The following is a 71,476-nucleotide window of genomic DNA, read 5'->3' as shown; positions in this document are numbered from 1 at the left end:
AAAGAAAGAAAGAAAGAAAGAAAGAAAGAAAGAAAGAAAGAAAGAAAGAAAGAAAGAAAGAAAGAAAGAAAGAAAGAAAGAAAGAAAGAAAGAAAGAAAGAAAGAAAGAAAGAAAGAAAGAAAGAAAGAAAGAAAGAAAGAAAAGGTAGCAAGCGAAAACACAAAGTAAGTTTCTCCAAGTTTTCAGAGCTAGAGGACCAGTTCATTAGATATTTTTTTAAGGATAGATCTACTACATTTATTTCAGAAAATAGTCACTCAAGATAGATTGTAGGAAAAAACATTGTGAATATGCTAGAGGGTTAGAATCTATGAGATTAATATCTATGTATGCAAAACTCCAAGAAAAAAACTCTTGGAGGAATTATACAAAAAGCAACCTCCCAAATGCCATTTGGAGCTGGTTCCTAAAAAACATGTTCTTTTGAACATGTATTTTTCTTGAGCATCTCTATGTATCTTATTTGGGGGGGGGGGGTCACACCTGGCAGCACTCAGGGGTTACTCCTGGCTCTATGCTCAGAAATTGCTCCTGGCAGGCTCGGGGGACCATATGGGATGCCGGGATTCGAATCTTTGTCCTTCTGCATGAAAAGCAAATGCCTTATCTCCATGCTATCTCTCCAGCCCCTCTCTGTATCTTTTCATATAATTTTACATTTTTATTTAGTCACCATAAAGTTACAAAGTTATTCAGGATTGGGTTTCAGGCATACCTAATGTCTCAACATTTACCCCCTTATCAGTGTTTACTTCCCTCCACTAATGCCTCTCACCCCCATTTCACTCCCTCCAACCGTTCCTACAAAAGGTGTGTTTATAGGGCCTGAGTGATGGCACAAGCAGTAGGGCATTTGCCTTGCATGCGCTAATCTAGGATGGACCGTGGATCGATCCCCCTGCGTCCCATATGGTGCCCCAAGCCAGGAGCGATTTATGAGCACATAGCCAGGAGTAACCCCTGAGTGTCACTGGGTGTGGCCCAAAAAAGCAAAAAAAAAATTTTTTTATAGGGTTGGAGGAATAGCACAGAGGTAGGGCATTTGCCTTGCATATGGTCAACCTTGGTTCAATCTTTGGCATCCTATAGTCCCCTGTCAGGAATGATTTCTGAGTGCAGAGCTAGAAGTAACTGTCATTTCCAATGTTATTCCTGAGTGCTGCCAGTGTGGCCCAAAAACATATTTAAATTTTTGCTTGAGGGAACTGGAGGACAGGAAGTGGGAGGAAAATGTCCCTATCATCTCTATATATCTTTACTTTCCTCTTTTCCACTCTGGAGAAATCCCTGTTATCTTTGGAGGTATATTTCCTCTTTTTCTTTCTTCTCACATCTTTCTTAGAAAAAAAATCATTCAGTAAAAACTATCTTGCTTTATTACTTCACTTCCTGCTAAAAAAAATTCTTCATAATGTAAAGGTGATGAACCCAGACCACCTGTGCTAAGGTTAGGAATGACCTTCCTTTTCTAAAAATAGCCACTCCTCACTCCAACCAGAGTCCATGGCTCCCAGAGAAATTAGGTAGCAGGCATCATTCCCCACTTCATGCAGAACAAGTGAACTCCAGGTCAGCTTGATGACTGCCTCATGGGACTGGCAGGATATGAGCATTTGTGTAATGTAGGTGCTTGTAGACCCAAAACCAGTCCAGACCCAAGCCAAGTATTTCTGGAGAGTAGATGGCTGAGGTGAGTCAAACAGAGGTGGAAGCACTCTTCTAGGGTCTACCTCCTTTGTTCCCCACTTTACTAGAACACTAGCAACAGAGGGTTTGCAGTGCTTGTAACTCTAACACAGACTATAACTCCAACACAGCTGCCTGCAGTATGACCAGAAATTGCTGGTTGCATTGGGGATGACAGAATCATACTGAGTGCACATAGGACACCTGGAGTTTGAGCTCATACAACACACTTGCAAAGCAGATGCTCTAAGTCACTGTTCTATTCCTCTGGGCCCTGATTTGGTGTCCTAAGTCCAAAGTGCAACAAGTAGCACATTTTACCCCTAAGGCAGAAGCATAAAATAGGCTGAGTGTGGTAGAGGACAGACAAGGGAACCTGGGCTGAGAGGTAAAGGAGAATATGGGGATTAGGTGAAATAACACAATTATCCCCTGGAAAACAGTAAAATACATGAGCTACAAGAACTGGGAATTGCTTTAGAATAAGTCCATAATCACAACACTGACTGCTAGTTTAAAAAGGCCAAAAGATGCGCTGAGAATATAGAAATCTCGGGGAACTACAAGAGGCTGAACATCAAACTGATACCTAAGGAAATGAAATGGGCATAATAGATTTAAAATCCTAGAGTGATGTTAGAACAAGAAGCAATTTAGGAAGCACAGAGTGATAGTACAGCGAGTGGGGCATTTGCCTTGCATGTGGCCAGTCTGGTTTCAATCCCTGGCATCCCACATGGTCCCTCCAAGCACAGACAGGAGTAATTTTCAATCACAGAGCCATGAGTAACCCCTGAGCACTTCTGGTATAATCAAAATCAAAAACAAAAAAGAAGCAAATTAAGGAAAGAGACCCAGAACTCAATCCTTACTGATAATATGCTGACTAGTTTCATGTATCAATTTAGCTAGACTACAGTCCCCAGTTACTCAACAAATATTAGCCTGGGTGCTTCTATTAAGACATTTTGTAGATATAATTTGAACCCAAAGTTCATTGACTCTCAGAAAGATAATCAAACCACTTAGATCATCCAGGTGTGCCTGATTCAATCAGCTGAAATGCTCGAAGGGCTGAGCTCAAACTTCCTTGAGAAAGTCAAGTGTACTTGTCAAGGGTATCTTGGATGCCCTAAGAATTCACACCTGGGGCCGGGAAGGTGGCGCTAGAGGCAAGGTGTCTGCCTTGCAAGCGCTAGCGTAGGATGGACCGCGGTTCGATCTCCTGGTGTCCCAAATGGTCCCCCCAAGCCAGGGGCGATTTCTGAGCTCATAGCCAGGAGTAACCCCTGAGCGTCAAATGGGTGTGGCCCAAAAACCAAAAAAAAAAAAAAAAAAAAAAAAAGAATTCACACCTGTCTTTTCTGCTGGCCTGCTTGGGGATTTGCCACAACAATCACACAAGCCAATTCTGGCAATCCATCTCTGAATACATATATCCAATGATTGGGTTTCTTGACAGAATTCTTGTTTTCCACAGGGACTACAGGGATTGAAAGAGCAATGCTAAAGAGATACTCTGACAAGGAAATTTATGCTTTGCTTGCTTCCAGTAAACACAGATGGAAATGAGAAGGAAGGAGAAGTTCCACGGAACTACCGACTATTGGACATGTGTTCTCAAAGTTGAAGGTAATAGCCACTGAAGATGAAAATTGCTGATCTGGCAATTTCCTTTGTAGAGAACAACTAAAATTAGTACAAAATTTCAGAGTAAAAACACAATTTCAACAGAAAATAGCATTTGCTTTCCAGGGGAAGCTAAGAAGATTATAAATGCATTTTTTGGAGTAATTAATCTAGAAAGATAGGAGGAGACAATACAAGAAATATTTTGGGGAGACTGAGATCAAGGAATGATATTTAAAAAAAAAAACAAGAGACCCATCAATATTACCTGAATATGTAAGCAGCTCTCCAAAGAGAAGAAAAATGGTCATAGTTCCCTTAGAAGGAACAAGACTATAAGGACATCAGCCTCTCAGATACTTTTTGATAAGAAGATGTTTACTTCTTAGAATGTGGTTAACATGAATATTCAAAAGCAACAAGCATAAAAAAATACAACTGATATTACAAAATACAAGGAAATCAGTATTTAATTATGAACTTGATGCCTCTTCACCCAGATTCTTTCTATTACTGGCTCTAGATGATAATGGAACCTTGATATACTTTTTCTTTGCACCTGGGACCAGGTTAAGCTTTCTCAGTAAAGAGACTAGAAAGACATTGAGAAAGGAAATGTGGTTTTGCTTGCTGATACCCTTTTGGTGCCCCTTTCCACAGGCTTGTGCAGAGCACAATGCATAGGTTCGGAGAAGCACACACAGAAACTGCACAGCCTCCCAGTTTTTGCAATCATCACCCCCCAGGAACCCAACAATTTCTAATAGCAAAAGCATTTCTAGGAAATTCCAAAGGAGATGAGACCCATGGCCATTTCTCTCCCATTCTTTGCCAAAACTTTGCTTCCTCCTCTCAAGCCTGTATCTTAGCAGGGGGCTGGTGGGTGGCTTGTCCTCCCTTGAATAGTTGTGTCTGCTCTTCCTATATTTTCTAGAATTTTGTTTTTTGTTTGTTTGTTTTTGGGTCACACCCGGCAGCATTCAGGGGTCATTCCTGGGTCTACGCTCAGAAATCGCCCCCAGCAGGCTCGGGGGATCATATGGGATGCTGGGATTCGAATCACCGACCTTCTGCATGCAAGGCAAATACTTTACCTCCATGCTATCTCTCCAGCCCCTCTAGAGTATTATTTACTTTTCTAGTAGTCAATCCCTCAGATGCTTTCACTCAGTCCTTCTGTACATTAAGTTTCCCTTTTAAAATGGCTGTATTCTCTTTCCTCACCAGAGTTATACTGACATAGGAAGGGAATGGCAAAATTAGGTTTTTTTTTTTGTTTTTTTTTTTTGTAGTACCAGGAAACATTCAGCGCTTCACACAAGCAAACCACGTGCACTACCATTGAGCAACACTGCTAGCTCTAGATGCATATTAAATTAAATATTTTTTTACCTTGAGAGAAAATGTTAAAGGGATTAAGGTGTTTGCATTGCTTACAGCTAACCCTGGTGATTCTCTACCAACACCACAAATGATCCTTCAAAACCAAGAGTAAGTCCTACACGGTGCAGGGTGTGACCCAAATGCCCATCTCCCACTGTTACTTTGAAAGTACATGTGGCACAAGTTTCATCACCCTGTTAATATCCAAGAGATTTTAAGTAAAACCGAGTTCTCCTATAAAGTTCAAAAGTAATTGTGGCTTGAAGTTTAAGTATTACCTTTCTGGGTTGTTTTTTTTTTTGGGGGGGGGGCACACCCAGCGATGCTCAGAGGTTACTTCTGGCTATGCGCTCAGAAATCACTCCTGGCTTGGGGGACCATATGGGACGCCGGGGGATCGAAACACGGTCAGTCCTAGGCTAGCGCTTGCAAGGCAGGCGCCTTATCTTTAGCGCCACCGCTCTGACCCCTAAGTATTACCTTTCTGATGGATAAGAGCCTAGGTAAAGGACAAGGTGTAGGTGTGCATAGGTGTGGGTTTCTTCATACTGAGCCCCAGAATAACAGACTCACCCTGCTTGCCACAGGCAATGATGGATCCAGACCAGCTTCTTTCAAAAGGCCTCACTGATAATGCAAGTTCCTGCAGGTTCAGCAGGGAGGAATGATCTGAACCACACATAGCTGGTATTTGTCCTCCACCAAAGCCTTTAATTAGAGACCTTGAGAGAGAGTGCAGGAAGCTCATCTTGCATGCAGCTGACCATTTGATCCCCTAATTCCATATAGGTCCTCCAGGCTGATCCCTGAGCACAGATCCAGGAGTAAGTCCTGAGCATAGCTGGTGTGACCCAGCTGGTGGTGTAACTCCCACCCTCCACCCAAAACAAACAAACAAACAAAAAAAAACAAATCCAAAATCAAACAAACTAAAGCTTCTAATTAGGAAAGTTACTACCTTCTTCCGAGGGGGAGGGGAGGAAGTGAGCATGGAGAAGCTATTTACAGCCATGCCCAACCCACCCATGCTCCCACCACATACAAGCTCTGTCATTTTTGTCTGTTGGTTTTTGTTTTGGGACCACACCCGGTGGCAGCGCTCGGGGGTTACTCCTTTCTGTTTCTGTGCTCAGAAATCGCTCCTTGCAGGCACGGGGGACCATATGGGATGCTGGGATTCGAACCAAAGTCGGTTCTGGGTCAGCCGCTTGCAAGGCAAACGCCCTACCGCTGTGCAATCTCTCCTGCCCCAGCTCTGTCATTTTTATTTCTCTGATTTTCATAGGACAAATTTAGGAAGAATTAATTTGTAAAGAAAGAAAAGAAAAACAATACAGGTACAATTGGATTATAATAAGTATCAGTTAAAGGATCAGAGACAATTCAGGGGTCAGAGAGTAGTACAGTGGGGAGGGCAATTATTTTATATGCAACTGACCTACGTTCGATCCCCAGGATCTTGAGCCCCACCAGGAATAATCCCTGAGTACAGAGGCAAGAGTAATCCCTAAAGCCCTAAGCACTGCTGGGTGTAACCAAAAAAAAAAAAAAAATAGTGCCAGTTCTTAATATTTCACTGCCAATATAGGGAATGAACATTTCAGAGTATTTTTCCTTCAATATAAAATTTAGTACAATGCATGGGGCTGGAGCAGTGGCGCAGTGGAAGGGGATTTGCCTTGCACACGGCTGACCTAGGAGGGACCGCGGTTTGATCCCCCCCCCCCCCAGCGTTCCATATGGTCCCCCAAGCCAGGAACAATTTCTGAGCGCATAGCCAGAAGTAACCCTTGAGGGTCACCGGGTGTGGTCCAGAAAAAATTAATTAGTACAACGCAATTAGCAATGTTCAGGCTTTGAGTGTTATGTAACCAATTCTCCAAAAAGAAGGACTGTTAGGAAATTCCAAAGGGTTGTTTAAATTCAAACTAGTTCAGGATTATCTCTGATACAATCCTCACTGGTTTAAACAGAAAAAAAAAAAAAAAAAAAAGGATTGACAGAAATTATATTGGGAATCGTGGGTCATTTTTGTGATGTCTGAGATATCAGAATAGGAAGGGTAAGTGTGGGCTCTCAACTCAGTAACAGTGTCCATTTCCTTCAGGGCTTGCAGCCCCAGAGGAACACTCATGAGTGAGGACTTGGCTACTATTACTGACTCCCATCTCAAGTCTGATTTTTGCCTCTCTGGAGAATGCACAGGGTGGTCAGTGTCCATTGTCAGAATGGCCCCCTGGCTGACCTTTGCAGACCTGCCTTCAGGTTCCGAATCTGTGGCAGATATCTCTGATGGATACCATTCAAGTCCAATACTTTCTCCCCAACTGTTATGTAAGCTGGGATGATGACTATCTGCCATTTTCATCTGATTGTGGGAGGAAGACATCAAGAAACATTTGTGTGGAATTTCCTGAGTATAGGGAAAAGGTACACACATTCAAAGGAGAGCTTCTGTTTGTGCTCACTGTTCTTGCAACACCTGAGCTTCATATGGCTGGCTTCTTCTCATCATTGGTATCTCAGTTCAACGGTCAGGAGAAATCAGTGTTTCCCAACTACCTCATATGTCACCATCCTCCTCCCAGCCAATCTTATTTTTAGCAATTGTCCTGCTTCATTTTCTTAATAGCAGTCTATCGAGAAAGAATTTTCACTTATTTATGAAGGTATTGATCTCCTTAGATAGCTTACTGACCCTTCCCATCTTTGATCTTGTGACTGATAAAAAGATATAGTTTTGAGCTCAGATCTGTTTGTGGCACAGAGTTTCTTTCTTTTTCTTTTTCTTTTTTTTTGGTTTTTGGGCCACACCCGGCAATGCTCAGGGGTTACTCCTGGCTATCTGCTCAGAAATAGCTCCTGGCAGGCACTGGGGACCATATGTGACACCGGGATTCGAACCAACCACCTTTGGTCCTGGATCGGCTGCTTGCAAGGCAAACGCCACTGTGCTATCTCTCCGGGCCCAGCACAGAGTTTCTAAGCCTTTTAGGATTTCCTAATTAACGAGAAAGATAAAGGTGCCTTTTGTTATCATACCATAGTTTGTTAAAGAGGCAACTTGAGATGCTTTTTTGTTTTGTTTTATTTTGTTTTGTTTTGCAATACTGGGGTCACTTGCAGGGCCTTGTATGAGCAAGGTAAGTGCTCTACTTCTGAGCTACATTCCTGATTCCTAAGAAGTGACATTTAGAAGTCACTGAGGATTTTCAAGGATGGGGGTTGCTGGCCCACTGGATGATCTGTAATAGAGGGTTGGCCCCTCCAGATAGGGGAGAGGAATTGAAGATGGAATTCTATTAAAGGCCAGTGATTCTATTAAACCTACTGAAGAAACAAAATCTCTATTTAAAAAAAAAAAGCCAACAATAATAGAGAGCGGAGGGCCAGAGAGGTAGTGCAGAGGTTAAGGTTAATCCCTTGCCTTGCATGTGGCTGTATTGACTGCATCCCTGACACCACATATGGTCCCTTGAACACCACCAGGGGTCACTCTAAACACAGATCCAGGAGTCGTCCCTGGGTGTGTCCTCTCACTCCATTTAAGAAGCAAAAACAGAGGCTAGAGTGATATAGTACAGCAGGTAAGGTGCTTGCCTTGTATGTGGCTGTCCCAGATTCCATTCTCAGCATGCCAAATGTGTGTCCCCCCTGCTTCAACCACCAGGAGTGATTCCAGAGAGCAGGGCCAGGAGTAACTCCTGAGCATCACTATGTGCCCCCCCCCCCAAATGTCAACTAACCACTTTGATGCAATTAGCCTCAAAACAAATCCAAGCTTGTGAATTTGCTCTTTCTTTCCTCTTTAAATTAAGATTTTGTGGTTTACAATACTGTTTGTTTGTTTGTTTGGGGGCCACACCCAAAGTGCACTCAGGGATTATTCCTGGCTCTATGCTCAGAAGTTACTCCTGGCAGGCTTGGAGGACCACATGGGATGCTAGGAATTGAACCTAGGTCCGTCCTGGATTGGCTGTATTCGAGGCCCTACTGCTGTGCTATCTCTCTGGCCCTACAATATTGTTAATATTTTTCCTGCACATAATTCTAACATCACACCCATCACCAGTGTACTCACATCCCTCCCTTAAAGACCTCAATGCCCCTGCCTTTCAACTGCATTTTTCTTTCTTTTTTTTCCCTCCCTCCCTTAGCCTCCATCTCAACAGCATTTTTCATTAAATAAACCAATTAAATTAGTTCTGATTGATTTCTGTTCTTTACAAATCCAGAGTTGGTTTGGAGTGAGAGTACAGCAGGTAAGGCAATTGCCTTGTACATAGCCAACCTGAATTGAATTCTCAGCACCCCATCTAGTCCCCTGAGCCCCACCAGAAGTGATCCCTGAGCAGAGAGCTAGGAGTAAACCATGAGCACTGCCAAGTGTACAACCCCCAAAACAAAACAACAGAAAACCCCCAGAATTTTGACTAATGCACCAGCAAGTGGAATATCCAAATAAAGTCAACCTTCAGCCAATTAAAGTCCGAAGAGCACATCTTGCTACAAACCTCAAGCTTGATAGAGTTTTATAATTGCTTATTATTATTTCATAATTGCTTAATCCCAGTGAGGCATACCTCCATGTGGCAGGCACAATTAGGGCCTATCTTTTATTTGTTTGTTTTCTTTTGTTTTATGGTCCCCCTGGCAGGCTCGGGGGACCATATGGGATGCCCGGAATCGAACCCAGGTCCATCCTGGATTGGCTGCGATTATGGCAGATAGATATGACAAATCTGCTTGTGATGTTTATATTGTCAGCCATGTGCTCACCTGGAATAATAAGCTTTAGTTATGGTGCTTGTACACACCTGTGTGGTGAAATTTGCACATGCTATTTTGCTGCCAGGGATCGAAATCAGTAGAGCTCCTGGCCATTGCTTGACACAGGTGGCCAGCAACAGGGATTGAATTCACAACTTTATGCTCTCAATATAAAAGGCTGTTGCCACTAGGTCATCCCTGGGTCCCTAAAGTTGATTTTAGGGAAAGCTGAGACTGAGAATCTTAGTTGTGTACTCCCCATAATGATTTGCAAGTAGTAAATTCTGCTCAATGTCATTGAAGTTCATTGCAGGGGATTTCAGAAAAAGTTGTCTTTGCTCTTCCAAAGGAATTATGTCCTTTCTCCCTCTTTCAGTTTTGGGATATTAGTTTTTGTTTGTTTTCTTTTTTCTTTTTTCTTTTTTTTTTTATTTTGAGGTACCATGAATTGAACTCAGAGCCTTTTATGTGAGAACCACATGCTTTGCCTCTGAGTTAGATCCTTAGTCCCAGCCTTTGGATATTGCTCTGTGAGGATAGGATGCTTTAACCATATGCAACCAACTTGTGTTAGAGAATTGTTATGGGGGAAAAAAAATCAAACATCAGAGAAAAACCACAGTAAGATCTTTAAATGGCTATAAAGTTCTTGTTCCTCCTGTACACTGAGCCCAATTCATGAAGCTTTCTCTCAAGCCCTCAGTGTTGTGGTGCTCTTGGGGGAAAAGAATAGTTTTGTTTTTTGTCCTGGATATTGAAAGAACACACTTGCCTTCCCAAGTTGCTATTCCAAAAAGTTTTCATTGATAAGCAGACACAATTTCTATGTTTACAAGCACTCCTCCCTTTCCCAGGAATGAAAGTAGCACTTCCTAGTTCTAAGGAGCAGCTCCAAGAGGCCAGGCTAAGGGGGTGAGCAGCACAGTGACTAATCAGATCTGCCTGTGGGGCTGAGAATTCTGTCTCCTCTTGTTAACAACTGAAAATATTGATTTAACCTGAAAAGACTAGAGACCTAATTATCCTTCCTCCACAAGGTGGGAAGAAGTTGACCTTTCTCTAGAATGTCTCATTTCTCCAAGCTGTTTGAATACTCTAAAATACTTACACTATTCCACCTTCTTTTAGTTTGTGGAAGTGTTGTGGGTGCTGGTTGATTATGAAAAGAATTGGAGGTGGGTGGAGAGAAGGTACAGCAGGTAGGGTGCTTATTTTGCGTGCATTTGACCTGGATTTGATTTCTGGTATACCACACAATGTTCCCAGAGAATCTTCTAAGTAGTGATCCCAGAATGTAGAGCCAAGAGTAAGCTGGGTATGGTCCCAAAATAAGCAAATAAGCAAACAAATAAACAAAAGAGTTTTTTCTCCTCATTAATTCTAACATCATTTGAAAAAATATTCCTAGCCCTTGTAATGGTATATTTGTTGTTGTTTTGGGGTCACCTCCCGTGATACTCAGAGGATATTCCTGGATTTGCACTCAGGCATCACTCCTGGCAGGCTCAGAGAACCATATGCAATGCTGGGAATCGAAACTGGGTTGGTCACATGCAAAGCCAGTGCCCTACCCACTGTACTACCTCTCTGGCCTCTTGTATAGGTATTTTTTGAGTGAGATGTACTTTATGCATCTTTGTTTCTTAGTTTTAGGCATCAGTGTTTATAGCTACCTGTCATAGTGTAAATCTGGGAAAGCACTCCCTCATTACCACATTGCTTAATTCAGATTGTAAATGGGCTGAGAACAATCCTAACATCGTCCTTCCAAGGACTATGGTAAGGAGAATGGGGCTGTTCAGTATTTTCAGGAGAGGACTGTGCTGTGAAGTTAGCCTGAAAATGAAACTTAGAAGCATTATCATCTGTCAAGGAGTAAGTTTTTTTTTTTTTTTTTTTTTAGGGGGGTCACACCCAGCAGTGCTCAAGAGCTAGTCCTGGCTTTAAGCTCAGAAATCACTCCTGGCAGGCTCAGGGAACCACATGGGATGCTGGGATTCGAACCACCATCCTTCTGCATGCAAGGCAAAAGCCCTACCTTCATGCTATCTCTCCGGCCCAGAACTAAGTTTTTCAAAGTTCTGGAGGAGCAATAGAAAAAGGCACTTTAGGGGCCGGAGCAATGGCACAGTGGTAGGGTGTTTGCCTTGCATGCGGCTGACCTAGGACAAACTGCAGTTTGATCTCCCTTATGATCCCCTGAGTCAGGAGCGATTTCTGAGCACAGAACCAGGAGTAACCCCTGAGCGTCACTGAGTGTGGCCCCAAAACAAAACAAAATAAACAAAAAAAAAAAAAGGAAAAGAAAAAGAAAAAGTCACTTTAAAGCCTGGGCCGTGGTGGCACCTGGTGGCGCAAGCTAGCCTAGGACAGACCCAGACGGTGGTTCGTTCCGGGCATCCCATATGGTCCCCCAAGCCAGGAGTGATTTCTGAGCACATAGCCAGGAGTAATCTGTGAGTGTCACCGGGTGTGGCCCATAAACAAAAATAACAACAACAACAAAAAAAAAGCAACAAAAGATGTTGTTAAGCTGTCCTAGGGCTGGAGCTATAATAGCACAGTGGGTAGGGCATTTGCTTTGAACGTGATAGATCTGGGTTCCATTCCTAGAATTCCATATGGTCCCTGAGCCTGCCAGGAGAGATATCTGAGTGCAGAGACAGAATTAACCCCTGAAGCACTGCAGGGTGTTTCACAAAACAAAACAAAACAAAACAAAAAAGATGTTAAGCTGTCCAAAGGTAAAGGATAGCTACAGAATAATCACACTCATATGTGAGAATTATGAATACACAGCAAGGTAGCAGCAAAGGAACAAATACAACAGGAGAATTGAGTTCAGGGAGGGTGTTGAAAGAGGGGACATTGAGATCCTTGGGGGAGGGAAGTGGGTACACTGGTGATGGGCCTAGTATTAGAATTATGCTTATGGGAAACCATCACTAACAATATGGTAAATCACAATACACGAAAATTAAATAAAAAATATGTTAAAATGTTGCTTAGGTAGTTAAGACTAGACTTTTACCTGACTGTTAAAAAGACTAATTGTAGGGGCAAGAGAGATAGCACAGTAGTAGGGCATTTTTGCCTTGGATGTGGCCGACCCAGTAGAGACCCAGTTCAATTCCCAGCATCCCATATGGACCTCCAGCCTGCTAGGGGTGATTTCTGAGTGCAGAGCCAGAAGTGGTCCCTGAGTACCACAGGGTGTGGCCCCAAAACCAATCAATCAATCAATCAATAAAGTTTAAAAATTTTAAAAGACTAATTGTTAAAATTTAGAGAATTGACAGTTGAAAGTGGAGATTGTTAGTCAGGAACTCAAAAAAATGGTAGTTATAGATAAATAAAAGTAAAAGTCAATTAGATATATTTAACCAAAGAAGACAGTTTAGAGTGGACTTTAAATATTCTAGCCTCATTAGGTAAATCAGTCTTAAAAATTTTTTATTGAGAGGCTGGAGAGGTGGCGCTAGAGGTAAGGTGTCTGCCTTGCAAGCGCAAGCCAAGGCAGGACTGCCGTTCGATACCCCGGCATCCCATATGGTCCCCCCAAGCCAGGAGCGATTTCTGAGCACATAGCCAGGAGTAACCCCTGAGCGTCAAACGGGTGTGGCCCAAAAACAAAACAAAACAAAATTTTCTTTATTGAAGTAAGGTTGGTTTAAAATATCGGTGTCAAGTACATAGCATTATGCTTTTGACATAAAAATATACTCCATTATTATTGCTGCAAAAGTCAAGCTTCTGAGCCAGATTAAATAGTACAGGGGGTAAAAAAACACAACTAATTCCCTGAGCTCTGCCAGCTGTGATCCCTGAGCAGAGCAAGGAGCAAGCCCTAAGAAAGCACCATTGGACGCAGCCCAATAACAAAACAAAACTAAACTAAACTAAACCCTCGTTTCCTCTCCCCAAAATCAAGTTTTCATTTACTATCATATAATTCACTCCTATCATTATATAATTGACTCCCTTCCCTCAAGTTATATACCCTCTACTTTCCTCATCTCGCAAAAACCATTTCAGTCTATCACCTAAGAGTTTACTTTGTTAAACTTATAAAGTTATAAAGCATGGGAAAGGGAACTGTAGGTTTGACTTGGTCATATCCACCCCATGAAGGTCTGGGTCTTCTGCAGCTGGAGGACCAATTAAACAGGAGACAATGTGATAACAGAAAGAGCTTGATTGACCCCATAGGCTGAAAGGTGGCAGGCTCATGTCCTCAAAGCACCCACCTTGTCTCAACCATCACAAGAAGAGATTTTTATTAAAAGAGATGAGGGAAGCATATTTTCAGGGAGGGTGGGTTCCAGATCAGTGGAGCCAGAATGACCAATAAAATCCCCTGAGGGATCCCCTGGTTCATTGAGGCATACTCCATATTATTTACAAATCTGAACAATCTAAGGGTTATGCTTTGGAAGAAGGGTAAACTGAGCCCAAACTTTTCTTATCTTTGGGTTTGGGGCAAGGACAACTGTCCTCATCTAATATTGATCTTCAGACTGTTTTACTGAGATTATCCCACTGATAAATGGATACATTAGGCTGTATTAACTTGAAAGACCTGTTAACTTTCTTCCTAAGGCCTTTTTACCAATCAGTGTTTTGGGCATGGTTTGATTTCTTCTTAGGCCTCTAAGGTGAGTAATGTGGACTGTGAGGGTTGTGTCTCTTTTCTGATTAGGCATTGTGATGTTAAACTCTATAAATCTATGCCCTGATGTTATACACTATCAACCTGAATGCAGTACACCCCTCAAAGCTGAACTTGTTTCTGATCAAGTCAACAAGCTCTGCGCTCAGATTGGCCCAGGCACTCAAGTTCTAATCTTTAAACAGCCAAGATAAGAAAGTGGGGACAATATGAAATGATTGCATTCAGAGGGGCAGAGGAGAAAAGAGCAGGAAGCCTTCAGAGTATGAGAGGCTGTCTCCTAGGTAGGTTTCAGAGAAGAAATCCTTTCTTCCAAGCTAGGGAGATTGGCTTCCACTTTTCACTGAGTTTAAAGTTAAGATGGGGCAGGGAAGAGCAGCACACAGTCTCTATTGGTAGGGCATTGCTAAGGAAAAGAACTTTGGATCCTTGATGGTCCTTCCATATATTTTTTTTTTTTTTTTGGAGGACAGTGTCACACTGTGTTGTTTGGGACTGTTCCTGGCTCTCTGCTCAAAAGTGACCCCTGGTGGTAAGGTTGAGGAATCATTCTCATGCTGAGGATTCTTATGCAAGGAAATGCATAATTCCAGCTCCCATTCATGTTCTTATGGCATTTTATTTGTCTTGAAACTTCTTATCTGAGGATCCTGCCCCTTCTCTTCTCTGGGTAGTCTCTTATTTTCTCTATCCCCAAATATGTTAGTATTTGCATCTCAAAGTATTGTGGTCTTCATACCTTGTGCCTACTCCAGGGCTGAAACTTTTCTCAACCCGTATTACTACTTAGAAGCCTCCCATCCTACCTATCTGCCTACAACATTATCAGAACTTCCACTTACTTTATATTTGTGGTTAAAGTTTCAGTTCCTACTTTGAGGATTGATGAATCCCTTTCCTTTCCTTCTCCCTTCTTCCTATCCTCTAGTTCACAACCAATATAACTCCTATTCCCTTCTAAACTCAACATTTTGTCATTTTCAAAGGCAAAACTTTATTCCTGCTAGTCCATCCCTTATATTTTTTATTCTATATGCCATAGATTGACTTCATTTTTGGGGGGTGGGGTGTTTGGGTCACACCCGGCAGCGCTCATGGGTTACTCCTGGCTCTATGCTCAGAAATCACTCCTGGAGGGCTCGGGGGACCATATGGGATGCCGGGATTCAAACCACCTTTCTTCTGCATGCAAGCCAAACACCCTACCTCCATGCTATCTCTTCGGCCTCACATTGACTTCTTTTTACTTTCCAAGTGTTAGTATTTCAGAGCAACATTTTTGTTAAGGGGGTGGAGGTAGGTTGGGTCACACCCAGTGGCACTCAGAGGGTACTCCTGGCTCTATACTCAGAAATTGTTCCAGGAAGGTTTGGGGATGTCAGAGATCAAAGTTGGGTTGATCCCGAGTCAGTTGCATGCATGGCAAGGCAAATGCCCTACCACTGTGCTATCATTCTGGCACCTCAAAGAAGATCTTAATTGTGTATACACTTATCCTCACTATAGTCATCTGTCTGCACAATGTTGCTTATCTATTTTTTTGTTTATCACTACTTGAAGTATTCTTATCACTAACTGAATATGCTTCAACATTTTTGGAGGTGGCCACACCCCACAGTGCTCAGGCATCACTCCTGCTAGTGCTCAGGGGAACCATAAGAAGTGCTGGGGGTTCATCCCATGTTAGATACCTTACCTACTGTACTATCTCTCTGGCCCAACATTTTATTTTTTAATATAATATTCAATCTTCCTCCACTAAGCCTGACTTGATCACAAATTGTTTCTGTCTTATTTACTAAGTTGACTACTAAATGAACTCCAGCCCCCTGAGTCAGAACAGTTCCTGGCACAGAGTACTCAATAAAGATGTCATTTTTTATGTGTTAAACTTTATTTAAACACTACAATTTACAAAATTTCTCACAATATATAGTTGTTTCAGGTATTTAATGCTTCAACACCAGTCCCACCACCAATGTAAACTTTTCTTCACCAATGTCCCCAGTTCCCCAACCACTCCCTAAGCCTGCTTCCTTAGTAGGCACAGAATTATTTACTTTATATTGCTTTTTACAACATATAACTCATAATGGTGTTGCTAAAGTTATCTGAGGAATTACTGACTGTTAAGTGTTAATTGAGTCTTCTGTGTTATTGTTTTCACTCATTGAGCTTAGTGGGCTTCTATACAATGTTCCATCTAATTTTCTGTGCTCTTCCTGGGCTGTCCGTTTTGTGAAGTTTGGGGGTGTTGCCTGGCCACATATGTGGCTGCACTCTTCAGGAGTTTAGGAGCTGGGATAAATAGCTGCCTGCATATCTTCTACATTAGTCATGAAGCTAGGCTTTTTTTTTTCTTTTTTTTCTTTTTTTATAATTATCTTTATTTAAACACCGTGATTACAAATATGATTGTAGTTGTATGATTACAGTCATGTAAAGAACACCCCCCTTCACCAGTGCAACATTCCCACCACCAATTTCCCAGATCTCCCTCCTCCCCCCCCACACCTGTACTCGAGACAAGTTTTCTACTTCCCTCATTCATTCACATTGTTATGATAGTTTTCAGTGTAGTCATCTCTCCAACTGCACTCATCACTATGTGATGAGCTTCATGTCATGAGCTGCACCTACCAGCCCTCATCTCTCTTGTCTCTGAGATACTGTTAAAAATGTCTTTCATTTTTCTTAAAACCCATAGATGAGTGAAACCATTCTGCGTCTTTCTCTCTCCCTCTGACTTACTTCACTCAGCATAATAGATTCCATGTACATCCATGTATAGGAAAATTTCATGACTTCATCTCTCCTGACAGCTGCATAGTATTCCATTGTGTATATGTACCACAGTTTCTTTAGCCACTCATCTGTTGAAGGGCATCTTGGTTGTTTCCAGAGTCTGGCTATTGTAAATAGCGCTGCAATGAATATAGGTGTAAGGAAGGGATTTTTGTATTGTATTTTTGTGTTCCTCGGGTATATTCCTAGGAGTGGTATAGCTGGATCATATGGAAGCTCAATTTCCAGTTTGTGAAGGAATCTCCATATCACTTTCCATAAAGGTTGTACTAGATGGCATTCCCACCAGCAGTGAAAAAGAGTTCCTTTCTCTTCACATCCCCGCCAGCACTGCTTGTTTTCCTTTTTTGTGATGTGTGCCAATCTCAGTGGCATGAGGTAGTACCTCATAGTAGTTTTGATTTGCATTTCCCTGATGATTAGGGATGTTAAGCATCTTTTCATGTGCCTTTTGGCCATTTGCCTTTCTTCTTTTTCAAAGTGTCTGTTCATTTCTTCTCCCCATTTTTTGATGGGGTTAGTTGTTTTTTTCTTGTATAGTTCTGTCAGTACCTTGTAAATTTTGGATATTAGTCCTTTATCTGATGAGTATTGGGTGAATAATTTCTCCCACTCAGTGGGTGGCCTTTGTATTCTGGGCATTATTTCCTTTGAGATGCAGAAGCTTCTCAGCTTAATATAGTCCCATCTGTTTATCTCTGCTTCCATTTGTTTGGAAAGTGCTGCCTCCTCCTTAAAGATGCCTTTAGTTTCAATGTCTTGGAGTGTTTCACCTACATGTTGTTCTATATACATTATAGTTTCAGATCTGATATCAAGGTCTTTAATACATTTGGATTTTACCTTTGTACATGGTGTTAGCTGGGGGTCTGAGTTTGCTTTTTTGCAAGTGGCTAACCAGTTGTGCCAACACCACTTGTTGAATAGGCTTTCCTTGCTCCATTTAGGATTTTTTGCTCATTTATCAAAAACTAGGTAGTTATATGTCTGAGGAACCTTCTCTGAGTACTCAAGCCTATTCCACTGATCTGAGGGTCTGTCTTTATTCCAATACCATGCTGTTTTTATAACTATTGCTTTGTAATACAGCTTAAAATTGGGGAAAGTAATGCCTCCCATATGCCTTTTCCCAAGGAGTGCTTTAGCTATTTGAGGTTGTTTATTGTTCCAAATGAATTTCAGAAGTGTTTGATCCACTTCTTTGAAGAATGTCATGGGTATCTTTAGAGGAATCGCGTTAAATCTGTACAATGCTTTTGGTAGTATTGCCATTTTAATGATGTTGATCCTGCCAATCCATGAGCAAGGTATGTGTTTCCATTTCCACGTGTCCTCTCTTATTTCTTGGAGCAGTGTTTTATAGTTTTCTTTGTATAGATCCTTCACATCTTTAGTCAGGTTGACTCCAAGATATTTGAGTTTGTGTGGCACTAATGTGAATGGGATTGTTCTCTTAATGTCCATTTCTTCCCTATCATTATTAGTGTATAAAAAGGCCATTGAATTTTGTGTGTTAATTTTGTAGCCTGCCACTTTGCTATATGAATCTATTATTTTTAGAAGCTTTTTAGTAGTCTTTAGGGTTTTCTAAGTAGAGTATCATGTCATCTGCAAACAGTGAGAGCTTGACTTCTTCCTTTTCTATCTGGATTCTCTTTATATCTTTTTCTTGCCTAATCGCTATAGCAAGCACTTCCAGTGCTATGTTGAATAGGAGTGGTGAGAAAGAACAGCCTTGTCTTGTACCAGAATTTAGAGGGAAGGATTTTAGTTTATCTCCATTGAGGATAATATTTGCCACTGGCTTCTGGTACATGGCTTTAACTATATTGAGAAAGGTTCCTTTTATTCCTCTCTTGCTGAGAGTTTTCATCAAGAATGGGTGTTGAACCTTATCAAATGCTTTTTCTGCGTCTATTGATATGACCATGTGGTTTTTATTTTTCTTGTTGTTTATGTTGTGTATTATGTTGATAGATTTATGGATATTAAACCAGCCTTGCATTCCTGGGATGAAACCTACTTGATCAAAGTGAATGATCTTTTTGATGAGGCACTGGATCCTGTTTGCCAGGATTTTGTTGAGGATCTTTGCATCTATGTTCATCAGGGATATTGGTCTGTAATTTTCTTTTTTGGCAGCATCTCTATCTGGTTTTGGTAGTAAGGTGATGTTGGCTTCATAAAAGCTGTTTGGAAGTGTTCCTGTTTTTTCGATTTCATAAAAGAGCCTGGCCAAAAGAAAGGTTTGAAAGAATTCATTTGTGAATCCATCAAGGATCAAGGCCTGGGCTTTTGTTTTGGGGCAAATTTTTTTTTTTTTTTTTTTTTTTTGGTTTTTGGGCCACACCCGGCAGTGCTCAGGGTTACTCCTGGCTGTCTGCTCAGAAATAGCTCCTGGCAGGCACGGGGGACCATATGGGACACTGGGATTCGAACCAACCACCTTTGGTCCTGGATTGGCTGCTTGCCAGGCAAACGCTGCTGTGCTATCTCTCCGGGCCCTTGGGCAAATTTTTGATTACGGTTTTAATTTCCTCAATAGTGATGGGGGTGTTTAGATATGCTACATCTTCTTTATTCAACTGTGGAAGGTTATATGAGTTCAAAAATTGATCCATTTTGTCCAGGTTCTCATATTTAGTGGCATAGAGTTTCTCAAAGTATTCTCTGAATACCCTTTGAATCTCTGCAGTATCTGTAGTGATCTCCCCCTTTTCATTTCTAATATGCGTTATCAAGTTTCTCTCTCTCTCTCTCTTTTGCTTTGTGAGTTTTGCCAATGGTCTATCAATCTTGTTTATTTTTTCAAAGAACCAACTTCTGCTTTCATTGATCTTTTGGATTGTTTTTGGGTTTCCATTTCATTGATTTCTGCTCTTAGCTTTGTTATTTCCTTCTGTCTCCCTATTTTTAGTTTCTTTTGTTGATCATTTTCTAATGCTATAAGCTGTGTCATTAAGCTATTCACGTATACTCCTTCTTCCTTCCTGATGTGTGCTTGCAAAGCTATAAATTTTCCTCTCAGTACCGCTTTTGCTGTATCCCATAGGTCTGATAGTTTTTGTTTTCATTGTCGTTTGTTTTCAAGAAATTTTTGATTTCTTCTTTGATTTCATCTTGGACCCACAGGTTGTTCAGTAGTAGGCTGTTTAATTTCCAGGTGTTAAATTTTTCTTCTGTGTCCCTTTGTAGTTCACATCTAACTTCAAAACCTTGTGGTCAGCAAAGGTAGCCTGCAAAATTTCTTTTTGATTTTATGGAGGTATGTTTTATGTGCCAGCATGTGGTCTATCCTGGAGAATGACCCATGTACATTGGAAAAGAATGTGTATCCAGGTTTCTGAGGATGGAGGATATATATATATATACTAGGCCTCTTTCTTCCATTTCTCTTTTCAGGGCTAGTATATTTTTGTTGGGTTTCCATTTGGTTGACCTATCAAGTGTTGGCAAGCCTGTGTTGAGGTCTCCCACAATTATTGTGTTATTATTGATATCCTTCTTCAGATTTGTCAACAATTGTATTAAATACTTTGCTGGTCCCTCATTGGGTGCGTATATGTTTAGGAGAGTGATTTCTTCCTGCTGTACAAATCCCTTGATTAGTACATAATATCCATCTTTGTCCCTTACAACTTTTCTGAGTATAAAGTTTGTGTCATCTGATATTAGTATGGCCACCCCCGCTTTTTAAAGGGTGTTGTTTGCTTGAATGATTTTCCTCCAGCCTTTGATTTTGAGTCTATGTTTATTCTGACTATTCAGGTGTGTTTTTTGTAGGCAGAAAAGGTTGGCTTCAGTTTTTTTGTTTGTTTGTTTTTGTTTTTTGCTTTGTTTTTGGATCACACCCGGCGGTGCTCATGGGTTACTCCTGGCTGTCTGCTCAGAAATAGCTCCTGGCAGGCACGGGGGACCACATGGAACACCGGGATTCGAACCAACCTCCTTTGGTCCTGGATCGGCTGCTTGCAAGGCAAACGCCGCTGTGCTATATCTCCGGGCCCGGCTTCAGTTTTTTGATCCATTTCACCACTCTGTGCCTCTTAACTGGTGCATTTAGTCCATTGACATTGAGATAAATAATTGTCATGGGATTTATTGCCATCTTTGTGTAGAAGTTTGGTGTGTTTTTTGTTCTGTCTTGTCTTTAGAATAGATCTTTTAGTTTTTCTTTTAAGGCTGGTTTTGAGTCTGCAAAGTTTTTGAGCTGTTGTTTATCTGTGAAGGCATGTATACTTCCTTCAAACCTAAAAGTGAGTTTTGCTGGGTGCAGTATTCTTGGCAAAGCATTTATTTCATTGAGTTTTGTCACTATATCCCACCACTGCCTTCTGGCCTTGAGTATTTCTGGTGACAGGTCTGCTGTAAATTTCAAGGATGCTCCCTGGAATGTAATTTCTCTTTCCAATCTTGCTGCTTGCAGTATTCTATCTCTATCTGTGGGATTCATCATTGTGACTAGGATGTGTCTTGGGGTGTTTCTCCTGGGGTCTTTTTTAGCTGGTACTCTTCGGGCATGCAGGATTTGGTCACATGTTTTCTTTAGCTCTGGCAGTTTCTCTGTGATGATGTTCTTGACTATTGATTCTTCCTGGAGATTTTCTTCTTGGGTCTCTGGGACTCCAATGATTCTAGAGTTGTTTCTGTTGAGCTTATCAAAGACTTCTATTTTCATCTGCTCATATTCTTTGAGTAACTTTTCCATTGTCTGATCCTTTGATGTAAGGCTTTTTTCCAGTCTCTTCTGCTGTGTAAAGTTGTTATGCATCTCATCTTCCAGCACACTAATTCTATCCTCAGCTGCTATTAACCTGTTGGAAAACTCATCCATTATGTTCTTCAATTTGTCTATTTTTTCAGACCTGTTATTTGACCTGATATTTCAGTTTGGAGTTTTCTTATTTCTATCTTCATATTCTCTTGATTTTTATTAGTGTTCTGATTTATACTTTCTTTGAGTTCTGTGAGCAACCTCCATATTTCTTCTCTAAACTCTATTTCTGAAAGACTGCTTAGGTGGTTGTCCATTGTTGGGTCATCAGAGTTTCCATCTTCATTCTCTATGACTGAAATTGGTCTGTGTAGTTTCCCCATTGTCACGTTTATGCTGTGGGTTTTTCTAAGTGTTGTGGTGGTATTCATTGGCTAGGTGGAGTGCGGGCAGCAAAGTGAAGGCGCTCCTCTGCTTCTACCCCTTATAGGTGGGCTTAAGGGGGCCAGCAGAGTCAGTTTTATCTGCAACTCCAGCCCGGAAACACACACCTCAGCCGAGGCAAGCTGTCAGGGGATGAATGCCAGAGAAGATCAAAGTTCGCAGGTTGAAGCAAGCCTGGGGAAGCCCCAAAATGTCTGCCAAGCTTAAGGGGCCCAGCAGAGTCTGTCTTATCCACACTCCAGCTGGAAAGATACACCACAGCCGAGGCAGGCCTTCAGAAGATTAATGCCAGAGAAGATCAAAGTTCCCAGGTTGAAGCAAGCTGGTGGAGGCCCCAAAATGTCTGCCGAGCCTAAGGGGCCCAGCAGTCAGCTTTATCGGCAACTCCGGCCCAGAAACACTCACCTCAGCCGAGGCAAGCCATCAGGGGATGAATGCCAGAGAAGATCAAAGTTACCAGGTTGAAGAAAGCCCAGTGAAGCCCCAAAATGTCTGCGAGCTTAAGGGGCCCAGCAGAGTCTGTCTTATCCACAACTCCGGCTGGAAAGACACACCTAGGCTATTTTTCTTATGGGAGACAGATGTTGGTGAGTGGAGTATTTGTTATTTTTATTTTTTGGCAGGGTGGGTATCAGTCTGCCCCTTACACCTTCCTGTTTGACCAAGATCCATTTCAGTCACCTGTAGACATGCGGGTTAAGTTAGGACAGGTAAAGTCTGATATGAGCATTTATATGATATGGACATTAGTTTCCATCCTCCCCACAAGGCAGGTGGCAATCTATTCCTGAGGTTTGCTTCCATCTTCATGGCATGGGAACTGACCTCTACTACTTGAGCTCTCAGAGAGCTTTGCAATCAGGATAGAGTGAGGAACTGACCTTTTTAGTAAAAGGGAATTCAATTCTAACCTAATCCCGTTTTTCCAGGAATATCAGCTTCTAACACAGAAAAGAATTTCAGTAAGAAATAAGTAGTGAGTAAAATAGTTTTATTTAGAAAACTATGGGGCAAGGAGAGAAAATGGTAAAGGAGGGAGGAGGAGACAGAGAAATAGGAGGGAGGAAAAAGGAGAAAAAAAGCAAATGGGAGCTATTTGAGAAAAAAAAAAAACCAAAAAAAAAAACATGGACTTCTCCGGAGGGAAAAAGCTGAGAGTGGCAGGCAAATCTCCATAGTAGAATATGCTCCAAGGTACAAGAAAGAAATTACTCATTTAACATCAAAATGTGGGAAAATTCCCAAAGTGAAGAATGCATTCCTTTATAACATTGGTTTGATAGTAGGGCTTTTCCCAAGCTATGCTTACCTGAGTAAGAGTCATTCCATCTCCAAAGAACTCGATATTTCATCTAAATAGATGTGGTCCTCATGCCTTGAGGTAGGCTACTTCAGGAAAAATGACTAGACAGTTTCCAAATAACTCAGTTACTAGGTCCCCCTTATGTATCTGTCTGTAACAATTTTAAAAAGAGAAGTCAGTATACAATATAAAAATAATAAACATCCATCATGTTCATTGACCAGGCATCATGCTAAGCAATATTTAAACCTCTCATTTAGTCAACACACCACCTAGACAGAACACTGGCTTTATTTAGGTATAGTTTTGTAGGGAAACTGAAGTACAGAAAAGGTAAGGGCATTTCGAGGCTATACACAGAGCAGGCCATACACACTGATGGAACTGGGTTGTCTAACTTTATTAAATATTTTCAAATGTGGATCAGTGATTATCACCTGCCACAGAGAACCTGCCTTAAGCACAGGTTGGATTAGATTCTCCTCCCTTAAAATCTCAATATCCCTTGGGCATATTTTTTGGTGTAGCAGTCAAATTAAAATTTTCAGCTATGTTATTAAAAAACAAAACCTTTTTTGTGCATCCTTTTGTGAGTGTACCTTTTCAGGATTGACGAGAAAATGGAAAGAACAAGAGGTAAACTTCAGAGGAGAGAATATATATATATATTATATATATATATATATTTGGTTTTTGCGTCACATCCGGCAATGCTCAGGGGTTACTCCTGGCTCTATCCTCAGAAATCGCTCCTGGCAGGCTTGGGGGACCATATGGGATGCCGAGATTCTAACCACTGACCTTCTGTATGCAAGGAAAACGCATTATCTCCATGTATCTCTCTAGCCCCCAGAGGAGAACATTGTAAGAAACAATACCAGGTTATTGAGATGGAGGTACTAACTCAGCTGACTCCATCATCTTCCCCTTAAGAACTCTTGGCACTTCCCACTCCATGGGAACCAGGGAGTGAAGCAGTATAGTAGAACTAGTGTCAGTGTATTGAAGAGAAGGGCCCTGAGCCTTTGTTCTCCCCACTGTATGGAAGGAATTACAGGATGACAAGCAAAAGAAAGACATAACTTACTATCCTCTTGGCAGGGTTGAGGGCTTTTGGTACAAAAGAGGCTAACTGAGCTGAGAGAGGACCCCTAAAGGCAGACTCTTGGAAAGGGCATCAAATGAAAGTTGTGTTGAGCCCTCGGATTCTGATGTATAGAGAAAACTTGGGTGGATTTTGGTCTGTAAAGGGAGGTTAGTACCAGAACCAAGTAGGGTGGAGTGCCTCTCCTCTCATGTACCAATAGCTCAATAAACTTAAAATCTTGATGCCATCTGGCAAAGAAGATGGCTTGAGGAAAAATAATCTAACTAGAGAATTAAACTTTGGCTTGACAAACTGTTTAGGCAAAATTAGGTTGTTTAAACCAAAAGAGATCAAGATACCTTTAACTGGACAATTTTAAGGTTTGTTTTCTTTCCCTCAGTCTCTGTTTCTTTATCAAGGGAGGCTGGAAATACAACCCTTTGCTGTATTTTTCTCTTTCCCCTCTGAAAACCATGACACTCTATAAGAACTCTATAAGAAGACTATGAACTCTCTTTGATGGTGTTTTAGGTTTTGCACAATTGGGAGATGTGTATGTATTTTGCCTTTTTTAGTAACCACATTGAAAACTAAAAAGAAGCAAGTAAAATTAATTTTATTAATATGTTTAATCCAATATAACATACAATCAATATAAAATTATCAGTGATATAGTACCCATTTTTATATTAAGATACTAAAATCTGGTCAGGGTTTTGTATGTGTTGTTCTTACACTAAGCACTACTCAGGACTTACTCCTAGCTCTTTGCTTGGTGGACCATATGGGATACAGGAGATCCAACCCATCAACCATATATAAGGCTAGCTCTTTACCTGAAGCTCTATTGCTCTTATCCCATTGAGGTTTTTTACACTTATATCACATCTCACTTTGGACTAAATGCCTTTCCTATGCTCAGAAGTCACATGTGACTATTTTGCCTATTGGACAGATTCAGGCTAACATTATCTTTGAAATAGAGCAAGTAAAAAACAAATCCTTGCTTAATGGGAGAATTTATTACAATAAGCCATACATTTTTACCTCCTTTTTCTTTTTTTTTTTTTTTTTTGCCACCCCCGCACATTTTTAACCTCTTTTTGCCTCTTAAGATTTTGTTACTTTCTTTTCAAAGCAGAACAATACTTTAATTTTCCTCCATAGAATCTATAATGCTTGACCTTCCAAAATAAGTAGTTTTATGATTTTTTTCTCTATTGTGTAGCTCTTGGCTAATATTTGCGTAGTCTGGTATAATCTACTGTTGTATTTTACAAAATTTTAGAGATTGTTCTCTAATTATAAGCTTATTTGATTATTCATTGGTTTGATTCCCAATAATCAATAGCAGGTTTGCTTTGCTTAATTAAAAATTAATCAAAAAGATTGTGTTGGGGCTGGAGCAATAGCACAGTAGGTAGGGAATTTGCCTTGCATGAAGCTCACCTGGGTTTGATCCCTGGCATCCCATATGGTACCTCGAGTCTGCCAGGAGTAATTTCTGAGCACAGAGCCAGGAATATTCCCTGAGTGTATGGCTCCAAAACAATAACGAAGACCATCTATGTCATGTAGAAACTTCTTATCATTGCTAGATTATCTCCCTAACCTTCTATTATGTACTTGTTGTTAGACTTGGTAGCCTCTTATTTATTTTTTTGTTTTTGGGTCACACCCAGTGCAAACTCAGGGGTTATTCCAGGCTCTATGCTTAGAAATTGCTCCTGGCAAGTACAGGGGATTATATGAGATGCCAGGGTCCATCCTGTGTTGGTCGCCTGCATCGCAAATGCTCTACCGCTGTGCTATCTCTCTGATCCCATGCTAGCCTCTTCTTAAGACAAAACTATGTTGTCTTTTAATATATTTTCTTTAGGAGTTTGTCCTTACTATCTTCCAGCATATCCTAATATGACAAAAATATTTTAGTTTTGGTTTTAGAGCCACATCTGGTAGTACCCAGGGCTCACTCCTGGCTGTGCTGGGGGAATAATATGGGGTGCTGGAGATAAAACATTGGTTGACTACTTGCAAAATAACACCCTCTCCCATTTACTATCTCTCTGCCCTTTTGCCAAGTGTTTTTTTTTTTTTTTTGGTTTTGGTTTTTGGGCCACACCGGCAATGCTCAGAGGTTACTCCTGGCTGTCTGCTCAGAAATAGCTCCTGGCAGGCATATGGGACACTGGGATTTGAACCAACCACCTTTGGTCCTGGATCGGCTGCTTGCAAGGCAAAAGCCTCTGTGCTATCTCTCCGGGCCCTTGCCAAGAATTTTAATTTGCCTCTCTAATGTCTTTTGATCATAATCATGCCATGTTTCTATTACCTACTTCATGAAGGTCTGAAGTGGCATTGATTCTGGAATAGAATGAATATCATAAGTGATATCAGAGAGGAAAGACCATTTTGTTTGTGGGTCATACTTGGTGGTTACTACTGGCTCTGCAGCCAGGAATTACTCCTGGTAGGCTTGGGGGAATGTTTAAGATGCTGGGGATGGAACCTGGGTCTGTCATGTGCCAGGCAATTGTCCTACTCGCTGTACTATCACTCCAGCCGTGATAGCCATTATTGAGTGGTCCTCTTCCCCTTTACAGTAATTCCATTTGCAACATATTTTGCCACGTTGCTACTGAGAATCTTTCAGGTTATAATCTATAGTAGATAATACATTTAATCAAATATGATGCACAGAACCACCAATTCTTATTAACAGTGTTCCTGAATGATATTGAAATTAGTAGGGGAGGAGAAAAAAATTTTTTGGATCTCTTATGCTCTTCCACCAAAGTTTTCTGACATGGTTTTTCTGAAGAGACAGAGACTGTTTAAAATCGTAATCCTTTGGAGTTTCCCGAATAGTGTTTCACCAATTTCCTTCAGTTGGAATAGTTTGTTTCCTGAAAGAGCTGGGGAGTGTTTATTGTGCAGACGGACTATACTGAAAATTATGATCTTCCCTTTTTTCCCTGGCCTCTACCACTCACCCCAAGCCCTGAAGATACAGTGGCAAGTGTACTTAGTGTACCTGATGTACTTGATGAAGCTCGTGCCCAACGCATGGGTTAGTAAAAGTGCTAAACTCTCCTGTACATTTCCCTCTTCAGGCAACTTCTGCGCTGGTGCCAGGATACTTTGTTTTAGCCTAAGTTAAGAATTGCTAAGGAAATAAAAAAAAAAAAAAAGAAAAGAAAAGAAAAGAAAAAAAAAAGAAAAGAAAGAAAAATAAAGGAAAAATAAAAGGATTGTTACCAATCAAAGTCTTTAATAAAGTTCAGGTAGTTTTGCATATTGACTATTGAGGTGACAATATTGTGTACTTAACTAAAAGTCGGGTAATTTCGAATATTTACAATTCCGGATGCTGTGCCCTGCTCCAACTTGTCATGCAGGTGCCCCTGGCTGTTTGGGAGAAGCAGAAAACGTTCAGATGAAACCATCCGAATGCAAAAAACTATTGTCAAAATCCTACAGGTGAAGCCGAGCAAGGGTTGGTTGCTAGGCAACCTGAGAGACTCCGCAGCAGGGACCAACTAGCCCGCCTTCCCTCCCACTCTTGACCATCTCCCCAGCGGTGGGACGCGAGGGTCCCATTGGCCCCGTCTCCTCTCGCCGACCTCCTATTGGTCGGCGAACTCTCTCTGCGCTCCGATTGGCTCGGCCCGTCTCTCGCAGCTCTGCGATTGGCCCACGGGCTCTCGGGCCACCGTACGTCACTCTCTCACCCCACTTCCTCGGGCCCTCCGACTTTGTCCCCGCCCCCGCCCCCGCCCTTTCAGCCACGAGGGAAAAAAAACTCCAGCCAGAGCCCGCCCCCTAGATTCCTTTCGATTGGTGGAAATCGGATCGGGGGGCGGGCGCTCCTAGGCAACTCCGCCGGCTTTGATTGGCTAGCTGACGTCTCCGGCCCGCCTCCCACCGACTCCCGGCCCGGCCGGAGTCGGGTGGGTCGGTAGCTTTATAAAGCCGGTGGCGTCCGGGAGGCTTGGCTACTGTATCTTCTTGCTTGACTGCCGCTTCCTTCACCACCGGCCATCGCCCTGTCACTTTGGGGTGAGTGTCTCGTGCGGAGGAGAGCTTGAGCCCCAGAGGAACCGCAGGCAGAGTGATGAGGACTGGGCCGGGCGGTGTCCTTGACTAGGCCCGAAGGAGGTCTGGCTGGGTTTGGGGCGGTCAGGGTGGATGGAGGGCGTGGACCAGGTTGGGGACCGGGATGGGGCAGGATGGAGAAGCGGGGCCTGCAAAATTCGCCTCTGCTGGCTTTGTAACTTGGACAGATCGGCCCCGGCCGGTGACATCTCGGAGAGGCCACAGAAGCGCAGCCAAGTGCTGAGGTGGAGAGAAGGAAAGAAAGGGAAGGGCGCTGAAGGTTTCGTTGGAGGCGACGCGGTCCTTCTTCCAGGAGCTCAATGAAGTTGCCTGGGTGATAGATGACTCGGATGGATCGTCGCCTTGAGGGAGTCGGGAGGGGCCGAGCCAGGAATTTGGGGAGCCCGGCGTGCCTGCCTGGAGTCTTTGGTGTAAGGGGATGGGTTAGATTATGCCCAGAAGGATGTTCAGGGGGCTCCCTAGGGGGTGTGTCCTGTTGCCACCTAGAGAAAGTTTCGTGGAAGGATGGGAAGTGGACTGCATTTCTTGAACTCTTCGAGATCGGGGGCTAGAAAAGCATCACATCCCTGCGAAAGCTGCCTGGGTACTTGATCTCTTGACTCCTGGATCCCTACTCACTTCCAACACCGAAGATCCCGCCCAGTTCCCTACCTCCGTTCCTCCCTATTTTAAGTGCCAGTTAAAAAAAAAAAAAAAAAAAAAACGGGGAGAGGATAGGGAGAAAGATTTCATTGGTGCTCGAAATCCCCATATGTCTGCCTTGCTAATAGCTTCAAGTCCTGCCTTGTTCTGGTAGCGATGATGTAATGGGCAGACGACCATCCTGGCCTTCACACACTCACTGTAAGCTTGGGGGTTTTAAGCGAAGGACCCTTAAAAGCCAGCGTCATTAAAGAAAAGTGACTTCCCTTGAGTAGTATTGGAGAACAGATTACTGGGAGGAGAGGTTTGTGCCACAGGTGATGAATCTGTACCTGCTTTTCTCTCTCTCTCTCTCTCTCTCTCTCTCTCTCTCTCTCTCTCTCTCTCTCTCTCTCTCTCTCTCTCTCTCCCTCTCCCTCTCCTCTCTCTCTCTCTCTCTCCCTCCCTCCCTCCCTCCCTCCTTCTCTCTCTCCCCCTCCCCTCCTCCCCCCTGTGGCCTTGGATTGAGAATATTCCTATATCCCTGGCATCTCTTCACCCCTCACTCCCTCAGCCCATCGCTCCTGCTCCATGTACTCATGCCAGCCATCTGTAGGAGGAGTTGTTCTGGCTGCTGCTGAGTAACACGTGCTCAGTTTTAGGAAAAAATCACGAATACCATGGGTAAAAGAAATGGCAAAGCTAAGACAAATGGAAGTGCTCACATAGCAGATTTCTCCTCATGAGATGGACTGCAGATGTGTATTTCGTTAGACCATTGAGAATCCCGGAGTCTGAAGGATTCCTTCGCAACTTGAGACAGCTGTAACCCTGTGTGTTCCTTCTTTAATATAAAATGTCATTTTAAAACATTTTCGTTCTTTCTGGGTGGCTCAGAATAGTGAGGATTGCAGAGCTCAAGGCAGAGGGGGCAGCCTGAGGTCTGTAACTCTCCCTCTCCAGTTTGTACATTTGGTTCTCGCTGGCAGCTAGAGTGTTCTGTTCTCAGAAGTTGTCTCCTATGGGAAGAGTTAAAAGGATGTTCTCTGGGCTGTAGGAGATCACTTTATTTCTAGTCTGGGCCTGATTTTGGTTTTTGTTGCTTTAAATTTACTCCTAGCCCCATATACAATCTTGTTTTCTCTTAACTGTAGGTTGGATTTTGAATTTTGAGGAAGATTTTTATTTGGTAGCTTTACTCACAAAAAATGCAGAGCTCTGACATTGATGCCATGTGTATTTATTTCCTGGATGCCCTAGGATTACTTGAAATAACGGGGCTGAATGTGGGGCGATGGATTTGATTGTGGTCAGAGGAGCTTGATGGCCTTTATAGCAGAATATTTTACTTTATTTTATTTAGAAAGGAGTATAGGGGACGGAGAGATAGCATGGAGGTAAGGCATTTGCCTTGCATGCAGAAGGACAGTTCAAATCCCAGCAAATCCCCTGAGCCTGCTAGGAGCAATTTCTGAGCGTAGATAGAGCCAGGAGGAACCCTGAGCGCTGCTGGGTGTGACCCCAAAACCAAAAAAAAAAAAAAAAAAAAGCAAAAAGAAGTATAGAGTTGTCCTTTTTTTTTTTTTTTTTTTTTTTGGTTTTGGTTTTGGTTTTGGGCCACACCCAATGACGCTCAGGTGTTATTCTTGGCTATGCGCTCACTCCTGGCTTGGGGACCATATGGGATGCTGGGTATTGAACTGCGGTCCACTTGCACTACTACTCTGGCCCCTACAGTTGTCCTTTTATTTTGAGATACTAAAGATCACAAGATTAATATTTTGACATTTTCTCAAGAGGGCAGTGGAGATTTAAAAGGTTGAGAAACTCAGGCCTGGAGAGAGAGCACAGCGGCGTTTGCCTTGCAAGCAGCCGATCCAGGACCAAAGGTGGTTGGTTCGAATCCCGGTGTCCCATGTGGTCCCCCGTGCCTGCCAGGAGCTATTTTTGAGCAGACAGCCAAGAGTAACCCCTGAGCACCGCTGGGTGTGGCCCAAAAACCAAAAAGAAAAAAAGAAACTCATCAGTGGAAGGAAGCAAGGGCAGAATGGATGGTTGGACTCAATTTTTTAATTATTTATTCATCCTAATGTTTGGTACTTGGTGCTACTCTCCTGTCTGTCAACTAAGCAGTTAGGACAGTAAAGGAGAAACCAGTGTTTTATAAAGTTCACAGTCCTTGTCTTTTGTGGAATTTGTCCTTGGTAGTAATCATAAGATTAGTATTTTGGTTTAATTTTCACTCCTGACATTTTTTCTGATTGAGATCTGGGAACAGTTGAAACCTACCATTGCTTATAATGGCAGTAGTAGAAAGACAGTTTTCTTAAACATTAAGGCACTGTTTAGTATCATAACTCATCTAACAGAACAAAACAAAATGAAACAAACTCTTATTTTTGTTTTTGGATCACACCCGGCAGCGCTCAGGGGTTACTCCTGGCTTTACACTCAGAAATCACTTCTGGCAGGTTCCGAGGACCATATAGGATGCTGGGGTTTGAACCACCATCCTTCTGCATGCAAGGCAAATGCCCTACCGCCATGCTCTCTCTCCGGCCAAAACAAACTCTTAATAGTGAGCTGCTACATGTAACTTGAATCCAAAAGCTTTGTTCTCTTATTCTTGTAATGAATCTGCAAATTTAGTTCCTCCAGAAAAGAAAAGGCAAGGTTTGCCCTTTATGCTATGCTGTCAAAGAGATTTTGAAAGAATCTCTCATGATTACAGAGCTCAGGGCATGCTCATGCTTTGCAAGCTGGTGATTCAGCTTCAGTTCTTAGCACCTCATGGTCCCCTGAGCACAACAGGAGTAACTGCCCCCACCCCAGTACTATTAGATGCGACCCAAAAGCAAACAAAAGCCAAAATAAAAATATTCATTCCCTCTAAAGGAGCCCAGAAGTCCTATATGATAGAAGATGGCCCGTAATTGGAGATAAAGAGAATGGACGATGTTAGACAGTTCTGCCATAGGAATGCAGGGCCCTGATAAGAATGTCCAGCGCTGGGATGCTGTAGCTCTCTATAGGGGACTTTAAATCTGAGAAGTCTCTGGTGCATGGACCAAAAGCCTCAGCCAGGAGGCGCAGGGAGTTTTTGTTTCCCCTTTAGACAACTCATCATGAGCAAGCATGAACAAGGCTTTCTGAGCCTGACTTCTAGGAAGGACGTTTCCAGCACCTTAGTTTACTGAATCTCTTAACTATAACCCTGAAAAAGCGCAGCTGGTAACTGCATATAGTTTATCCTGCACCGAAATATGTACTCAATGAGCCTATCCCACTAGTCCTTTGAATCTGACAAAAAAGGGAGCCAGCTGTAGTGATTTATAAAGCAAACAAGCAACTGAATAGCCCCCAAGAAAAAGTGGTGTGTACACCTGGTTGGTTCTAGGCACTATCCTTCAATCTACAGTCTTAATCTCTGCCAAGCTCAAAATGCCTGTATTACAATCCAGGAGTCTTTAAACATGCTGCTTTGGTCACCTGCCCAGCCACTTGTGAGTCATTAACTGCTTCCCACTCTTGTTGCTTTCCTCAATCACTGCTGTGACTGGACCTGTTACTAGATCAAGTAGATAATCTGGTGGAGATTTGGCAGTGTTTTGCCTGCCCACTTTCAATGGAAAATTTCAGAGGAAATTTCCTTGATACAAGTAATGTCAAATGTATATCATACATAACTTGAAGAAGTTACTAAGTTACTTACAGAGTTGCCACGAGGAGAGTCGTTCCTGTCTCCACCCACCACTGCCAGAGATCTCCACCCACCATTGCCAGAGAGAACAGCTTCTTGTGGTCCGAGAGCTTTTGCAAATTGCAAAAGCTCAATGTGAGATAATTAAAAAAGAAAGTGATTTTACACAAAGTGTGTGTGTGTAATGTGGAAGGAATGTAGTAGTCTCTCTTTGTACGAAGCTCAGATTTCTCTATTAAGCTTGGAAGGTAAATGAATGAGGTAAAAGGAACTAAGGCTGCCAAAAGCTCTTATATGATCTAATCGTGTAAAAGAAATAAAGCTAAATAGCATCTGAATATAGTGCAGGTTTAATCAGCCAAGAACAGTTAAAAGCAAAGGAAATTGTGTTTGCTGACATTAAACACAGAAAACGTTATCTTTGTAACTCCTTCAGAACAGATGGATTAAAGAAAATGCTCCAAAGCTACCTTCCCATATTACTTCCACATACTTTAAATGATGATAAAGCTTCCTTCATACTTCATCTCAATATGTCAGATGTTTGGGGTTTAAGTAAACATGAATTGAAATATAAGCACTAACGAGAAAATTGTTGTCCAAAAAAATGAGGGATTTGAAGATGGCATAGAAAACAGGAATAGTAAATATGAATGAAAATAACTTAAGTCTTGGTAGTCAATTCTGTTCTGTTTGAAAAATTGTAAGAACAGGTTACAAAGAGATAGTACAAGAGTCAAGGTATTTGCCTTACACATGACTGAGCACATTCAACCTTCAGCACCATATATAGCCCCCAAGCACCACCAGGAGTGATTCTTGAGCACTGCCCAGGAATGACCCAAAGAGTAAAAAAAGAAAAAGAAAAATACTAAAAATGGGATAAAAATGGGAGTGTGTTGGAACTTATATTATAACACTATTCACTTTGAGTGGAAGTCATATTATTTGAGTTTACATAGTAATTTTGACTTTAAAGGAGTTCTTATTTGAAATCCCTAGTGCCTGAAGGAGGAAACAGTGACAGACGTGGAGACTGCAGTTCTCTATCACTCACACAGGTATGGCATTGTTCAGGGCACCTCCTGATGGAGGGGATCATTTCAATCCATCCAAGGATTGATGTCACAAATTCAGAAATAAACATTTCAGTCTATGACATCTTTATTAATTAATGCCATAATATTTCAGAAGACTGATAGTATGTATATTAGATGAACATTGAAAATTGAGAGCAGGGGCCACGAGATAGCAAGAAATTCGGTGTTTACTAGTAAGAGAAAACCATAAAATGTAATCACATTAACTGCTTCTATGACAGATAAACATGTATACTATTCAGTGCTCTTTAAGGTACAACCTTAAGTGAAGCATTCTGGGATGTGAGATGGGATGTGTGCTTGTAAATGAAGAGGATTAGACCAACCATTGAATTATTCACAGTCATTGACTTCCTATATTCCATGAAGCTCTTCTCTTATGACTGTTTTTGGTGTGTGCTTTAGTCATGTGATGTCTCTGATGTCCATGATGATAGCTAGTTTTAGATTAGGTTTAGGGACATTTCACTTACCCATCATTCAGCTTCTATTGGCCAAGCACTAGGCTTGGTACCAGGGGAGACAGAGATGAACAGGGCACCGTTCCTGATTTCTAGAAACTCCTTGTCTAGTTAACAAAGAAGCTAGAGGAGAAACTTGAAATCACTTTAAAGTTGCTTTTTGACAGAGGTCAGAAATGTAGATATTAGGGGCCTGGAAGGTGGCGCTAGAGGTAAGGTGTCTGCCTTGCAAGCACTAGCGTAGGATGGACCGCGGTGATCCCCAGGCGTTCCATATGGTCCCCCCAAGCCAGGGGCGATTTCTGAGAGTTCATAGCCAGGAGTAACCCCTGAGTGTCAAACGGGAGTGGCCCAAAAACCAAAACAAACAAAAAAAGAAATGTAGATATTAGAAAGCTGGCTTTGGACAATTGAAAGCTAAGACCAAGAGCTCACTAGAGCAGTTGGAATCAGTGTCCTGGGTATGATGCTGAAGGGAGGGAGGGGCAGTCTTGCTGAATCTTTCTTTTCCTATTTCCAGTCTTCTCTTTCATCACAGATGTTTTTTAGATTCTCAGTTAAGGGGGCCGGAGAGATAGCACAGCCTTACAAGCAGCCAACCCAGGACCTAAGGTAGTCCCCTGTGCCTGCCAGGAGCTATTTCTGAGCAGATAGCCAGGAGTGATCCCTGAGCGCCGCAGGGTGGGGCCCCCCCCCCCAAAAAAAAAAGATTCTCAGGGGCCAGAGAGATAGAATGGAGGTAAGGCATTTGCCTTGCATGCAGAAGGTTGGTGGTTCGAATCTCTGCATCCCATATAGTCCCCCGAGCCTGCCAGGAGCGATTTCTGAGCATAGAGCCAGTGTAACCCCTGAGCGCTGCCTGGTGTGACCCAAAAACAAACAAAAGAAAAGATTCTCAGTTAATTGTATTGGTCCTTTTTGACCACCTAGGCACAGGGAAGCAGTTCCAAAACCTTGTCATCTTGTTTGGGATCTAGGACTTGGAGCTCCTTTTCTCCATCAAATGGGGAACTTCTAGAAAACAATTGAGATTCCTATAGTAACCTTACTGAAAGGGAACTATAGAAGGTTTACAGAGTTCTGTGATAAAAGTGTATTTTTTTCCTTTTAAAACATGAGATTAAAAACTTTTAACACATTTTGTTATAGAAACAGAATTCCTGTTAACCTACTTAGACTTTTTAATTTAGATATCTCTTATGATATTTAGAATTTTAAATTAACCAGAATGCCCCATCCCCTAGCTGTGGTAAACACTATAATGTTTGGTTTGGTTTAGGGGCCACACCTTGTAGTGTTTGGGGTCCTGACAGTGCTTAGGGGATCAAGTGGTGCCAAACTTGGTATTCTGGCAGGCAGCATATGTGCTCCAGCATCACTGACTAATGTGAACATCTCAGCCTTTGAGATGCTTCATTTTTTTTTTCTTAAAATTTATATCTGGCCTGCTTCCGAGAAAACTGTATTAGAACACACTTAAATTGAATAGTTCAAAGTGAAAATTATAGGCTAGAAACTGGCAAACTTAGTTGTTTGAAATGCCACAGAAGCAATTACTGCCTTGTGTCGAATATCCTCTTTCCCTACTTAATTTCACCTCCCCTTCATGTCAATCAAAAACCAAATAGTTTAGTTACATGACTTTTCACCAGTAGTATAATGGAAACTTCTTCTTGACTGTTAAAAACTCTGAGAATGAGCACATTGACCAAGTTGAACTCTATAAAATTTTGTTTCCACATTAAGATTAGTCTTATTTGCTTCCAGTTTTCAATGAGTGAGTTATTTTACCTAAACTCTTTTTTTAAAGGTGGGTTTGGAGGTGCAGTACACCTGGTTGGGTTCAGGAGCCATGTCATATTGGGGATTAAACTAAAGACTCCCAAATGGAAAGCATGTGTTCTAGTCTTTTGCCTATCTATGCAAAGTACATAACTTAATCTTTTTTATTAAATTAATTCCTATGTAAACTTAATCTGTGTACCAGAATCTGCCTAGTAACACTGGATAGCCCCCATAATGCCTCCATTTTAACTTCAGTGTAGCAAAATGGGCACCAAATTTTATCAGAACATTGATAGATTACTGTGAAAGAGGGGAAAGATGGAACAAAGTGTACAGACTTGATTCATTTACTGTATAACATTTTCTGAATCAGAAAATAGTTGAAGCTAGATAGAACCTGAGTGTCATTCCTTTTCCTAGTATCTTATTTTCTGTTCTCTATTTGTGGGGAAGAGGCTGGTGGGCTATACCTATTTTTGTGGTGCCAGGAATTGAGCTAAGATCAACTGTATGCAAGGCTAACGCCTTAATCCCTAACCATTATCTCTGTGGCCCAATTTCTGTCAATATTTTTATTTTGATATGTTTTAAAGCTGTCCTTTCATCTCTTACATAATAATTGCTCTACCTCATAACCTAATATTGACTGTCATATATGCTTCCCAACTCTAATTCATTTTCTACACAGTGACTGTAATAAATAGAATTTTATTTGCCTTCCACAAAATTATCTGAGTAGAAAAAACACTGAGCTGAATCATAATGCAGGTTAATCCTGCTTGGGGCTCTGAATGGCTTTTTATTTTCTCTTTAAGAAAGTTTGAAGCTGGGACCAAAGTCGTAGCAGTGTGTAAGGCCTGTGTTAATTGACCTGAGTCAATTCCCAGCAACCCATATGGTCCCCCAAACCTACCAGAGTAATGGTCACAGAACCCAGGGTAACCCCTGAGTGCCACTGTGTGTGGCACAAAACAAAAATAAAAAAAAGTTGAAACTCCCTCATATATATCAGCATTCTTGAACCTTCGTGACATCTCTTCTGACTTGGTTCTCTTGCCTCATGTACTCACTGTGCCTCAGATCTCATGTTAGAAAATTATTCACACTGTAGTTGATTCTTTGTAGTTGTGGGCCATTGTTTATGTGCCTGTTGACTTCTGCCACCACTTGCTTTTGCACAGCCTTTCAGATTCCTTCTTGTTTTCTCAGGCACCAGTAATCAAGCAGCTTTCCCATTCTTCGCCCAGTCTTGAGTTAGGGAGTTTTCCATCACACATTGTGAACATTGAAAGGCTATGCAAAAGCTGTGAGTTTGAAGAGTAATTTTTCTTTTTTTTTTTGGTTTTTTTTTTGGGCCACACCCGGCGGTGCTCAGGGGTTTCTCCTGGCTGTCTGCTCAGAAATAGCTCCTGGCAGGCACGGGGGACCATATGGGACACGGGGATTTGAACCAACCACCTTTGGTTCTGGATCGGCTGCTTGCAAGGCAAACACGCTGTGCTATCTCTCCGCCCCAATTTTTCTTAAGTAGACTCTCTTAAGACAATGACTTGCCCACAGGCTACATAGCAATGATCTTTTTTCCTTTTGGTTTTTGGCCATACCCATTAATACTTACTTAGGACTTACTCCTAGCTTTGTGCTTAGGAATCACTCCTCCTGGTGGCCTCTGGAGACCATATGGGATGTTAGGGATGAAACCTAGGTCAGCCACATAACAAAGAGCTTAAGTGGCCCGTTGATCAATTTAGTAATTGCTTTTAGCAATCTTTATAGAGCCAGATGCATCCCACTTCCCTGTGCTTTTTCTTTAAAAAGACTGTGATTTTTAGGTTAGTTACCTAACAGTTTCTAAAGTCATATCAATATACCTATGATGAATGACTTATTTAAATTTTTTGGATATCTATGAACAGATCAAACATTTGAATTATTAGCTGAATTATTTAGTTGAATTTCTTTTATTCCTTACAAAATAGAAAAATTAGGGGAAAATAGAAAAATCTTGAGCTGGATAGTTCAGTGGGACGAGTGCATAGTTTGCATGCATGCTGTTCAGGTTCCATTCCCCAGACACCAGGAATGATTTTGCACACACAACTGGGAGAAGAAGCCTGAGAACTGCTTGGTATAACCCTGAAGCCAAAAACATTAAATAAAGGAAGGATTTCACTTAAATTCTCTTTATTTCTATGGCCATACCACCCTGAATGTGCCCTATCTCATCTGATCTCGGAAGCTAAGCAGGGTTGGGCCTGGTTAGTGCTTGGATGGGAGACCCCCTGGGAATACTGGATACTGTAGGTCTAAAGAAAAGAAAAGAAAAAAAATTTTCTTTATTTCTAATAATCACTTTCTAAAGATAATGTGATTCTGTTTTAAATAAAGCTTAAGCCTTTCTAAAATACAATTTTTTTTGTTTAGTTTTTGGGTTATACCTGGTGGTGCTTAGGGTTTATTCCTGGCTCTGCATTCAGGAATCACTCCTGGCTCAGAGGATCATAGGGATAGTGGGGATCAAACCCAGGTCTGCCATGTGCAAGACAAGTATCTTACCTGCTGTACTATCACTCCAGCCCCAAATGCAATAATTTTCCATGATTATATTCTCTTCATTCTGTAATTGATTCATCTACATGTATAATTTTTACTGCACTAAATAAAATACTAAATATTCTCAACTAAAAGGAAGTTAATATTTCGGGTATTGAATATATAAAGCCTCAAGTTTGAATTTAAAAAAATCTACAGTTTGGGGCTGGAGAGAAAGCACAGCAGTGTTTGCCTTGCAAGCAGCCGGTCCAGGACCTAAGATGGTTGGTTTGAATCCCGGCGTCCCGTATGGTCCCCTGTGCCTGCCAGGAGCTATTTCTGAACACATAGTCAGGAGTAACCCCTGAGCACTGCCGGGTGTGGCCCAAAAACCAAAAAAAAAAAAAAAAAAAATCTACAATTTATTATCTAAAGCAGTGTGTTTCTGTTTTCCTTTCTAAAGCTCTTTCACCATGCCTGGGTCACTTCCCTTGAGTGCAGAAGCCTGCTGGCCAAAAGATGTGGGAATTGTTGCCCTTGAGATCTATGTTCCTTCTCAGTATGTTGATCAAGTAGAGTTGGAAAAATATGATGGTGTGGATGCTGGAAAGTATACTATTGGCTTGGGCCAGGCCAAAATGGGCTTCTGCACAGACAGAGAAGATATCACTTCCCTTTGCATGACTGTGGTTCAGAATCTTATGGAGAGATACAACCTTTCCTATGATTGCATTGGACGGCTAGAAGTTGGAACAGAGACGATCATCGACAAGTCCAAGTCAGTGAAGACTAACTTGATGCAGCTCTTTGAGGACTCTGGAAATACAGACATAGAAGGACTAGATACAACTAATGCTTGCTACGGAGGCACAGCTGCTGTCTTCAATGCTGTGAACTGGGTTGAGTCCAGCTCTTGGGACGGTATGTTACAAAGACTCCTTTGGGATAATTTTAACCTATTTCTGAAATAAAAGATGATGATCTGGGGCCGGGCAGTGGCGCTAAAGGTAAGGTGCCTGCCTTGCCTGCGCTAGCCTTGGACGGACCGCGGTTCGATCCCCCGGTGTCCCATATGGTCCCCCAAGCCAGGAGCAACTTCTGAGCACATAGCCAGGAGTAACCCCTGAGCATTACCGGGTGTGGCCCAAAAATCGAAAAAAAAGATGATGATCTATATTATATAGGACAAAATCATCCACATTAATCAACATTTTTTTTTCCAAGAATGGGGAAAACATTCTGGGAAAAGCATAAGACTTTGGTACATATGTATGATATTTATTATGTCAGCTATGTTATTCTAAACTAATAAAAAAAACCCCACTTTTTCAGGACGGTATGCACTGGTGGTCGCAGGGGATATTGCTATATATGCCACAGGAAATGCTAGACCCACAGGTGGAGCTGGGGCTGTAGCTATGCTAATTGGACCAAACGCGCCTTTAGTTTTTGAACGAGGTAAGTGTTTGAGATGCTTATTTTTGTATCTTCACTCAGTACAGTGAGGAATTTGAGACTAGAAATATAGATTGGTCCTTAATCAGTAGAGGCACTACATTTAAGTAGCCCAGTTAAGTAATTATACATAGTCTTCATGGCAATTGTTTAAGGTAAGCGATGTCATTACCTTTTACAGAGAAGTAGAAGACGTTTAAGTGTTAACTCTGAGGGTCAGAGCGCTATAATACAGTGGGTGAGCACTTGCCGTGCATGCAACTGACATAGGTTATAGGTTAATTCCCTGCATCCCTAATGGTCTCCTGAGCCCACCATGCATAATACCTGACTACATAGCCAGGAGTAACCCCTGAGCATTGCCAGATGTGGCCCAAAAACAAAACAAAAAGTACTAACTTTGAAGGAATTACTTTTGCTTAGGCTATAAAGCAAGTTTGTCTTTAATTCCACAGAGCAATTGTGATCTCTTGGTTGTATTTATGAAACTGGAATGAAAATGTCATATTATAAAAGCCTCCAATCAGTTCACGAATATTATTTGTTTATTTTGGTTCCAGGACATACTCATTGGTGCTTAGGGCTTATTCTCTGCTTAGGGGTCACTCTGGTGAAGGTTGGGGGACCATATGGTGTGGGGTCTCAGCTTGCATTTTCGCACAAGAAATCGGAGTCGTGAGCAAAGGATTATTTAGCCAGAAGTTGTTGAGCAGCTAGCTTCTTGATCTTATTGAGTCAACCAAGCTTCTTTATCTCTCTTGCTTTTCCTGCCACTTTTTTTAGCCAGAGTTTAACATAAGTCACCTAAGGGTAAGGGTTGTCATAATTAAGGGCACTTGTGCTTATTAACTCAAAAAAGGTGAAAGGAAAAGTAGTGATCACAGATATATGACAACAGTATGGGGTGCTGGGAGTTAAAGCTAGGTCGGCTGTATGCAAGCACTCTCTTTTACTGCCCCACTCTCTTACTGCCCTGGCCTCATCCAGGGTACTATTTTCATTTACATATTTGTGTAATAGGTTTCAATTACATACTGACTCATCTTGTGATAATTTTTATTTCATTTTATTTTTGTTTTTTGGGTCACACCCAGCAGCGCTCTGGGGTTACTCCTGGCTCTATGCTCAGAAATCTCTCCTGGCAGGCACGAGGGACCATATGGGATGCTGGGATTCAAACCACTGACCTTCTGCATGCAAGGAAAACGCCTTACCTCCATGCTATCTCTCTGGCCTCACATTGTAATAATTTTATTGCAAATGGTAGTTTGATTAGATAGTTATGGAAGGCCCCAGAAAGCGCTGTATTTACTGGTAAAATAGACTACATTAATACTAGCAGGAATATTAAGAGTTGGATCATCATAAATACCCTCTGTTTTTAATAGGACTTCGAGGGACCCACATGCAACATGTCTATGACTTTTACAAGCCTGATATGCTTTCTGAGTATCCTATCGTAGATGGGAAACTCTCTATACAGTGCTACCTCAGTGCTTTAGACCGCTGCTATTCTGTCTACCGCAAAAAGATCCGTGCCCAGTGGCAAAAAGGTAGGTCTTAGTTTTTCCCTTGGTTTTGGTATCTGTTTTATGTAATGGATGGAGAACAACCCACCAAATTGTATTTTCTCATTGTTTCTAAGACTCTGCGATTTAGGAAAAGAGATAGACTTTGGAAATAATCTGCAAAAGTACTTAGGTTAACTTAACCCTACTAATAAAAATCAAAAGTGAGATAAAAGAAAGTAAGTTAAATGCATTTGCTCAGATTTTTTGCAACTGTAATTCAGAGAAAATTGAAAGAAAAGTAAATTACTGAAATTATATCTGTCCCCATATTTTCTACTTGCCCTTGACCTGTTTTATTATTCATATTTGGTTTGTGGGGGACAGGATTTGGCCATACCAGTATTGCTCAGGGCTTGCTCCTAACTCTTTACTGAGATATCACACCTGGGCTGGAGGGACCATATGTGATGCCAAAAATCCAGTCCAGGTTTGCCCCGTGCAAGGCATACTCCTTTTGAAGTGTCATTATTCATTTATATCTTTAGGGGTCCAGGAGCTCAATAGGCTGAATGTAACTTTGCATATAGGAAGTCCAATTTCCATTCCCAGCTATACATGACCCCCTGAGCACTGTAGGGAGTAACCCCAACCATAAAGTAGAAAGGGGGGGGTCAGAGGAGAAGTTAGACCTTAAGCACTGCTGGGTGTGCCTCCAAATATTTTTCCATCTTTACTCTTTTTTTTTTTTGTGGTTTTTGGGTCACACCCGGCAGTGCTCAGGGGTTATTCCTGGCTCCAGGCTCAGAAATTGCTGCTGGCAGGCATGTGGGACCATATGGGACGCCGGGATTCGAACCGATGACCTCCTGCATGAAAGGCAAACACCTTACCTCCATGCTATCTCTCCGGCCCCTCCATCTTTACTCTTAATTAAGATCTTGAGGGCCAGAGTGATTGTACCATGGGTAGGTGTTTGCCTTGTGTGTGTACCGTTTCAATCACTGGCATTCTGAGCACCACTAGGACTGATTTTTAAGAGCTGGGCCAAGAATTACTCCTGAGCACTGCCAGGTATGTCCTGCTCTCCAAAAATGATCTTGAAGTACTATAAAGGGTAGTGTTTGAATCAATGCTATTAAATAATGTTATATCATGAAATGTGCTCCTTTTTATTTCCTTTAGTCTTGTTCCACATTTGTTGATGCTCAGGGATTATTCCTGGCTCTGCACTCAGGAATTACTCCTGGCAGTACTTTGAGGTCCCTTTGGAATGCTGGGGATTGAACCCATTGTGTAAAGCAAATGCTTTACCACTGCACTATCACCCTGACCCCAAAATGTGCTTTCTTTTATTCAACTTTTCTTTATAAAGATTGTGAGGAAGCATTAAAAAAATTCTATCTGGGGCCCAAAGCAGTGGCGCAAGTAGTAGGGCATTTGCCTTGCACAAGGTAACCTAGGATGGACCATGGTTCAATCCCCTGGCATCCCATATGGTCCCCAAGCCAGGAGCAATTTCTGAGCGTATAGCCAGGAGTAACCCCTGAGTGTCACCAGGTGTGGCCCAAAAAGCAAAAAAAAAAAAATATATATCTGGTAGCATATTAAGAAACCTAATTTCGGGGCCGGATTGATAGCACAGCAGTAGGACGTTTGCCTTGCACATGGCTGACTCAGGATGGACCTGGTTTGATCCCCAGCATCCCATATGGTCCCCCGAGTCAGGTGCAATTTCTGAGTTCATAGCCGGAAATAACCCTGAGCATCACCGGGTGTGGCCCAAAAAGAAAAAGAAAAAGAAACCTAATGTCTCTAGATAAGATATTGAATCCCTCCACTATTTATAAAATATCACATTTCCCAGTATATTGTCATTTGGTTAACTCTATAGAGTGTGTATTTAACAGTGTGATCAGTGGTTTTTATAACATTTTTATTAGGACCCACAGCAAGGAAGGACATTTTACAACATGTGAACTCAGTTCAAGCAAAAGTGTGCAATGAAATTACTTATCCTGATTGGAAAATATGCAACTGTCCATTTTCTACTTTATTTCCATTATTTTTTTAAATTATATCAAGATAAATACTGCTTCTCTCCCACTTAATTGATTTTATATATATATATATGGCTCTTCTATTTTAAAAGCACATATAGTAGCATTTGCTAATTTGTCTTTGTCTCATAAGCATTTAATCCAGTAATACTATATTAAACAATATTTATAAAATGCTTCTAAAGATATAAAAAAATCCTAAAAAAAAAAAAAAAAAAGAATCCTAAATTTTGGTCTAACACTTCAAAAGTTTAGTCACTTAGGAGAGAGTGTACTGGATTCACTGCCTGGTACACTTGGGGCTCCATGTTTGATCCCCAGCAGCATTTTACTTCCTGAGTACTGCTGGGTATAGCCTTAGTGACTCCCAGCATCACTGGGTAGGCCCCCCAGGTTAAAATATTAGAATTTTATGAGTTCCATGATTAATTTTTGGTTTCTCTTTCAGAGGGGAATGATAAGGATTTTACTTTGAATGATTTTGACTTTGTGATCTTCCACTCACCCTATTGTAAACTGGTGCAGAAATCTCTTGCTCGGATGTTTCTGAATGATTTTCTTAATGACCAGAACAGAGATAAAAATAATATCTATAGTGGCCTAGAAGCTTTTGGGTAAGAAAAACCATTATAAATGTTCACCCTTTAGTATAATCTGTCATACAGACCTGAAATTTTCAGTCAAAAGGTTCTGGGATTCTAAAGAATCTTTGAGGGGAAGGAGGGAAATGGGGGGCATTAGTGGTAGGAAGGTTGCACTGGTGAAGGGGGGTGTGTTCTTTTTATGACTGAAACCCAACTAAAATCATGTATCTAATCATGGTGCTTAAATAAAGAAAAAAAATAATTTCTTTTCCATGTCCAGGAGGATTTGTGCCTGGTCTTTTTTCTGTCTGGTTTTGTGCTTTGTTATTAGAATCTCAGACATTTGCTGTGATTTATAGAAAGAGACAGTCCTTTGGGGAGAGATAAAAAAGAATTTTTGAGCTTAGTTCTTCAATGAAAAAACTGTCCGAAGGAGTTAGTAGTAAGACTACATGAATCTTGGGGCCGGAGTGGTAGCACAGAGGTAGGGTGTTTGCCTTGCATGTGGTTGACCCAGGACAGACACCAGTTTGATTCCTGGCATCCCATGTGGTTCACTGAGCCAGGAGCAATTGATTTCTGAGCGATTTCTGATTGTTCTGATTTCTGAATCAGGAATTTCCTGATTCCTTTTCTGTTCTTATCACCCTGATGATCTAGCTGCACAACTGTCCATATATACTGCATCAGAGTCATTTGTTTTGTTTTTAATTATGTGGCAATGCTTAATCCAGCCATGTGGCCCTAATGGCTCAGTGTTAGTGCTTAGAGACGCTGAGAGCCACCAGGGCCACACTTGACAATGGTCGGGAGTGGAGGGCAGATGATGCTGGGGATTTCGCATGTCACCTCCACATGTGCACACACCAACTTCAGCCCTTTGAGCCATCTTGCAGTGCTACAGTAACATCTTAATGTTCCCTGACCTCTACTTTTGTCCTCTAGTTATCCTGAACATTACCACTATTAAAATTTGTTTCCAGACTCTTAACTTTTCTCTACTCAGCAGCGTCTTATGCTTGTCTAATCATTCTTTTTCTCCTTACCAGTGTCCCTTCTCTGATAAAATTCTACTCAACTTTTAGTACCTGGCTCCTGTAACATAATGAGTTTTCTAACTAGAGAGTATTAATGGGCCTTAAAATATAGTATACTCTGGTGATAGATCTTTAATGTGCTTATTATTAATCATTAGAATCAAATTATCTTAATTATTGCAGGGATCATAGACACATGGTCTTTAGCATGCTGCTACTTGATTTTTTAATAAATGGGAAAACACTCATATACAGAGATGAGAATATTAGAGATAATATCTAATAAAAACATGGAGAAAGGAAAATGGCCCTTTTGTTCTGAATCTTTCAGGGATATTAAATTGGAAGATACTTATTTTGATAGAGACGTGGAAAAGGCATTTATGAAGGCTAGTTCTGAAATCTACAATCAGAAAACAAAGGCATCTCTGCTTGTAGCAAATCAAAATGGAAATATGTACACAGCTTCAGTGTATGGTTCCCTTGCTTCTCTTCTAGCACAGTAAGTATACATTTTAGCTGCTTACGTATCCTCATTTGGAGATGCTAGATTCGTAGGACCAAATCTTGTTTCTGGCATGTGGTGGTGGGTTGTGTTTAATTTCCTATTAAATTTTCTGGCAACTATTCTCTTGATTTTGTTCCTGACCTATATACAGTTGAATTATAAGCCCCTAATTGACAAAGCAACTTATTTTATGGTAAAATAACTCATAAATTCCTGCACTTCTATAGGCCTTGTCATTTCCAAAGACATTAATGAAAATGATTGTTTGTGGCATGCTTACTCTAATAGCAAAATTTTAGATAGATCCCTAGGCTATATGTAGGATGGATTTCTGTTCTAGCTTATGCCTTTCTACACATTGTACATGGAATCATTTACACTTCTTGCTATTTTTTTTTTTTCCTTCTACGTAGGTACTCACCTCAGCAGCTGGCAGGGAAGAAAATCGGAGTATTCTCTTATGGTTCTGGATTGGCTGCCACCCTTTACTCCATTAAAATTACACAAGATGCCACCCCAGGTAAATATGAACCTATCCACAAAAATATATTGAGAGGCTATTGCAGCGAGGTTCACTTGGGGAGCACTTACCTCTGTCCCAGGGACTCATTACATTCCCATCTTCAGTACTGCTTTTAGCTGAGTCAGAATTTACTCTCAGGAGCCAGGACTTTGCACAAGTGCCGGGTATCTTCTTTGCTTACATTATATAGCCAGAAACAATAGAATCAGCTTTACAAACATTTTATGGCATAATGCTTGGCTTATCTTCTTTGTCAAGTAACTGTCTTATATCACTTCATTAATTAATCTGATTAGAAAAGTAGAAATTTATATACTGCAGGCAGCTTTGAGACTTAACATTAATGTCCGTCTCATGTGAGTGAACAATATTAAATAATTTTATTGGCTTCATTTTTATATTGTAATCTAATTTTTCAAATAGAAAGAAAGAAAAAAAAAGCATAGTCAAGTCATAGGAAGCTGTGTCAAATAACATCTTAGCTTTTAACTAATCTATAGTAGTTTTTTTGGTTGGTTTGTTTTTTTTGTTTTGGGGACCACACCCATTTTACACTCAGGGGTTACTCCTAGATATGCGCTCAGAAATTGCCCCTGGCTTGGGGGGACCATATGGGATGCCGGGAGATCGAACCGCAGTCAGTCCTAGGCTAGTGCTTGCAAGACAGAGCCTTACCTCTATCACCACCTCTCCAGCCCCGGGTTTGTTTTTGTTTTGTTTTTGTTTTTGGGATTCAAACCACTGTTGTCCTGCATGCAAGGCAAACGTCCTACCTCCATGCTATCTCTCCGGCCCCAACTAATCTATAGTAGTTTTAATAGAAATAAAAAGAGTTTTCTTTTTTTCCATTTAGCAACATTTTGTTTGGGCTTTGAGACATGCTAATTTTAGTCTTTTAATGATGGCAATATTTATTATTTTAGGGTCTGCTCTTGATAAAATAACAGCAATGTTATGTGATCTGAAATCAAGACTTGATTCAAGAACTTGTGTATCACCAGATTCTTTTACTGCAAGCATGAAGCTCAGAGAAGACACTCACCACCTAGGTAATTGAAATATATACTATATATATATGCTTATATATATATGCATATGTATTATTTATTTATATATGCATATTTAATGTATACTTAAGAATATTATCTGGATTTTGTGCAGTACTAATATGCTGTTGGTAAAGATTGTAGGGAAATGTGCAACTTCTCTTTCATTTTAGATGAGTAAAGTATCAACATTGATTTTTTTTTATTCTCTACTTTTTCTTTAGTCAACTATATTCCCCAGAGTTCAATTGATTCACTCTTTGAAGGAACATGGTACCTCATGAGGGTGGATGAGATGCACAGAAGAACTTACGCTCGGCGACCCTCCCCAAATGACACTTTGGGTGAAGGAGTAGGACTTGTGCATTCAGGTACAGCAAATGAGGTAAATAAAGGTTCCTGTGCAGCTCCTCAGACCTCAGGGCCTTGAAGGGATCCCAGGATTCAGCAGTGTAAGAGGAATATCAGCAAAGTAGAACAATTCAGAGCAAGAGTTCTGGATTGAATGCCAGCTTTGTCATTTTTCTGTTGTTTAATCTTCTTTGCACTGTAAGTCATTAGTACTTTAAATGTACTTACCAAATACAAGATTTTATTAATAATGCTAAAATTTAAAGGAGGGCTATGTTCACTGCAGCACTATTTACATTGCCAGAATCTGGAAACAATCCAAATATCTGAGAACAGTATCTGAGAACAGATGAGTGTGGATAAAGAAACCACAGTACATCTACATAATGGATTACTATGCAGTTATTAGCAAAAATGAAGTCATGAGATTTATTTCTGCATGAGTAGATATGGAGATAACTGTGCTGAGTGAAATGAGTCAGAGGGAGAAGGATAGGAATAAAATGATCACACTTATTTGTGGGATATTAAAAAAAAATAGTTTAGTGATAATTTTCAAAGACAATAGAAATGAGAACCAGGAGGACTTGGGGCCAGAATGATAGTAGAGTGGGTAAGACACCTGCCTTACACACAACTATCCCAGCTTTGATTCTGACATCCTTGTTGTCTCCAAGCCCCTCTAGAAGTGATCCCTGAGTGCAGAGTGAGGACTGAGTACCACTGGATATAACATAAAAACAAACAAAAAAGATTATGACAACCACAATCATAGGCTTCAAACTCTGGACTGACTTACCACAAATTTTATAAATGTAATTTTAATTTTTTTCAGGGGGGGAAGCACCCCAGTGATGCTCAGGGGTAATTCCTTACTCTGCACTCAATAATTACTCCTGGTAGTCCTCTGGGGACCATATGGGACCATGGGAATCAAACCCAGATCACTCACATGCAAGATATGCACCCTACCATATGTATTCTCTGTAACTTTATAGTGAATCTCTGTGATCTTCCTCGCATTTGCCTTTTTTTTTCTGAGAGGAGGGCAGGTGGAGAGTTGGGAGCAGATTATATAATAATTTCACCATAAGGTAAAAAAAATTAGTTCCCTCTAGGAAAATTTGTGTGAAATTTATATTTAGCATAATCCTCTCCAAAATTGCCCTCTGTGATTTTTCTTTTGGCATTTTAACTAGCACCATAACACAAATAAACAAAACAAAACACAAATGGGTGAGGTGGGATGAAGTACAGAGATTAAGGCCCTTGCCTTATATACAACCAACCCAGTTCAATCCCTAGTACTCCATAAGGCACCCTAAGCACTTCCAGAATTGATTGTTGAGCAAAGAGCTATGAATAAGCCTTTAGTATCATCAGGTGTAACTCAAAAACTGAAAGAAAGAAGACAAACCAAAAAAGGTGTCAACAATGATTTTATTTATTTATTTATTTTTAGCACATTCCAAGTCCTGCAAAGAAAATGCCAAGACTTCCTGCAACCACGGCAGTCCCTGAAGCGGGTGTCATAAGTAATGGGGAGCATTAATATCCTTATGTGACATGCAAGACTTTGTGTGGGTTGGGGTGGGTGGGTTATGGATGGGTATGATTGAGGGACTGGCATGTCTGGGAACAATTTTAAAGGATTACTTAGATTTTTATGTGACTGACATGGAGCCTGGAAAACTATTGTGTTTTGGGGAAAGTCTCTGCTCTCAATTTGCTAACATGCTTCCTTTTTGTGATTTAGCCAGCACTTAATGTACTAGAATGATGATAAAGGTTCTGTAAAACTTCATAAAATTCTTGCGCCATTTATATGCATGAAGTTATGTTTCTATTGTGAGATAATGAACAATATGCTTCTGGCAAAAGAAAGCAAAAGTGCTAGTCTCCACTTTTAATTTCTTTTTTTTTAAACGTAAAAATTTTATACTTTGAACAAGCAAGATTATTGAAAGTACCTGCAGTTTTTGAAAACATTTCTATATAGTCTTCACATATGATAAGCACAGGTCCTGTTTGAAATAGCAAGACAAACAAGCTCTTTTTTAAAAATGTTTAAGCCTTGAACCTGAAGCAGTTTGGGGGCAGTGCAGTCATGGTGATTCTAGAATCTAGAATTTTGCTTTAAATTCAGATCTGTAGTGATGCAAAATCATTATGACATTGATGAGCAGAGCTGCTAATGTTTAGCAGACATTGGATTGAAAACATGCTTCAGTCAGGAGCCATTCTTGTAGCTCTCAATTTACTCCGAAATCAATTTAGGGTAGATTATGTTAAACATTGATGAGATGTTTCTGAATCTATGTATGAACAAGTTTGCTATTGCAATCCTTCTTTGCACCTTATTTCACGCAATAAATAAAAAACATTTTTCTGACTGCCTTTTCAATATTTCAAAGGAGTGATATGGGCAGGGCATTACTAGATGACATCTGATGCTTCAGTGTTACCAATTCAACTTAAAAACGGATGACTTAAGTTCATGGTTTAAGTGTTTTCTTATTTTTTTGCTCATTTGTATCTGTTCAACAAGAACAAAAGTACAATCCCAGATTATGATCAGCCCCCCAAAGTATTCCATTTTAAAGTCTGAAAGTAAGACTTATAAGCATTCTCAGACTCTCACATTTATAAATGACAAAAACTATCACAAGGGGTGAGTAGGACTGGTTAGTTTTGTAGATCACTTTTTGGTGCTGAATTAATTATATGACACGAGCCTTATAGAATGTAAAATAGAGATAGTTGGGACTAATGTACAGAACTAAATTTTTTTTTAATTTTATTTTCTGTTCAATTCTGTGAAGTTTCAGTTATCTAAAGTAAATTTACACAAATATGTAATGTTTCAGATTACAAGGTAATATGTAATGTAGTGTTTGTAAAACTCTTGTCTAATATTAACTAATAGGATTTTAATTGTACAGTCATACTTTGTTTAAAATGACTTCATTTTAACATCTACTGATATTGATTAATAATGTAACTTCAGATTTAAAAATTGAAGGGAAAATTGTGCATGTAAAACTTGCAGGTATTTGGAGTTAGATATGGTTGGAAAAGAATTATTTAACTCTGGGATGCCACAAAATGAATTTTCTCAAAGCCCATTGCCGGCAATGGGTAGATCTAATAATATTGGCACCGAACATAAACTGTATACCTTATTAACAGTGAGGTAAATAACTTTGAATAAAGTTTTAGAAATATTTCAAATATTTGAGTGTTCTTTCTGAAACAACGGTTTAAGCAAGAAATCACCTAATTTTTTTTTTGTTTTGTTTTGTTGGTTTATGGGCCACAACCTTGACACTCAAGGGTTACACCTGGCTATGCGCTCAGAAATTGCTCCTGGCTTGGGGGACCATATGGGACGCCAAGGATTGAACCCAGGTTCATCCTGGCTCAGCTGAATGCAAGCACCCAACCACTGTGCTACCGTTCCAGCCCCTAATAATGCTATTTTTAATCAGGGCATCCACTTCAATGTGAACTAGTGTTCAGTAACTCATTCTTTCCCTCCTCAACAAATATTTGAGAACCTAATATAGCCAGGGATTTTGCTTAAGTCAAAGGTAAAATATTTATAAGATATGTAGTTTTGGCTTTAAGAGTTATTTCTCTAGTGTGAGGTACTCAGGTGAAACAAAGAAATGAATATCTAGGTTAAGTGGAAAACATTGCATTAACTATTGATAAAGTGAATTTCTGTATTTTAGTACAAAAAAACCTAAGATTAAGACTTGATTTTAGGGCCCAGAGAGATAGCACAGCGGCGTTTGCCTTGCAAGCAGCTGATCCAGGACCAAAGGTGGTTGGTTCGAATCCCGGTGTCCCATATGGTCCCCCGTGCCTGCCAGGAGCTATTTCTGAGCAGATAGCCAGGAGTAACCCCTGAGCACCGCCGGGTGTGGCCCCCCCCCCAAAAAAAAGACTTGATTTTAGGGAAATGCAAATAAATACAACTATGAGGTACCAACTCACGCCTCAGAGATTGGCGCACATCACAAAGAATGAGAACAAGCAGTGCTAGCGGGGATGTGGAGAGAAAGGAACTTTTATTCACTGCAGGTGGGAATGCCGTCTAGTTCAACCTTTATGGAAAGCCATATGGAGATTCCTCCAAAACCTGGAAATTGAGCTCCCATATGATCCAGCTATACTACTCCTAGGGATATATTCCAGGAACACAAAAATACAATAGAAAAATCCCTTCCTCACACCTATATTCATTGCAGCACTATTTACAATAGCCAGACTCTGGAAACAACCAAGATTCCCTTCAACAGATGAGTGGCTAAAGAAACTGTGGTACATATACACAATGGAGTATTATGCAGCCATCAGGAAAGATGAAATCATGAAATTTTCCTATACATGGATGTAAATGGAATCTATTATGCTAAGTGAAATAAGTGAGAGGGAGAGAGATAGAAACAAAATAGTGTCACTCATCTATGGGTTTTAAGGAAAAAGACATTTTTGCAATAATGCTCAGAGACAAAAAGAGGAGGGCTGGAAGTTCCAACTCACTACATGAAGCTCACCACAAAGAGTGATATGTGCAGTTAGAGAAATAACTACATTGAGAACTATCCTAACAATGTGAATGAATGAGGGAAGTAGAAAGCCTACTCTAGGGTACTGGCAGGGTGGGTGGGGAGGAGGGAAATTTGGGACATTGTTGATGGGAATGTTGCACTGGTGAAGGGGGGTGTTCTTTACATGACTGAAACCCAACTACATATTTTTTACAATCATATTTTAATCAAGGTATTTAAATAAAGATATTAAGAGAAAATAAGATAAGGAAAAATCTAAAAAGACTTGATGATTTGGGGGCCAGATAGGATGGAGGTAGGGCGTTTGCCTTGCATGCAGAATGGTTCAAGTCCCAGCATCCCATATGGTCCTCCGAACCTGCCAGGAGTGATTTCTGAGTGTAGAGCCAGGAGTAACCCCTGAGAGCTGCCGAGTATGACCCAAAACAAAACAAAACAAAAACTTGATTTTGATAAAGTAGGTTTCATTCCAGGAATGCAAGGATAAATCAATCAACATAATACACCATATTAACAGGAAAAATAAAAACCATATGGTCATTAAAAAAAAAGACTTGGTAATTTAAAAGTAGCAAGTTTGGGGAAAACAATATAGAACTGCCTCCTGCCAACTAGAGTCTCCAGCATAGGGGGTCCCAGGATTATATGAAGTAGATTAAACTAGTATTTCTATGACTAAGCAACTATATTTTACTATGCCACGTCTAGATTCAATATATAGATATAATTTAGGGGTACTGGGCATGCAGGACAGTGATAAATCTCATGCTTCACATATATGAGAAGCTAGATAGAATCTCAGCATCGAAAAACACAAAATTGTTGAGAAATAACTACATTTTGAACTGTCCTAATAATGAGAATGTATGAGGGAAATGGAGAGCCTGTTTAGAGTACAGGCGAGCGTCGGGTGGGGAGGAGGGAGATTTGGGACATTGGTGATGGGAATGTTGCACTGGTGATGGGTGGTGTTCTTTACATGACTGAAACCCAAACACAATCATGTATGTAATCAAGGTGTTTAAATAAAAAAAAATAAACATAGGTGTTAAAATAAAAAAAAAAGAAAAACACAAAATTATTTTGGGGCAAGTCTTGCTCTCTGGGTCATTAAGAAAATGAGATCACTTTTTAAGATCCCTTCTCCAAATCCTAGAATCCTAATTAATAAGATGTTATTCCTGTCTTTGCCCTTCTCTTTGGTGCAAAAGAATTAGCTTACTTTTTCTTTTCACTTGCTAGGATTTATGAACACTAGTGTGTAAATTTAAGAATATCATTAGGTGGGGGGCCGGGAAGGTGGCGCTAGAGGTAAGGTGTCTGCCTTGCAAGCGCTAGCGTAGGATGGACCGAGGTTCTATCCCCCGGTGTCCCTTATGGTTCCCCCAAGCTGGGGGCGATTTCTGAGCGCATAGCCATGAATAACCCCTGAGTGTCAAACGGGTGTGGCCCAAAAACCAAAAAAAAAAAAAAAAAAAGAATATCATTAAATGGGACTCAGATGCAAACAGCTTTTGATCCTTCTCTCTCTGACTGGAAAATTTCATCTTTGCTATTTGAAAAGAGATACTAAAGTGGATAGAAGCTAGTACATGGAATTAAATATATTCTTAAAATTTAGAGCAATGTAGTCTTGACATAAAAGTGAGTACTTTTATGGGGTCGGAGAGATAGCATGGAGGTAAGGTGTTTGCTTTGCATGCAGAAGGATGGTGGTTCACATCCAGCATTCCATAGGGTCCCCTGAGCCTGCCAGGAATGATTTCTGAGTATAGTGCCAGGAGTAACCCCTGAGTGATGCCGGGTGTGACCCAAACACCAAAAAACAAACAAAAAAGTGAGTAATTTGTAGTTTCAAAGCACTTGCTATTAAATTACAAATTTCTCGTTTTTTCCCTAACCAGTGACAGACAAAATCACATCTCCCAGATGACAAAAGTCAGAAATTTAATGGTGAAGATTATGTGTATTTCAAAGTAATAATATTATTAGATTATATAATATGTATTATAATATTTAAGCTAATGAAAAATTGCAATTTCGAGTACATAGGTTTAGAAGTGAAAAGCAAAGAATTGATATTTTCCCCATTATTGTCTTATCTCATCCTGGTATTATTTTATTTTTAAAAATAAAAATTTTAGTGAACATTTTACGAAAGCTTCCCCTTGCCTCTAGGTCATTCGCATGCTAGCACCTTCAACTGATCCTAAGACTGATCTGTGGAGTCTTGGTTTAAGCTATTTGCCCTTGAAATACAACCTTATTGTAGTACTACCTTATTCCACAGTAAGAATTATTCATTCACTCTATCACTTTCAGGCCTGCAAACTTCTATAGGACCTGATTCTTACTCACTGTAACTTAGAACACTTACCAAATCTCACTGTTTTCATTGCCTGAACTTGGGTCCTCAAATGAGCCATTTTTCTAGTACTCAAGTCATTGGTCTGCATCAGAAATCTTGGTTTCAGTTTAAACCGTCTTTGCCCCATAAGTATAGTCAGGATTTACTGAAGGCACAGTTGTAGCAGTTGATTAATGTGGTCTTTGACCTGAGTTCCTTCCCAGGAACCATATGTGATCCATGAGCTCAGATTTCAGAGTGAGCCCTGAACATTGTGAGTATGCTCCCACCCCAGCCTACCCCTAAGAAATGGATACTGTATTCCTTTGCCAACTCCAGTAAATCAGCAGAGCCCTGGAGGGACATGGCCAGGCCTTCTGCAACAGAGGTTGCCTCAGGCTCCTGGCCTACTACTATGCTCTAACAGATTGACCTTGACTATGAGAGTCAAGAAGGGCAGCTAGTGGCTGGCTCACGCATTCCAAGGAGTCATGAATCCCAATGGGACCCAGTAATGGCTTTGTTAGCTTATTGTAGTTGCTCAGAATACAGATCTGCCTCTCTGGTCTGCAGTTTGTCCCAGTGCAACAATGCTGAGGCAGACCCTCTACGCCACTGCCATGGTCTCCCACTTAGCCTTGCTTCAAGAGCACCTTCTTGACAAAGAGAACAGAGTAGCGGGCACATACTATAGGTTCTATTCATTCCAGTACATATCCTTATACCAGAAGCAGCCAGACAAAGCTAGATCAACAAAGTGGCTCTCTAAGGCAGCAGCTCTAGGATGGTACTTTGCAGGGGTGCTCAGCTGCCTTCACTGACTGCTGGGTCACTCCTGATGTTCAAACCTAGGTCTGGGGCCGGAAAGATGGCACAGCAGTGGGGCATTTGCCTTGCATGTGGCCAGTCTAAGAGGAACCTGGTTCGATTCCTGGCATCCCATATGATCCCCTAGCCTGCCAGGGTTCGTTTCTGAGTGCAGAGATAGGAGTGGTCCCTGGGTGCTGCCGAATGTGGCTCAGAAACCAATCAGTAAAGTTAAAAAAAAAAATCTAGGTCTGGCTATACGTAGTAGTGCTTCCTCCCCACAGTGAGCCACTCAAGACCTTTCTTCTACTCTTTCTTCCACCCTGGGCTCAGCTAGATCAGAAATTTGGGTTCTGAGGAACAGGAGGATGTTTTAGGGACCCATTAATTAATGGCTTGTTTACTTTGGGATCCCCAGGCCAGGTGCCAAGTGGGCAAAGAAAAGTGCTGTTACTTTTGTGGTGGTAACTCTCAAATTCTCCCAAGCTCTCTTTAGGAGCTACAGAGGCATACCAGCATGCCTAGAGCTTAGGCGGAAATGTTGCTTTGAGGCCTCATGTCAAATACATTGCAGCAACTGGCCTGACAGGACAAGTAACTGACGGTGCCAATCTGATCTGAGCTAATGGTTACTACTCAATCCAGATCAACTGTAACGCAAGGCAAAGGGGAGAGACACCGAAAATGGGTGAGATTGCTAAAAAAATAGCTAAAAAAAAAAAAAAAAAAAAAAAGGACCAGAAAACTAGCAACAGGTTAAAGCATGTACCTTGTATGTAGCTGGCCTGGGTTCAGTCTCATCCCTCAACACTCCAAAACATAGTTCCTTTGATTATGGCAGATATAATCCTGGAGGTCCCTGAATACCACCTGTAGCCTTACCTCCTCCTCAAGCCCTCACACTGAACACTAGTTAAGCTTGCTACTGCCATGGGAGAATTTCCTCCCACCCCAAAGAGAAAAAAAAGAGAAAGATTCCAGTGTCTGGTTGGGCATAAAGTTCAGTGGTAGAGCTGAAGCCTTCCATAAATGAAACTCTGGGTTCTGTCCCAAACCAATATCTCACTCAAGTGGGACTTGGCTGCAGTTATGGCCTCAGGTGCATAAAGGACTCACTCAGAGAGTCCAATGTATTTCTTGAGAGAATGTGTCAGCATCTCTGGGGAGCTGGTTAAATCCACATGCCTGGGTGTAGACCAGGGGTCCTCAAACTTTTTAAACAGGGGGCCATTTCACTGTCCTTCAAACTGTTGGAGGGCCAGATTATAGTAAAAACAAAAATTATGAACAAATTTCTATGCACACTGCATATATCTTATTTAGAAGTGAAGAAACAAAATGGGAATAAATACAATATGTGGCCCGCGGGCCGTAGTTTGAAGACCCCTGTTAGACAGTAGTGGTACACATGCCGTAGCCTGGGTTCATTCACCAGCACTACAGGGTCCCTCAAGCACTGCTGAGTATGGCTCTGGAGGCCCCAGCACCACCAGGGTGGCTCTGATCTGGTACCAGAGGACTTAGAGCAATCCTGCATCCTCTGGCCTTTGCACTGAACCTCTGGCCCAGTTGGCAGAGCATAACTGGTGCAGCCCTGGGACCTCCAGAGCACTGTGTTGATGCCCAGGTCTGCAGGTGATCCTGCAGCACTGGGAGCTGAAACCACAGCTGGAGCTTGTCTAGAAGTTGTTTTATTTGGCCCTTGCAGGCCCAGAAGGAGACAGACATAGAGCACAGGCTGAGCAGAGAACGCTGTTGTGGAGAAGCAGGGCTGAGCACCTGGGGCCCACTTAAATGGGCTGTCACTTTTCTTATTGTTTAGGTCACACCTGTTGGTGATTTAGAGCTGCTTCCAGTAGGGGGAGGGGCCCTGTAAAGCTGTGGATGGAACAAGGGACCCTGCAAAATAACCTGTGCTCCAGCTCTTGTATTTCTGCCTGACCTTTGCCATAATTCTGTCTACAGTCACTGATGAACTCCTCTGAGTTTGCTTTGGGGACACACTGAGATGCTCAGAGTTTACTCCTGGCTGAATATTCAGGGGTCACCTCTGGAGGGGCTCAAAGGATCATAAGTGGTGCCAGGATCCAACCTGGTTGAGCCATGTGCAAGGTATACTACAGCATTGCCCTGACCTTGAAATGAGCTCCTTGCAAGTCTGGAAAGCTTCTTGGGGCTCAGATTGGGGCAAATGCCTCTTCCTGAATCAAGGTTTTTCCAGTGCTAAGGAATGGAAGAAGACACAGGGAGTGCCCACAGAGCACAACCTGGAAGTGTGGGGAGTGGCAGCAGGATGGAACTAAGGGTACCTGGGGAGTGGCTTACCTGGGGTAAGCACTTCCATGAATTAGGCACACCAGAAATGTAGTTTGATTTCTTTAGGGGTGGGCCAGAGGATTTGAGCTCAGGGCATCATGAATATGCAAGGCTAGACTTCTATTGTGAGACACACCCAGCCCCTGAACTTTATTTCCTAAAGTCCCGAGGATTTTTTGGGACTGAGCATTGGCCAGCTGGCAGTGGCCCTCCTGCTACTAACCCTGCCTCTGGCACCTGCTCTGTAGTGCTATGTCCAGTTCAATGGTGCTGCAGGAAAAGCTTTGTCTTCATCTTTGCTTGAGAGACCCTGTATCAACCCCTCTTCCCCCAAATCTCTCTAGTCTGCTTGTCAGAGTCACACCTGCTTCTCACTTAGACCCCAACAGGCCCCTGGCACCAGCTGGCCTTCCCTAGTGTTCAGATATCTGGGACAGGAGAGGAGATGTGATACCATTTTACTTCATATCTGAGACATAGGCAGCACACTTGACTCAGTGCTTACTCCTGGCTCTGCACTCAGGGATCACTCCTGGTGAAGTTCAAGGGGCCACATGAAGGTACAGACAGTGAAAACTTGGTCTGATGTCAGGTGTTAGGCAACCATCTCACCCACTGGACTATCTCTCAGGCGCTGATATTTCTTTTCTTTTTTTTTTTTTTGGTTTTTGGGTCACACCTGGCGGTACACAGGGGTTACTCCTGGCTGTCTGCTCAGAAATAGCTCCTGGCAGGCACCGGGGACCATATGGGACACCGGGATTCGAACCAACCACCTTTGGTCCTGAATTGGCTGCTTGCAAGGCAAACGCCGCTGTGTTATTTCTCTGGGCCCATCCCCTGATATTTCTTTCTTGATCTTGGTGACATGAGAGTTTGCATTTTAGGAAACTGAATACTTATGTTTGCATATTTTTCCTTAAATATATATATATATATATATATATATATATATATATATATATATATATATATAATTAAAAGCATTTTGCTTGTTTGCCTTCGTTGTTGGTGGTAGTGGTGATGGTGCTTGCGGTTTACTTAGGGTGCTTAGGGCGGTGCTTCTGTGCGTAGGCCTCACTCCTAGTGGTGTTCAAGGACCATGTGCTGGGCTGGGAATTGAACCACAGCAGGCTGAGTCCATGGCTAGTGCCTAACCCCCTGTGCTACCTCTTTGCTGTTTGCTTGGCAGCCTTAATCAGAGCCCGCCACGTAATGCAGGCACTGAATGCATGTTTCTTGCTCGAGTTCACAAACATCACAGAGCCAGATTCTAAGCTTAGAAACCTCCGTCTAGAGGGCAAATGCATCTCTGAAATTTTATTCAAAAATTTACAAAATTCTTTTCACCCAAGTTGTCCATGAAAAAGTTTTAAAAGCAGCAACAATGTTTGGTTCAATCACTACCAGTCTAGTGCAAGTTATAAAATTGAGCAAAATTTCGATGTGTGCCTTATGCCTTTATAGATTCGGGACCCTTTCTTTAAGTCTCTGTCCTTCAGGGCGGGGAGTGCCACAGCGGGGGCACCTTCCAAAGCTTTTCTCTTCTGGACCCTGTGTAAGATGATGCGGTAGACGCCGGTGATGGAGCTGCGGGAATCTCTCCCTTGGTTGTTCCGAATATGTTCCTCCGTGATGCCCAAGTGCTCCAAAGTGCGTTTGACCTCCTTTTCCTCCTCTTTGAGGGCGCTGGCTTCTGCCAAGTGTCGGGGGTCCAGCTGGAAGGGCTCCAGCGGGGTGGGGTAAGGCACCCCTTGCATCCAATCGTGTTGCATGATGGCGTCAATCCCGAACCTCTCCGTGGGGCTGGGCTGGAGGACACCCCGGAGGAGGCGAAGGCAGGGCTCGGACACGTGCTGGGGCACCCTGTAGGCACCCTCCAGGATGCTCTTCTTCAGCTTGGCCATGTTCTCCGCCCGGAAGGGCATGGTGCCCGTCACGATGAAATACAGGAGCACCCCCAGGGCCCACACATCCACGCCCACGCCCACGTAGTGTTCGTCTCGGAAGAGCTCGGGCGCTGCATAGGGCGGGGAGCCGCAGAAGGTGTTGAGCATGTCGCCTTTCTTGCTCACCGTGCTGAACCCGAAATCGCCCACCTTCACGCAGGTGGTGCTGGCGTAGAACACGTTCTCCGCTTTTAGATCTCTGTGGATGATCTGGTTCTTGTGCTAGGGAAGAAGACACAGGGAGAAAAGTCATGGTTTCCATTTGTCATTTGCACGTTGGTATTAACAAACACACACACACACACACACACACACACACACACACATATGCACGATCATTCGAGGCCCCTTGGAAATCGATCTTTTTAATTAAAAACGTTTTCATTTTTTAAATTTATTCATTTTATTATTCCCTGCCCTTTGGTTTTGGTCTGTTTGCTTGTTTTATTTTTGGACCATACTTGGAGATGCTCAGGGGTTACTCTTGGCTCTGTGCTCAGGAATCACTCCTGGTGGGCTCATAGCTAATCTGGGATGCTAAGAGTCTAACCCTGGTCTGCTGTGAGCAAGGAAAACGCCCTACTCACTATGCTATCACTCAGGTTCCTCCCCACCCCTTTGGTAAAATTCAAGCATGATGAATTACAAAGTTACTCATGGTGGAGTTTCAGGTATATAGTGTTGCCACACCAGTTCCTTCATCACTGTGCTTTTCTCTACTTTTTTGGTTGGCTGGCTGGTTGGTTGGTTGGTTGACTGGTTTCAGGATCACATCCAGCGGCACTCAGGGCTTACTCCTGGATCTACACTAAGAAGTTGCTCCTGGCAGGCTCGGGGACCATATGGGATGCCAATGGAACCAGAGTTTGTCCAGGGTTGGTCACGTTCAAGGCAAATGTCCTACCACTGTGCTCTCTGGCCCTGCTTGTTTGTTTTAGGGCCACAGCGGGAGGCACTCAGGGGTTACTCTTGGCTCTGCGCTCAGAAATTACTCCTGGCAGGTTCGGGGGACCATATGAGATGCTTGGGGATTGAACCCGGATTGACTCATACAAGGCAAACGCCCTACCCACTGTGTTATCACTCCAGCCCCTACTCTACCTTCTTTCCTTCAACTAACTGAAAGCAACTCCTCCCCACCAACCCCCCCCCCCCACACACACACAGCGTTGAACTCGACTGACTGTGCCCTCACCATGTGCTTCACGGCAGACACGATCTGCGAGAAGACCAGCTTGCTTTCAGGTTCCGACAGCTTCCCCTCGGTGCAGATTTTCCCGAAGAGTTCCCCGCCTCCCGCGTACTCCATCACCAGGTAGAGCTTGGACAGGGTTTCCACTACCTCGTACAGGCGGATGATGTTGGGGTGCTGCAGCCTTTCCATGCTGGAGATCTCGCGAGAGAGCAGCCTTTGGGTCTTCTGGTCTAACTTGGTCTTGTCCAAGATCTTAACGGCCACCTTTTCTGGAAGGGAAATAAAATGTCAAGGGCTGTGATTGCTTCCAAATGCACTGATATGCATTGTCAGAAGGATTTGAGTCGGTCCCTTTATTTCAGCAGACACAGAGGCCCAGGCAAGGGTGCTCACCCGGCTCCCAGAGCTGCTTACGATCAGGGCTGATGGAGACTGGGAGACTGCCAAGTGTCCCATGGGTTCTGGGCCCTCGGGTCAGTGGGAGTCGACCCCACACATACTCCCAGGCCAGTGCCTGCGTGATTCACGACGTGGTTGGCTCACTAAGGAGAGCCCTTCTCGGTTAGACCAACATTCCTCTTGGGCCTCATTCCCCAAGTGCTCGACAAGGCCTAAATGTCCTTGATTGCAAGCATCAAAAAGCTTTTAACTCTTCTCAGAGGTCTGAGCACTACTGCCCTGGACTTTGCTCTCCCAGGGTCATTTCCTCTGGCTCACTTCTTTCCTGCCCTTGACTTAGTTCCCTCCCTCTGTTCCTTCCAGGTCTGCCTCTCTGTACCCCAGCTTTCTGTTCTCTTCTATCACCTCAGCACTTGCAGAGTTGATGCCCTGGCTCTCCACCAACCACCCCGCAGAGCCATGTTGTATCTGACAGTCAGGATCTGGCACGCCATGGAAAGAACAGTTGGCTGCTGCCCTGGCACCTGCTGTATGTGGAGTGTTGACTGGGGAGTAAGGAGCAGGGGCTGCCGCGTGTGGGTGGCAAGATGAGTCATGGTGGAATGCTGAATGCATTGAAGGCTATAGTTTAGCATCAAGCAATGAGAACCTTATAAATGACCAGGCCACTCCACCCCTGGCAATTAATCTTAAAGAAACTGAGGCAGAAAGGAGACTGTAAAGGGGTTACGGCCTATGCCACTCAGTCCCAACACACACACACACACACACACACACACACACACACACACACACACCCATCCTGGTGTAGCCCCCAAAACTCCTGAGTTATGCCTTGTAAACTTGGTGGTCTCAGGCATCAATAAACCTGAGAAGCACTGAATCCTTGACTTTTGCTTTGAACCATCAGACGAGCTAAGTGTGGCCCAGGACCCTGAGCAAAGCCTGGGAGCAGTTCCCTCACCAAAAATAAAAATAATAAAAAAAGAATCTAAAGGTCAGAGCAATAGTACAGCAGGTAAAAAGCTTGCCTTATATGCAGCAATCTGAGTTTAATCCCTGGCATTCCATATGATCAACAAGCACTGCCAGGAATGATCCCTTTGAGGTGCAATGTCAGAAATAATCCCTGAGTGTTGCTGGTATTGCTCCACCAGCAAAAAGAATAAATAAACTGTCTGATTGTACATGTTTGTACAAGATTGTACACGTCTGAAGATTCTACAATGCTGGGAAGAGCTAAATGTTCAGTACAAGAAGTAAAGTAGTATATGCCTATAAAATAATCTATAATGGGGCCCGGAGAAATAACAGAGTGGTGTTTGCCTTGCAAGCAGCCGATCCAGGACCAAAGGTGGTTGGTTCAAATCCTGGTGTCCCATATGGTCCCCCGTGCCTGCCAGGAGCTAGTTCTGAGCAGACAGCCAGGAATAACCCCTGAGCAATACCAGGTGTGGCCCAAAAACCAAAAAAAAATCTATAATGGAGCTATCAAAATAATGTTAGTCTTTACTTATTGATGTAAAAAGATGGATTACATAACGCATGAGATAAAACACAAGACACTAAAATGTTAAAATGGTTATTAACAGGAAATCATGTTTTTTCTTATTTATTTTTTTGGTGAAGCCAGATAGTTTTTATTGAAACTTATTTAAAAAGATGTGAGGGGAGAAAAAGGGAGAAATGCATGATCAAGAGAGAACACACGCTTCTCCAGAGGGCAAAAGGCAAGCAAAGAAGCACAGAGACAAACAAACAAGATGCCTGCGCAAGGCAAAACACATGCTTGAGGAGCAAGCCATATTTTCTTATTTATCTTTGCTGATCCTAATTTTTTCTGCAATTGCAATAAACATAGATTTCTTGTTTGCAAATGAATGAATCTCTAGTCCAAAGTAAAACATGACTTCTGGTTCACACTGTACCAGACTATTAGCTAAGATTTTACCAGGTAAGTAAACAGGGAGAACAGGCTTGCAAGTGGGCCGCACTTATAAAACAACTGCTTCAAAGAACTTTGCCACAGTGTCCATGGAATGGGAACAGATGGAGTGAGTTTAAAACGGGAGTGTGACTTGGATGGCGTTGGAGGTGTCAAGTTTAGCATGAAGTGAGTCAGAAAGAGAAAGACAAAAACAAGAGGAACCTGCTGATATGTGGAGTGTAAAGAAACAAAGTGAGGGAGTAGACAGCTCCCAGTAGAAAGAAACCAAGGTATTACCAAGAGAGCATTAAACTGAGGCCACAAGTGTGGGAGAGGGAGAAAGGAACTCAGGACATGGTAGAGGGTTATTGACATTTGGGTGGTGAAAGATCATGGCAAGTACAAAATAATAAAGAAACAACTGTAAACCATGCTACCTCTGTTAAAAGCAAACAAAAACACCAAAAGAATCAGAATAAGAGTTCTGGAGGTAAGGCACTTGCTTTGCATGAAACTGACCCTTGCTCAGATCTCCCACTCCATATGTGATCCCCTCAGCACTTCAATCCCTGAGTGCAAAGCCGGAAATAGTACAGAAGGCTCGGAACTTGCTTTGCATGTTGCTAATCCAGTTTGATTGCAGATCCAGGAGATAACCTGAGTAATTCTGGTGTGCTCTATAACAAACAAACTGACACTTTAAAAACTGGAAAAAGAGGGGCAGGGCAGAGCGATAGCACCGTGGTAGGGCATTTGCCTTGCACGCGGCTGATCCAGGACAGACCTGGGCTTGATCCTCGGCATGCCATATGGTCCCCAAGCCAGGAGCAATTTCTGAGCAAAGTCAGAAGTAACCCCTGAGCATCACCTGGTATGGCCGAAAACTGAAAGAAAACCAAAAAAAAAGGAGAGGGGCTGGAGAGATAGCATGGAGGTAAGGGCATTTGCCTTACATGTGCAGAAGGACGGTGGTTCGAATCCCAGCATCCCATATGGTCCCTTGAGCCTGCCAGGAGTAACCCCTGAGTGCCGCTGGGTGTGACCCAAAAACAAAAAAACAAAAAAAAGGAGAAATAGTAAAACAGGAGGATCGTATGGGGGTGGGTGGGTGGGCACCAGATCCCCTGACAGCAGAGTTGCGGGGGTGGTTCTGGTCGCATGCAGACAGCTCAAAGTCATGGTCTTTTGGGCCCCTAAGTAATGATTTAAAGATAAAATTAAGAAGGCACAAGTTGTTGTTCTTTGCACTTTTTTTAAATTTGTTTGGGCCATGCCCAGTGGTGCTAAAGTTTACTTCTTTCTGTATGCTCAGGGGCCACTCTTGGTGGGGCTCAAGGGACTATATGGAGTACAGAATCAAATGTGGGTCAGTTAAATGCAAGACAAGTGTCCTATCCACTGTACGTTGGGGCTCCAGTCTTAAGAAAACATAAGTTCTAAGTGCTATATTAATGTGTTCAAGAAATCAGTTCTCAAATCTGTGCATCTTCATATTAAGTGTAAGGGGAGTCTGAGTTCATGCCCCAGCCCTGCTATCCCAGGAGACTACAGCACAGACATGTTCCCAGGAATGCTTGCCATACATAGCTGCCTCTGTCTCCTCCCCTGCTCCACTGAATTGGCCTGAAAAGTCAGTACACTAACTTAACTCGCTGAGTGTCTATTCAGTCTGAGGTAAATGGGGGGATCCTGAGGACACAGTGCCCAACTTCTAGGAACAGGCACCACTTTTACTGTAGCTAGTTTGTTAAGCCCAAGCCATCATCTCTCATTCACACTTTTTCTGCCCTCTAAGATGGACTCAGTTACTTCATGACTCCCTGTCATTGCACATTGGTGCTTCAAAATCTTCACTCACAAATTCATCCCTCATTTTGTTGTTGCTGTGGGTTTGTGTCTGTGTGTATGGGCGGTAGTTGAGTCATGCCCAGCAGTACTCAGCTTCTACTCCTAACTCTGTGCTTAGGGATCCTTCCTAGCAGGGCTCAGGAAATCCTATATATTTCTGGGGATGAATCCAGGTTCAGTTCTTTGCAAGACAAGTGCATTAACCACTGTACTATCTCTCTGGCTCCTCACATTCATTTCTTCTCCTGCATTCACTCACAAATTACTAAAGCTAAAAACCTAGGAGTCATTTTTAGTATTTTCAATCCTTTATCCCCTCCCATTCCTATCAACTAATGCACCACAACATTAGTTGGATTTTCCAGAATCCTGACAAGTCTCTGGAATGATGAGACTAGAGTTACAGAAAGGAAGACAAGGTCAGGAGGGCAGAACAGAGAGAGGGATAGGAACCCACTCCCTCCTTTCTCTGAAACAACAGAAGGTCCATAAAATATTCAGAAGATGAATGTATCATCCCTATCAAGCAATTTCTGGTCAGCCTCAAAGCAGACTTGCAAGGGCTCCAGCTTACTCTGTCAGCCTGCAAGGCACAGGGAACTTGTGGGAGTTATAAAAATAAACTTCACTCCTCTGGGACCTATCCTTGAGCCTTCAGTCTAGAGATCCAAAGCGGCTGATGCCTTTACTCAAATGACTGTCATGGGACTGCCCTTGGCCATGCAACTCCCTGCTCTCCAGGGACCCTCCTCCAGGCCCTCCCCAGATTGTCTGTTCCTAGAAAACCTCACTGCAGTTCTGGATAGGAAGCTTGTGTGAAACTGCTTCCGGGGCTCCTGTTGTGACAGGCTGACTACTGGGAGTCCCAGCCAGGCTGCTGAAACCTCTTGGACTTCATTGCCTCTGTTTTCTTTTCATTCCATCCATTCTAACTAGTCAGATGTCCCCGATTCCTGTCACAGGAATCTTACTCTCTGTTACTCCGTGATTTTCCAGATCTCAGTAGCTTAGCTGCCCTGTTCTCCCCTCCAGTGTCCTCCACTCACATGCTCCCCTTCACTAATTTTCACCCTTCCACTCATTTCCAAGGTCAATGAGGGGTTTCCAGGATGGTATGTGGGGAGCAGATGTGGGAGTCGAGTACTCACTGCTCCTGCCTCAGTTTTCTAGCTGTTTTTAATTTGCTTTCTGAACTGATCTTGTCACTGCCTGTGCCTTTAGTCCTCCTGCCTCTCTGCACACAGCACCCCATAACCCAAGAATGAGCCTGCACCTCTGAAGTAGGGTTTCCCCAAGTACTGTATTCATACAGGAGGTCCAGGTTCGAGCCCAGCATCCATGCAACCCCACAAACTGTGTCAGGCTGGCAATAATGAGGCATAGAGATCAGACAATCAAGCAACAGAATGTTATCCTTGACTAAAGATTTGTTACATAAAATACTCCACCATTTATTTAGGTATTTGTATCACTGAACTGGTTTTACTGCTCTTTTTTCCCTCCTTGTCACAGAGAATCCCACAGCAGGTGTGGGATAGCAGCAGTTAGTTGCCTTCAGACACCCCTTGTCAGTGTAAGTGTAAGTGTTGTCACTTAGTGTTTAGTCTAATTTCTGGCTCTACACTCAGAAATCACTCCTAGCAAGCTCAGGAGACCATATGGGATACCAGAGATTGAACTCTGGTCTGTCATGGGCTCGCTGCATACAAGGCAAATACCCTACCACTATGCTATAGATCCAGTCCTCATGTACTATCACTCTAGCCCTTGCCTTTCATTTAAGGCTGGAGGCTCAGATTTTTATCAGATCCCCCAAGGTCTAATTTAGTATATTGATGAATAAATGAATATTCTAAGAGAAATAAAATTTGAGGTAGGGATATTGCTCAAAAGTAGAAAACAAGCTTCCCATCTGTGAGACCTAATGTTCAAGCCCCAAAATAAATCAATGTGCCATGAAAACCTGACACAGTAGCTACTGTATGAATTCAGAAGATAAATGAGACAGCAATGAGTCAGTAATGTTTGGCAAACACACACACAAAATAATATGTTAAAAGTTTCCTGTAGGTGCAAAGTATCTTATAGACAGTGTTTTATTTTGCGAATTTGCATAGTTGTTGTTACCAGTGATTATGGGAAGGGGAGCACACTTGGTGGTGTCTGCAGACATCAGCAGTTGTTCAGGATCCACCAGGCCCACTCCCAATAGTGCACAGGAGGAACTTTTCAACTCTGAGTTTCAGCCTTGATCCGAGGTAGTGCAGAGGAACACTGTGCGTCCATCAGATCACCTGGACAGTTCCCTTTCTGGTGTGAAAGAGCCACACCTGGCATCACTCACAACTACTTCTGGCTCAATGCTTAAGACTGATTCCTGGCAGCAGTCAGGGGACCATGAATTGATGGGCTTCCTACCCACAGAGCATGAGCTCCAGCCTATTGTGCTCACAATCTAGACCTCACCTAGAGAATTTTTAAATACCATTCATGCCTAATCGTACCTCAGACCAATTAAATCAGAAGCTCTTGGGGGTGGGCTCCTATTGTACTTTCTTTCTTTTCTTTTTTCTTTTTTGGTTTTTTTGGATCACACCTGGCGGTGCTCAGGGGTTACTCCTGGCTGTCTGCTCAGAAATAGCTCCTAGCAGGCACAGGGGACCATATGGGACACCGGGATTCGAACCAACCACCTTTGGTCCTGGATCGGCTGCTTGCAAGGCAAACACCGTTGTGCTATCTCTCCGGGCCCTCCTATTGTACTTTCAAAACATCTCTGATCATACTTGAGATTATTGAAGTTTTTCCCTTTGTGTGAAAAATTAAACCCAGAGCCTCATATAGTCGAAATATATGTTCGAAACACTGCGCAATATCCCAGCTAAGTGTTGTTGTTTTGAGTTCCCAGTTACTTTTGTGTAAAACTCTAGGCTAACTTTACTTCAGTTTGGGTGTGAGGATAAAAAGGAAAGTGCCTTTCTTGGTAAAGATTTGTTTATTGACCTTTGGTTGAACAAAAGCAAGGCAAGACCCAATCTGGACTGGAGGGGGGAATGGGTGAACAATTCTCTAAAAATACCAATAACAGCTAAGGGGCATTTATTCATGAGTCTCTTCATGTCAGCTTCAGGAGCTGACCTTAGAGTACTACTGTCTGAATTTTAGAGCCATTCACAAATCCTGTGTTCCCTGACTTCTCAGAAGGGAGAGATTGAAGTGTGTCAACCTTATGAAGGTTCTTGTGAGAGTTCAGAGAGCCTTATAGTCTGTGAGGGTTCTGTGCCATTCCGGACCTACTGGCAATACATGCAGATACAAATGGAAGTTACAAAGAAGAACCTGAAATAAAGCTGTCATGAAAACAAGCCTCATGATTTTCTCTCAGTCCTACCTATTAAGAATAGAATATTTCCCTACTATCTAAATGAGTTCCTCCACACTATACAGTGGAAGAATTTGGGGAGTGAAACTATCAAGGCAGAATGACTGGGGTTTGAATGCAACTATAGTTGACTTCAGGTAAGAGTTATCCTAGGTGTAAAACAGAAATAACAGATCTCACATCATTACCATGAGAGTTAACTGAGGAAGCAATGAAAGGCATCAGGCACAATCAGGTATCTGCGGGTTCTTAATGGGGTCCTTGGCTGTCTCCCTCCTCACTCTGGCCCCAAATCATGTCCTAATACCAAGGGGGGACTGGGGAGAGCAAGTGTGGGAGGCCAGTTCTTACCTTTGGTTAGGGAGTGGATCCCGAGCTTGACTTGGGAGAAGTTCCCACTTCCAATTTCCCCTCGGATCCGGTAGAAGCCAATCCGTTTCCCTAGTGTGATCTCTCTCACCACCTTCTCATCCTGAGATATGTCTTGGGTCAGCTTCTCGAAGGGGGTCAGCTGCCGAGATTGTTCCTCTTTATCCTCTTGGCTGCCCTCTGCCAGACAGCCACTTTCCACGCTGTCGCGCCGGTCCCACCCAGCATAGTGCGGCGTCACCAGACCATCTCCATTCACATACACCCCGGTCATTCTCCAGCGACCTGGGCTCACATCTCCATCCAGGGAAGAGTCTTGGATCACAGGCAGGTGAGGAGCTGAAGAGGCCCGGGGCTGGAGGATGAAAGGCAGGCACTGCCTGTCTGGGAGAGCTGGGCCCACGAGCACCCCAGGATTGAGAAGCAGTGCACTTCTTATTTTGAGCCAGAGGAGGGCAGAGGCCAGTGCAGCCCAGAGACAGCCTCAGTCCTCTCAGAAGTTACCAACCTCACCTTTCATACATCCCATTGCTCTGATCTTCCCAGCTCTGACCTAACCATCAGGCATGCTGTCAGTTCCCACTTCCCTACAGGAACAGTCCAGCCAGCCTTTCCTCGGGCTGATGCTCTGGGCCAAGTGGCCACCTTGAACCAGGACAAAAACCTCCAGATGGCTATTTCCTTTGGGGATCTGGAAATCTTTGACGCTGTTGTACCAAAGCCCAGCAGAGGGGCCCCGGGCACTGTAGGGGGCTCTGGTCCCGTACCTTCATGGTGCTCAGCTTACAGGGCTCCAGAGGTCTTATCAGAACCCCAGGAAAGAGCAAGCTTGCAAATCAGCCTTCTGGTCACACAGGCAGCTGAGCAGGAGGAAGCATGAATTCCTGAACTGTCCGGTTGCTCTAGCTTGCCTTTATGTAGATGAACCTTCCTCTAAGCTGTGAGTTGTCTCTGAAAGTTTAATAGATGCTGGTTTGTCCTAAGAACAAAGAGTAAGAAAATTTATGAGTGTATGTTGGTGTCCTGTACAGGATGCATAATTAATGCAAAAACCTTGTGGGCACGGACCTGCAGCCCCTGTAAATGTATGACTCAGAGCACTAAGCAGACATTTGATTACACAGAATTCCATGAGAAAAATAATATATGTACATCAGTTCACCAACCAACATCACTCACAAAAATTGTCATAGCCTGTAAATAGTTCTAGGCAGTTTTTTTCTTTTCTCTTCTTTTTTTTCCCCCTTTCCTTTCCTTTCCTGTTTCCTTTCCTTCCACTTTTCCTTTCCTTTCATGTCCTTCCCTTTCCTTTCTTTTCCTTTCCTCATTTATTTTTCTTTTTTCATATTTAGGGAGATAGGCCTGTTGTCTTGAAACAGAATTCAAAGTAAGAAGAAAATTTCTAATGAAGATCAAGGTTCAAAAGTCTCACTTATACCAGGAACAATGTGTTGTGGTTCTTTTTTCCTTTATTTTCAACCAACTTTTCCTATATTGGTTGTTCCTGCACTTTCTGTTATTCTATGACTAATTTTTCGCCAGAGCTTAGTTTCTAGTGCTTCTCATCAGACACTAGCCTCCAGGCTTAACCCCTCATCCTTATTATCATCATCAGTTTGGGAGTCACACTGAGTGGTGCTGAGGGAGCACTCTGACTGTGCATGAAGGTCTCTCTATAGCTGGTCTTTCTGTAGGGTGCTGGGGATTAAATCCTGGCCTCCAACTTGCAAAGCAAGCTTTTTATACATTCAGCCTCCTGAGCTACAGCGCCAACCCTCAGCCTCTAATCTTACAGGGACAGAAACAGATGATAAAATGAACCAGAGGGTAAAAGTTTGTGGCATACTCACAGTCATTATAAATAAGACCCCTTGGGGCTAGAGAGATAGGACAGTAGTTAAGGCACTTGCACACTGTTGACACAGATTAAATCACCAGCACCCATATGGTGTAATTCCTGAATGCAAAGTCAGGAGTAACTCCTAAGCATCACAGGCTGGGACCTCCCCGAAAAATATATGACCCTACTAGAATATCTTCATGACCTGTGACCTGCACCCACACTGAGAAATCTTCACTCCCTTGGGAATATGCAGCACATTATGCATTTCTCAAAGGATCTCCTCTCCATCAAAAGGAGTGTATAGGGGCTGGAGAGATAGCATGGAGGTAGGGCATTTGCCTTGCATGCAGAAGGATGGTGGTTCAAATCCCAGCATCTCATATGGTCCCCCCAAGCCTGCCAGGAGCAATTCCTTAGCAAAGATCCAGGAGAACTCCTGAGCACTGCCAGGTGTGACCCAAAAACCAAAGAGATAAATAAAAGAAAGATAGGAGTGTCTAATTCACTTGTCATCTAATTCACCTTGAGCACTGCCAAGTATAGCCCCAAACAAGTAAAAAAAAATAAAAAATATTTGGGCTGGGAGGGTAGCTAGAAAATAGAAGAGATGATAAGCCAAACACAATCATGTATGTAATA

At 42.2% G+C, this 71,476-nt stretch overlaps 2 protein-coding genes and 1 pseudogene across 2 annotated transcripts; 2 read left to right on the top strand and 1 right to left on the bottom strand.

Annotated features, from left to right (window-relative positions):
* Positions 1-28,444: 28,444 nt before the first annotated feature.
* Positions 28,445-50,270, top strand: HMGCS1 (3-hydroxy-3-methylglutaryl-CoA synthase 1). The gene is made up of 10 exons (XM_049768242.1): positions 28,445-28,550; positions 39,270-39,727; positions 40,139-40,264; positions 41,650-41,814; positions 44,278-44,443; positions 45,782-45,952; positions 46,372-46,478; positions 47,405-47,530; positions 47,752-47,912; positions 49,341-50,270. Exons 2-10 carry the CDS (start codon positions 39,280-39,282, stop codon positions 49,428-49,430), a joined length of 1,560 nt encoding a protein of 519 aa, XP_049624199.1. The 5' UTR covers positions 28,445-28,550; positions 39,270-39,279; the 3' UTR covers positions 49,431-50,270.
* LOC126002849 (uncharacterized) lies at positions 38,463-38,581 on the top strand (annotated as a pseudogene).
* Positions 50,271-59,230: 8,960 nt separating the features above from the next.
* Positions 59,231-69,349, bottom strand: NIM1K (NIM1 serine/threonine protein kinase). Its single transcript, XM_049768244.1, has 3 exons — positions 68,977-69,349; positions 61,070-61,338; positions 59,231-60,096 (listed from the first exon to the last, which is right to left on the bottom strand). The coding sequence occupies exons 1-3, from the start codon at positions 69,266-69,268 to the stop codon at positions 59,347-59,349; spliced, it is 1,311 nt and encodes a 436-aa protein (XP_049624201.1). The 5' UTR covers positions 69,269-69,349; the 3' UTR covers positions 59,231-59,346.
* Positions 69,350-71,476: the final 2,127 nt, after the last annotated feature.

Source organism: Suncus etruscus, chromosome 2, assembly GCF_024139225.1.
Source record: "Suncus etruscus isolate mSunEtr1 chromosome 2, mSunEtr1.pri.cur, whole genome shotgun sequence".
Taxonomy (NCBI): domain Eukaryota; kingdom Metazoa; phylum Chordata; class Mammalia; order Eulipotyphla; family Soricidae; genus Suncus; species Suncus etruscus.
The sequence above is the reverse complement of the archived record's forward strand: the minus strand, read 5'-3'. Positions and strand labels throughout refer to the sequence as shown.

What these genes read in the sequence shown, in the direction of transcription:
- HMGCS1 (XM_049768242.1), top strand. Translation starts at nt 39,280, where the DNA reads ATGCCTGGGTCACTTCCCTTGAGTGCAGAAGCCTGCTGGCCAAAAGAT. An exon ending in CCGTGCCCAGTGGCAAAAAG is followed by an intron (nt 41,815 to 44,277) that starts GTAGGTCTTAGT and finishes TTTCTCTTTCAG; the next exon opens with AGGGGAATGATAAGGATTTT. An exon ending in CTTGCTTCTCTTCTAGCACA is followed by an intron (nt 45,953 to 46,371) that starts GTAAGTATACAT and finishes CCTTCTACGTAG; the next exon opens with GTACTCACCTCAGCAGCTGG.
- NIM1K (XM_049768244.1), bottom strand. Translation starts at nt 69,268, where the DNA reads ATGACCGGGGTGTATGTGAATGGAGATGGTCTGGTGACGCCGCACTAT. An exon ending in GATCCACTCCCTAACCAAAG is followed by an intron (nt 61,339 to 68,976) that starts GTAAGAACTGGC and finishes TTTCCCTTCCAG; the next exon opens with AAAAGGTGGCCGTTAAGATC. An exon ending in TGTCTGCCGTGAAGCACATG is followed by an intron (nt 60,097 to 61,069) that starts GTGAGGGCACAG and finishes CTTCTTCCCTAG; the next exon opens with CACAAGAACCAGATCATCCA.